Source organism: Carya illinoinensis, chromosome 11 (genome assembly GCF_018687715.1).
Source record: "Carya illinoinensis cultivar Pawnee chromosome 11, C.illinoinensisPawnee_v1, whole genome shotgun sequence".
Taxonomy (NCBI): domain Eukaryota; kingdom Viridiplantae; phylum Streptophyta; class Magnoliopsida; order Fagales; family Juglandaceae; genus Carya; species Carya illinoinensis.
The window spans coordinates 6,637,588-6,704,466 of record NC_056762.1 but is presented as its reverse complement, the minus strand read 5'-3'; the positions used below and the strand labels follow the sequence as shown (position 1 = coordinate 6,704,466).

The window sequence follows — 66,879 nt, the reverse complement described above, 5'->3', positions numbered from 1 at the left end:
GGTTCAAACACTCAGTTAACTGTTTAGATGGGTTGGTAATCTAATTCGAATGACACCAATTTATTTGATACCATTTGAACGAAGTAAGTGTTCAAACACTTTCTTGTTGTTCGATGAATTTTGTTTGTGTTGGAGCATACATTATCTGGCCGAATGACCTTAAAAAAATATTTGAATTTAAAATTCTGTTCGAATGTTTAGTTTGAGAAACCTTGTTCAAATGGTTTATTCTCCACTCGAATGATGAAAAATTGGTTCGAACATAACTATGTGTTCGAATGATCAAATATGCAGTGTTCAAACGAACTAGTAGATTATTTGAATTGCAGTGACGTTTTTCATTTTCATTCGAATGATTTTGTGTTGCTCATTCAAACAAAGGCATAAAAGTATTCGAACGATAACAATTAATAATTATCATTCGAGTTGAATATGTTTCATTTGAACAGTAATCACTGCTAGTAAATGACAAATTTAAAACAAAGAAATTACATTTTAAAATTATAATTAAAATATCACAATTATTCAAATGTTGCAATAAGTCTAAATAAGTCAATAGACATAATGAGCATTATAAAATAAGTTCTAAATTGGTGGTGACATAAAGTTCTAGGACACGATTGACTGCATATGCTCGAAATTATTTTTTGGGATTGAATTTTCATCTCCCTTTGCATTTTTTGTTATAATCGCGCCTCCATGTTCACTACCTGATGTAATTGAGCTTCCAACTCTTATTACTTGGATCTCAACTGTTTAATCTCAAGCCTTTCTTCCTCTAAGCCTTTAATCTCAACATCATTAACGGAGGATTCATTAGATGCAACAACATTTTGCCCAAAGTGAAACCATTTTCTCCTAAAAAAAAAAAAAAACATCTTCACAAATAGTAGGCAATACGAAAAAAAAATTAAACTTACATAATTTGCTTCAACTTTAGGACTAGTCCAAACACCATTGCGTTTTGTACGTGATTTAGCATACAATTGGGTCATGTTACAATTTCTTTGACAAGCGATGAAAAGTTCTTGCATATTTTGTAATGAGTTTTGATGCGCCTTTATTATACTTATAAACTTCTGATAGTGTGCATGACATCTACCTTAATTTGTACAGTTGAAATGCATTATTCATTAACTCATCAACTGTTATTCGATCCTCTCGCAGACCAAAATTAAGTTCAAACTCATTATTAAAAGAATTAGGAACAGTAAGAACAAAAACAAACTACTTATAAATTAAGTAATAATTGAATGAAATTATTTTCTAAGTAACTTATTACCATAAAATGAGTTTTGATGTAGTCTTTCACATCTTGAGGAACCTTGGCCAAGAAGAATGTAGCCATAGGAGCATATGTTTGCGTAAGGGTACCAACAAAGGCAACAAGTCAAGCTGTCGGATCTCCAAAACCACCAGTGTGATAATCAGGAATATCAATTTTAATTTTATCCGCTTTCCGCACTTTCTCTATGCAGACACCTTGACCTTGACGATGGCTTATAACACTATACAATAATGAAATAATATAATATAAAACAATATTTATTATATTTATAAAACAATATAACTTAAATATCTTCACATAAACTCGAGTTCTGGGTTTGGTGATGTTGGCTTATCATCCATGGCAGGCGAACCATATAGTTAGTATCGGATGGAGATGGCAAACGAGTTGTTTTGCATTTGGGAGACATAGTTGTTTATAATATTGATAAATGATTATTCAGATAATATTCTTATTACAAGATAACCACATTTATGTATAAACAACTATCGTTCATTATCAGTTTTAAATATATATAAGCATTTAAGATAACCATCCCTATGTATATATTGTATTTACTATGCGCATATAAGCATACCGCTTAATTTATTTGATCAATCGGTGATAGTTACAATTGAATCGCTTCATGTATTCATCTCCTTTTGATTACTTTAATTTGGACCTTTAAAGCTGGGAGAAGGGCACTGATGAAGGCAATGATAGTTTGGTTGTATTTTTTTTTTTTTTGATATAAAATGAACTTTATTCACCATAAACGGGACATTACAACTTTGACCATACATATAAAGTACAAGCCAACTACAACAAAAAAAACTCCACAATACACAAATTTGTTTGTGACTGATATAATCTTATCCATACTGTATTCTTATAGACCAAAGGTCTGAGAGACAGTATCATTCTGTCCAAGACAGAATGCACATAACGTCATTCTCTATCTAAGACAGTGTAGAGGACACACTCTATAGACATAGTCCAAGAGACAAATGTTTTTTTGTTTTTTTATTATCCTAAACAAACCAAAGTTATGAATTACAGCTTGAAAAGCTGTAGGTCAGCACTTTCCACCTTAGAGGAAAAATAAAACACCAAAAAAAGTGGCGAAGGTGGTGCGTAAGGGACATGCGCCACCCTAGGAACATAGTAGACAGTCAGATTTAAAGACGATGAAGTCGCTGGCCCAAGGGATGCAACAAGTGGCAACAATAGAAACACCATTACAATGGCGCGTGGCTATCACATGCAAGTAATGATCCGTGCGTGTGGCACACGCGCTGTTCCTTTTGACTCGAACCTTCGGCCATCTGATAGATTGACGCCTTGGGAAGCTTGTTGAGGGGTGCGTGTCTGCCACTGGACTACATAAAGAAACAGATTGGCGTCTTCCATGCTTGAACCAGAAAACACATGGAGCAAAGCCATGCTTTGATCGACTTGCTCTCCACGACTGGTACCACCAACAATAGGAGACCATCGTAAGCTGCATCTGTCGTAACTCCTCTCGACCAAAGGCACTCTTAGCTCAAGCGCTACGGTCAGCAGCACTGCCATCACAGTAGAACGATGGTCTCTTCATCTGCAGATCTCCATGTTGGTTGTTGAACAACATGCAACAACCATGATTTGGCTTAGAAGATGTGATGACAATATCATCAATATAGATCAACAGAAAAATACAGTAATAACCATGATTTAAGATAAACAAGGTGGGATTTGCTTGAGAAGTAGAGAAACCATACCTAGTCAACTAGCTGCTGAGTTGTGCAAACCAGGCTCGTGGGCCTGTTTGAGACAATACATGGCCTTGTTAAGTTTGCACACGTAATTAGAGTAATTTGGATTGAGAAACCCTTAAGGCTGCTGCATATAACCTATGTCAGTCAAAGATCCATGTAAAAAGGCATTTTTAATGTCTATTTGGCACAGATTCCAACCTTGACTAACTGATAGAGGTAATATGAAACGGATGGTGGTTGATTTTACAGTGGGAATGAAAATCTCGTTATAGTCTAAACTCGATTGTTGGTGATAGCCTTTAGCTACTAATCAGGCCTTTCGTCGAGCAAAAGACCTATTAGGATTTAGTTTGGTTCTATAAACCCAACGACAACCAAGAATACTAAAGGTAGAGAGAGGAGGTACCAGAGTCCATGTATTGGTTTGAATTAGTGCAGTGTACTCATGGTTCATAGCATCATACCATTTGGAAAACTTGGAAGCAAAGAGTCATTTGGAATAGCCATCGTGGTGCTGAGACAATGCCTTCATGGTTAAGAAATGGTGCTGTTTGTGAGAGTTTGTGGACGTGAGGAGTTAGTGTGACTTCGAGTGATGATGGGAGATCTTGGAGGAATGAGAGAAGAAAAGAGATGTCTGGTTGGAACATGATAAGAAGAAGAAGAGGCAAGATTCGGTGAGGAGAGATGTAAAGAATTAGGGTTATGTGAAGAATGATGGACCTCAAAGCGGACCAAATCTTAAGGATCAATTACAAAATCAAGAGCCAAGAAGATCAATGAAGCAATGTAAGGATTGGTGCAATCTAATTAGGATGAAGCTAGCAAGAGCCCAACACTCAAGATGGGCTTGAAAGAACGAGAACTAGTTTTAATCCACTTGATCCAAGTTTTGGAAGACATGACTTAGAGATAGGGCCTGTTGTTGTTAAGACTTTCAATTTGTTTAAATGATTTTTATTATTAGTTTAGAATAAGTGGGGTTGAGGATGCTTAACCCACACATGTCTTATTTCTTGTGAACTAAGGTTTTTGAAAAGGTCTTGTATTTTGGCCAATGGCTTATTTGGAAAGTTATTATATTATTTGAACTAGGGTTTTAAAAGTTATTGTAGCATGGCTTTGTTCATGCTAGAGTACCGCGACACTATTCATGCTACAGTACCGCTGACACTATTCACTTAGGATTTTTGGGAATTGCTTATTTAAACCACTTGTAGCCTCATTTGAGAAGGTCAGAAAATATTGAATTTTCATTGTGAGTTGAGTTTACTCCTCTTATTCTTGATTGAATTTTGAACTTATCAAAGGTAAATCACAACCTTTGTGGTGTTCCTTTTTGTAATCTGGATTTTTGATATGAGTTATTCAACTGGTCTATATTTTAATATAATATAGGTTCTTGAAACGAGTTCTCAACGGTTCTAAATTCTCCACCCATTGACTTGATTTTGACTTTTTTGGATGAGTTTTCAAATTAATTGTGGATTCGAGAGATCCTGTTTCTGTGAGTTCACATCAATTAGGGCTCGGGGAAGAGATAAGGGAGGGTTGCAAGTTTTGGGCTGGTCCTGGGCCTGGGATAGATTTTGTAAAGGGAGGAGGGGGAGTGTGAGTCTGGGCTGTAGGCTGAGGATTAAACATGATTGAAGAGGTGGGCTTCAAAGTAGAGAAAGGAAGTGAGGTCTCATCAAAGGTTTCATCTATTGAGATGTAAAGCCTAGGCTCAAGGCACTTGTAGCCTTTATGAGTGATATTATAGCCTAGAAACACGCAAGAAATTGAATGAAAATTACGTTTGTGTTTGTTATAGGGACGTAAATTGGGCCTACATTCACAGCCAAAAACCTTTAAAAAGATTTAATTTGGATCCCTATTATAGACCATGAAGTAAGGGGATTTATTATTGAGTATTTTTTATGGAAGCATATTAATCAAGTACATAGAATTTTTGAATGCTTTAACCCAATAATTGGTGGGAAGAGAGGAATGGGCTAGTTGAGCAAGCCTAGTTTTGACAGTATGTCAGTGCTTATGTTTTACTAGCCCATTTTGTTGATGAGCATAAGGACATGAAAAATGATGGGTAATTCCAAGTTGGTGACATAATGCTGTGATAGGCTTAAATTCACCACTACCATCAGTTTGAGGAGTGAGTAGTTTAGAATTAAACAAACGTTCAATAAAAGGAAAAAAAGTGGAGAAAACTTGCTGAACATCTGATTTCATTTTTAATAGAAATACTCATGTAAAACGAGTAAAATGGTCTACAAAAGAAACATAATATTGTAACCCATTTTTGGAGACAACAGGGGATGGGCCCCAAAGATCAGCATTGATAAGTTGCAAGGGCCTTGTGTAAATCGGCCGACTAGACACATAAGGGAGCTGGTGACTTTTTGCAAGAGGACATGCTGAACACTAAGATGCAGAGTGATTAGGATAGACTGGCAAACAGTTGGCATGTAGAATCTTGGAGACAAGTTCAAGGGAAGGATGACCGAGCCTTTGATGCGACTGCGGAAGGGTGTTCGTTCATTGAGATGAGTGGAACTAGGAAGAGATTTTATTAAAGAAAACACATACAATCCATTACGAGTTGGGCTTGTGAGGAGGGGCTTTCCCGTTCGAGTGTCCTTCACAGAAAAATGAGTAGCATGAAACTCAAAGAAGCATGTATTATGAATGCAGAATTGAAGGATAGAGATGAGGTTTTTAGTAATATTTGGAACATGAAGAAGATTGTGCAATATGAAAGAAGAGGATTATATAAGACGTAAGAGAGGATTCACGAATGTGTTGAATGGGGAGGCACAATCCATCACCAACTTGAATTGTCTCAGTACCAGAGTATGGTTCCTTTGAAAAGTTATGGTTGTTTAGTTCGTGGGTGGCATCAGAGTCTGGATACCAAGTTGGATCTGAGTAAGAACTGGGGGTGTTGTAATTTGTAGAGAATGATTGAGGGGCTTCAATTTGGTAAGAGTGATCAAATCTGTGCCTGCATTGAGGGCAACATGTCCTTATTTGTTGCATACTTGATGGGTGGGACGTGGGTACTAGGTGTTTGATAAGATTTTCTTGAGGGCACGAAGGAAGAGCAACCACCATGGCTATTAAATCAAAGCAAAAGTTCTTGAGCAGTGTTGGATGAGAGAACATGCCTAATAACAGAGTCTGAAAGAGATGAGAATAGAACACTGAGTATCAGCTGATCTATTCACATCCAAGTAAGAAATTCTAGGTTGGTTTTGGGCAAGCTATTGATAGTGGATGGTAAAAATTGATCAAGACAAACACAAGTTCCATTAACATATCTGTAGAGATCTTGTCCTCTAAGGTATGCTGATATTTGAACTTTCCATAGTAAATAATTTTCTGTTGTGAGCTTGGTGGTAACCACATGAGAAAAGGAAGAAATAATGGAAGAATTTGGGTGAGGAAGGGAGGTAGATACAAGTGTAGCCATGGACCAGAGAGCTGACTACTAGTCGAGCAGCTCTGATACTTCCTTGAAAGGGAAGAACAAAAAGTAATTCCAGATGATCTTTTTGACTATGTTTAATTGCCCTAGCTACCATCCCCACGTATAAAATAACTAACTTAATTGCTTAGTAACCTAATCTCTTAATTCCTTCACTTCCCATTTCGCTAGCTAGCTCCATTACTTGGGCATATTGGATCAAAGGAATTATGTACAGATCATCGATGGCTTTAATTCCTTTAGTAATGAAACTAGTACTTTTCGTCTAACATGTCATTTTTACCACAATATTTTGTATCGCTTTGGTTGCTGTATCTACGTCATTGTTTTAGTTCCAAGTTGGTGGCCGGTGAGAGAGGTTGGATCAAGCCTTTTGCAAATGAGACACAGACTAATTACCACAAGTGGGCAACAAATAATAGGTTGAGTGGCCTTCTGTCTCATTTAACGGATTCTCACTTTGTCGTCTATGTTCCTGGCAATGGATGGGAGAGAGGAGCACTAGGGTGGGTCAGGTCTGGGTCTAGGTTCGTCGTCTAAATTCCTTCCATCGTGCTTGTTCCTGGTGGTGGGTGGGAGAGAGGGAGGGTCTAGATCGATTGGTCACTAGTGGCCTCTGTCTGGGTCTGGGTCGATAGAGTTGTAGACTCCTACAACAAAATTATATATTCTGCTTGCCGTGGTCTATTATTTTCTCCATGGGTGGCCAACATGACAAGACAACATTGGCTTTTGTTATTTGGGCATTTGCAAAAGAGAAATGCTGGTTGCACACGCCGAAGGGGACACGACGCGTACACGGGTTCCACGTGGACATTAATGAAACGGTGCGCAACAATTTTCCTGTACCCTTCAATAGACCTTCGTAAAATCGGTGCGGATTGAACACTGCAGGTAAGAACGAAATCATCTCCTTCTTCTCTCTTCTAAAACCGGCTTCATGTTTCGTATACATGCGCAAGCATTTCGTTGGAGAAGAAATGCAGCTAGAGATCAGAGTCATGTAGTGGCTTCGGATTCGACGACGACAGGAGTGTGGTTGCTGGGCAGGAGAACTGGTTTGTGCAGTCGGAATCGTTTTCTACCGATTTGGGTTACGAAATGAGTTTTTCTACAGCATGAAGGTGCAGGAAATTTCTGGTTTTGAAATGGGTTTCGCACGACCTGGTTTCAATGGATTTACGCCTCACAAGATCCTTGGAGAAGAAAGCCTCTGAGCTTCTAGAAGCTATACCCAAACCTTTTATCTCGCTTCACCTTCGCTTTGAACCGGACATGGTAGCTTACAGCCAATGCCAATACTCGGGTCTTTCTTCAGCCTCCATCAAAACCATTGAGGCAGCACAAGGAGATAGAAAACCGTGGACTGGAGAGTTGGCCTGCATTTGGAGAAAACGGGGGAAGTGTCCCCTTACGCCTAATGAGATGGCCTTCATACTTCAAGCACTTTCCATCCCGACAAACACAAATATATATCTGGCAGCCGGGGATGAGCTTATGGAAATTGAAGGTTTAACATCTGTTTACACCAATGTAGTCACTAAGTCTAGCCTCCTTAGTGGTGAGGATTTCACAAGCATGCATGGGAACACGAAAGCTGCATTGGATTATCACGTGTCTATTAATAGTGATTCTTACGTGGCAACATATTTTGGAAATATGGACAAGATGGTTGCTGCAATGCGAGTTTTCAAGGGGCTGTACAAAACTCTTTTCTTAAGCAGAAGAGCTTTTGCTGATTTCAAGTCACAGGGCTTGAGAGGGAGAGAATTGATGCAAGCTCTGTGGAAGGCTCATAGAGATGATTATGTCATAGGAAGAGAGTCTGCTTTGCCTGACTGTTTTCGTGAGGTTAAATTGTAATTTTACGTTTCAGATATTTATTTGTATTTGTTTGTTTCTTCTTTGTTTTTCAAATTTTGAGGTGATATTAACCAAAAGAAATCCTTGTAAGGTTTCCTTTGTAGTTTATGTCTTGCGGGTAACTTGCGAGAAGAAAGAAAAAGGAAAAAAGTAAATGCTGGTTGCACACGCCAGGTTTCGCTGAATGTCAATACGTGAAGGAAGAGGGGAGGCAGAACGATAAGGCCCGAGGGAATCCTCGATGCGGTGAGCAACGCACCGTTTCATTAATCGTACTACGTGGACGGCATGTACGCAAAGGGTACGCGACGCCGTGTGCAAATAGCATTTCTCGGCGGATCGATTAATACATGCACACGTAAATCTCAACTAGGGGTGTGCATCCGGACCGGTTTTTTTCCGGATCCGGTCCGGAAATCCGGATCCGGGTGAATCCGGGCGGATATCCGCCCGGATTACACCCGGGCGGTTGTTATAAAACCGGATCCGGTTACGGATCCGGTTTTATAACCCGGTAATCCGTAACCGGGTTATACACCCGGTTACTGATTTTCCCCCCCGAAACGACACCGTTTCTTCTTATGTTGGATTTTCCCCAAACATAATCCGTCTCTCTCGATCGAATCTCAGCATCTCACTCGTCTTCTCTCACGCTCGTCTCTCAAGAACCCTAGGCCCGTGGCGATTGCATAGCAAATCCGTCTGTCTCTGTCTTGAAACCTAAGGTATGTTAATCTCTCTCTCTCTCTCTCGATTTGGGTGGGTTCCTTTTTCTGGGTTTATGTTTGATTTTCGCGTGGGTCAGAAGATCTTATTCTCGCACATCTTAGGGTTTGCATCATCTAGCACATTTTCCCTCTTATTCTGATAGGTAGGATGTTGATTGGGCGTTTCAGAGGTCGTATCGGGAAACAGATGATTGGCTCACTCGTTGAGCAACCAAGAAACTGAAAAAGGTTACCAAGAGGACATTTTATCAACATGAGGCACTAGCTGTCTCCGATTTGTAGAGAAAAAGCAAACTTGGAAGAAAGAACATTGAGAAAATGAGTAAGACTTACCTAAAATTCTTGTATATTCTACTTCGTATGGACTATGGAGTGATTCATTGAATCATATTAAGTAGTAATTTTTAATAATATATTATTTTTTGACAGCATTTGTATTTGTGATTTTGCTGGTTGTGAGTTTTCACATTGATTTCACATTGATGCATTCATCATTTTTCATGCTTTCATTTTCACTTGAAATACTTCATATTTGGGTCTGTGAGTTTGCATTTGTACTTGTGAGTTTGCAGGCTATGATTTTGTATTTGTCTTTGTGATTCTGGTAATGTATTTTGTATTTGTCTTTGTGATTCTGGAAAAGATGATTCTGTAAATCATCTTTTCCTTCACTGTGAAGTGGCTAGATTCTTGTGGGATGAGGTTCTGAGTTGGACAGGTTTGCATTGGGTGATGCCCAAAGATGTGGTGGATTTATTGGTAGGATGGAAGGGTTTGAAGGGCTGTAAGAAGGCAGCGTCTGTTTGGAAGATGATTCCTCCTTGTCTCATGTGGTGCTTGTGGATAGAAAGAAATAGGAGATGTTTTGATGATAATGAACGCACTTTGGAAGATCTTAGGGTTTTTTTCATGGGTACTTTGGGTTTTTGGGCGAAAGTTTATGTAATGGTGGATAATTTCCTGAATCTGTTTTAGTTTTTTTGGGTTTTTTTCTTTTTGTTTTCAGGAAGTTGTAGGTTTATCCTTTGTATACTTCCTGTGTACTTGGGCTTATGCCTATTTCTTCAATAAAATTATTACTTATCAAAAAAAAAAAAAATATTTAATGGGACAGAAATAAAACCCACATAGATGTCTTTTGTGAGCATTTCTGGATTTTCCTTTCAGAATTGAAAGAGATTCAATTCAAAAAATCTGTCCTTTCTTGTCTCTCAAAACCCTATTAGATTATGACTGTCCTTTGCAACTTTCGGTGCTTATGCAAGATCCTGATCTTCACCCCCACCATCCTGCCCACATCTTTGACCACTGTTTTGACCCTTTTTATCTAAATTATGGTTTGAACTGTTAGTTTCTGGGGTTATGCTTACAAACCATTCTTTAATCGTAGTCTTAGTTTCACTCATTGTTACTCTGGTTTTCCTCTTCGTGTACTGTACCTTTCAGGTAACACAAAATTCCATTAGTATGAATGAGCATTCTTCTCCAGCAAATAGAAATGAAACCATAGAACGTTTGCTCTGATTTATCTACTTAACTCATTGACTTTCATGCTTCTCCATTTGATACATAATTTGCATATGCTAATATTTTCTCCTTGAAAATGAACAACAATGGTGCAGGTATTGCAGCCATGGACAAAAATAATACCTTTTCTTATTTGGTATTAAGTAATAATAAAACGATATCTCTGAAAATAAGGAATTTCAAGCTTTCAGTTTTCATATATTTTAATGTCCTGGGAAACAAACAGGGCCATGCCTATGAATGACATTATTAGTTTGTGATTGGATTGACTTCTGATTCATTCGGCTGGCTATGACCTGTTCCAAATGTTATCACGCTGCAGCCTCGATTATCTCTTGATTGAAGGGTATTTTTGAGCGATAATTAAACAATTTTTCAGGAGTTATATCTAGATAGACCCTTTAAACTGCTAAATTGAATTGGGACCATGAGATAGACTTCCTCTCTAGACCTGAACCTGTTTTTCCATATATTATGCAACAATATGCTTGTGCAGTTGATGCTTGACTGTTCTTGTTTAATTAAATATTAAGATGGATTTAATGGCTATATTTCCTGTAATCAGGTTGTTGGATTGTGCTGGTCAATGTCCCTTGTGCAGCTTCCTCAATTCTATATTCAACTTTCAAGATGTGAAGGGCATTGTAATTTTTTTTTTTTTGAAATAGTAGCAGCATTGTAATGTATTATTATTTATTTTGTTCTTTGTAATGGATTGTATTAGTTTAATTAGTTGTAATGTATTATTATTTATTTTGTTCTTTGTAAATTAATGTTTTGCATTGAGATGTAAACAACAATATTATCTATTTTTGCATTTTTATTTATTTTGTTCTTGAATTTACTTTTTATTTTTTTAACTTATAAAATGTGTTTAAATTATTTTTTAAAACAAATTGGGCAATTGAAATAAGATATCAGATTTTTTTTTTTTTTTTTAAGTGCTATATATATATTTTTTAGAGTTATAAAGTCTGAAAAAAAAAAAAAAAAAAAAAAACCCGGATTAGACCCGGTTATAATCCGGATATCCGGGTTTTAAGGCAAAAATTGCAAAAAAACCGGATATCCGGTTATAAACCGGATATCCGGATTAGATCCGGATATCCGCCCGGATTGGAATCCGGGCCCATCCGGGCGGATAACCGCCCGGTTTTTAAAATCCGGATCCGGATCCGGTTATGGCCGGATACCCGGATCCGGATCCGGTTGAACACCCCTAATCTCAACCGCTGAAAACCAAGCAACGTGTCAACGACGGAGAACATGAAAATTGTACGCCCTGCAATACCGGAAGCAGGACAGCATCTATCGCTCGACCCTATAAATAATACGGGACTATATATCATTATCGTATAGGCGATCTTACTCCAAACACTATCAAATTAGGAGATAGAGCTCTCTGTCTCTCTCTCTCTCTGCCTCTGTCTCTCTCTCTCTCTCTGTGGGTAGATATGGCAGCTAGCGCTGCAGGTGCCGCGTCGAGGCAATTCCTGACCGGTTTAATCGATCCAAACCAAAGAAAATGCAGTTCCAGCAGCCAAACCCTTCGTTTCTTCTGTCGTGTAAGCAATGCACTGATCTTTGCCAACATACTTATAATAATAATAATAAGCATGCGTACGTCTCATATTGTACGTGCATCTTCTTCTCCTTCTTCACATTTCTTAGAAAGTGCCGAACTGATGATGATTGGTCATCTTTGAATGCATGTATGTGTTTCAAAGCAGCGATATCAGCCTTGTATAATGTCCATGAATGGTTGCAAAGGATCGGACCAGGCCGGACTACTCCCCGTAGAAACCATTGAAACACGTAGTTTATCCCCGGTTCCATCACCTGCATTGGCCATGGACAGGCTCAACTCCGCCATTTACCAGTTGAAATCCGAACCACCGGCGTCTGCATCAGGGATTATACGTCTCCAGGTAAGCTACCTAGCTAGCTAAGCTAGATATGCACGCACAAGTTCTGGGTTTTTTTTTTTTTTTTTTTTCTGGGATTTTTTTTTTCCTCCATCCATTCATGGACTATAACGTGTGTGTTTAATATGGAGAGTCCAACTTCTTATCTATCTGTAATGGCACGTGGAAAGCTGGTATTGAACAGCTTCTTGTAAAGATCTTGATCCCTATCCATCCTTGATCTCTTGCATGGAACGATCCAATAGCATTGTGGGCTCTGAAATCAATTATCTTCATTTTTTTTTTTTTTTTATATGTGAAGATAGTTAGGATTAGGGCGCCGCTAATCTTACTGATCATGTTCACAAAAAGGCCCATATTGTTGCATATATCTCATACAATTACCATATATATATATATGTATGTATATGTGTGTATATTGCACCATGCAGTGCAATTATCTTAAGAGTGTTAGTTTGATACCATGTTTCAAAACTAACATGAGTTGTTATTTGTTGGTATAAAATCATGTGTTTTTTTTATATCACTCATTATTTATTTAGACTTGTTATTTTTCATGAAATAATATATAATAGTTTGAATTTACCATGATTAATAATTTTTATTCTTGTTTCAATTAATTAATTAGTAATAGTTTTTGTATTATTAGAATAATATTTTCTGTTTGCTTATATATATATATATATGACCCTTTATCATGAGAAAATAAGTTTTGCAGCTTTGAATTAACAATTTGCAATGTTTTTCAAAGTACAATGTGTAGATCATAGTTTAAGAGTAATGATTTGTATAAATCTCAAATATACAAACTTCTCACATGCTGTCTCATTGTAAAAAATAGACTCCATAAATTATAAGTATAAGAAAAATCACACTTTTTAATAGAATCCACCTTTTTTTTCCAAAGCACTTGCATCAGATTTATACACATAATTAAGATTATTTTTTAATTTTAATTTTCTTTTAAAATTTGAAAAAGTTGTATTATTTATTATATTTTGTGTGCGAGTTTAGAAAACTTATAATGATTATATAAGATGAGATGAGATGAGATGAGATGGTTTGATTTTGTGTAACCGATTCAGAATTTCAATTATTACTTAGAACTATTTACTGATAAAACAGAATAGTTTTGAAGCGATCTCGTTTTTTTTTTGTAAGTTTATTAATTTATGATAGTATAATAAGAAAAAAACATTGCTCCATTATACGTACATTCATTATTTTTTTGTTTATTAAAAATCATGTTTATTATTTAAATTAATGTTATATATACACTATATATTTATATAAGATATATATACATATATATATGATTATAAGAGCAGATAATTTATATATTGACTATACTATTATTTTCTGGCTGCTTATAAGTGCTTAGAAACTTTATATAATTAAGTACTATATATATAATTTTATACTAATTTTATCCTTATTAATATATATTTCGAGCTAGAGATTTTTTTTTTTAAATGTGTTGAATATATATATATATATTGTCGTTATAATTTTTAGAATATGTAAAAATTATAGTGCATGCTTAACCCTTCAAATTACCATATTTGAGCAGTATAACATAGTTAATCCTCAAGAATACCAATTTTTAGCACTAAATTCCATAGTTTATTTCAAACGTATCCTCTGTCGTTACAATATTGTTGTTTTTTTATCAATATCAACCCTATCGTCTAATAGGAAGATCGGCACATTATATGATATATACAAGTAGTACTGCAGTTTTGATTGGGGGATCATTGAGTAGTAGTACTGCTTAAGTTAATCATATGTCACATGAATCATAGTAATTTTGGTCATTTGTGTGTGTATATATATATATATGTGTGTGTGTATTAATTGCACCTGAACCTAATAAATAACGAGTAATACTAGATGCAGTAATGTGGTACTGTGCAATTTATGCGTATTTATTTTGAAAAAAATTGGAGTGTAATTTTAAAAAAATTAATTTTTTATGTAGATCTTATATTTATGGTCTATTTCTTTTTCAACAAAAAAAAAAAAATTGAAATTTGCACATCCTAATATTATAAATATAATTTTGACGAATAAAAGATGCTAGCTCTTCCATGCATCCTACCTGCTGGATTTAAATGATATTTTTTTTTTTTAATTTAACAAAATGTAAGTATTGTTTTCTTTGTAATGGAGAAGATACACATTAACTATTTCTCTGATTTTGGGCTCCAATTAAAAAGTTCTTTATATGGTAACATTCTATATATTCTCCCCTTCCTATAAAAAAGAAATGATTTGCATAAGTTTGAAAAGTAGACTTCACATTAAAAAAAGTGTAAAAAAAACTATTATTTATCTGAGTTTCACTTTTTTACAAATGACTTATATGATACTTGTCTATTTGAAATTTATATCTATCATTATTGTTAGAAGAAAAAAAATTAATTATAATTTATAAAAAGTTTTAATTTATAAATTGACGTGACTTAATTTAATATATTAAAATTTAAATATATTAATATATCATATCAAATTACGTCAATTTATAAATTTAAATTTATTGTAAAATATAATTTGCTATTATTAGTCTAGTAAAACAATTATCACCTGTGACTAATCATATATATCTTTTGACTTATATATTTCTTGATTTTATATAATATATTAGATTTATTTAATAATAAAAATAATTTTATAATATAATATAATATATTAAATAATTAAATCACGTTAGTTTGTAATTTAATTTTTATAAAATCTCTTTAAACGTTTCTCTTTATTAAAAAATAGTAAGAGGACTTTTGAATAAAAAGAGAAAATAAAATATGTTTTACAGTTTCAAATTAAATCATAAAGTTTCAAACTTTCAAATTTGTACATTACATATTCTGCGTACATATGACATAATTGATGGCCAGATCACAATAATTTAATAAATAAAAAACGGAAAAGTATTAATTTTTTATGGTTTGAAAATATAAAATGTCAACTAATATAATACTTTTGATTGCCAGAGAAAAGAACAATAGAAGATATAGAATTTATCTTTTTTAATTTGAAAATAATAAAATAAAAAATAAAAATGAGAGAAATTAGCAGAAGAAACAAAAGCTAATGTGCATACTTGGTTGTGATTAGGTCCCAATCCAGCAACAAATTGACGCAATTGATTGGCTTCACGCCCAAAACAATCTCCTTCTTTCTCGCTGTTTCTTCTCTAATCGATCAGATAGCTCCGATATTTTCCATTCTGTCGACGGAAACGGCAACCGGAATGGCAGCCCAAAGGGAGCAAGCAGTTTGGTTAGTGTCGCCGGCGTGGGTTCGGCAGTCTTCTTTCGACGGATGGACCCATTTTCATATAGCGACTGGAAATCCATTAGAAGGTAGTTAAATTGAAAATTAATCTCATTTTCTTCCGGCATTTCGGAAGCCCAGTACGTTAAAATGAGAAATCTCGATGTGGTATTTTCTCTGTATGAAGGTTCCTCTCAGATACGAGCCCTTTAATCCGTGCTTATGGAGGTATCCGTTTCGATGCGAGGTCTAACATGTCGTCAGAATGGGAGCGTTTTGGTTCCTTTTACTTTATGGTTCCTCAGGCAAGACAAGCTGTTTTCGTTACACGATTGAGTTAGGGGCTTTGGGTCATTTTTCATGTTGGGATTAATACCTTCCGCTACTATATTCTGAATGACAGGTTGAGCTCGATGAGCTTGAAGGAAGCTCAATGCTTGCAACAACTGTTGCATGGGACGAATCCCTTTCATTGCCATGGCAAATGGCTATTGATGCACTTCAGACTACAATGCGCCAGGTCCGTATATTTTGTTGGCTTTGCGCAATGAGTGGATATTCGTATGGTTAGTCTCTTGTACCATATCTATATATCCTGTTTTTACATTCTTAAATGATGCAGCTTTCTTCCTTTGTCGTAAACATGCGAAACGAACGTCCTAAAACATTCGTAGTAAGCAAGACTGATGTTCCGTCTAAGACATATTGGGAACTTGCTGTTAACAGAGCTTTGCAGCAAATAGACAGAAGCAACTCTGAGCTAACCAAGGTTGTAGATATAATCTGTGTTTTTGAATATTCAGGTTCTATGGTTTCGAACACTAATTTTTCCATCATATCCACCCCTCTACCTGCCTCCTCTTTTGTTTTCTCTCTCTTATGTATTAATGAATCAATCTTAACTTGATAATTAAGGTTGTGCTAGCACGAAGCAGCAGAGTGGTGACTGCTAACGATATTGCTCCTACAACATGGTTAAAATGTTTGCAGGTAGTATTTTCTTGTCTTCATTTAATTTGCACCTTCGAACCCTAAATTTTATGGATCTGTGTGATTGGAAGATCAGCTTACATCAGCTAGACTTTGTAGGTTGGAAAAAGCAAGGACAATGCTTATCAGTTTTGTCTACAACCACCTAATGCACCAGCATTTATAGGAAATACGGTAAAAAGTCTCATTACTCAACAACTAGCTTATGCTTTTTATGCTCCCCCCAACAAAAAAAAAAAAAAAAGGACAGATTTTGCTTTTTGTATACTGCTTTCCTGTTCACCTACCAGTTTTGCCCTTTACTGTTTGTGCCTGTTACTGGGTGATAGTTCATATATTTTCAAAGTCCTTGGACTCAATGTCCAACATTAACTTAACGTGTATAAACTTTGTGAACAGCCGGAGCAACTATTTCACAGAAAATGTCTTGGCCTTAGTAGCGAGGCTTTGGCTGGAACCCGTGCCAGAGGTGGATCAATGGCTCAAGATCTTCAAGCAGAACTTGACTTGCTTTCCAGGTTATTAGTGAATTACCATTAGTTGTTAACTTTTAGGGACGTTAATACCATTACTAATGGCTGCTAGTAATTTCAGTTCCTCTAGTGTGGCTGACGTACAACTTTTATCATGTCACTTGTCCTTGTACTGATTTTGCAGTCCCAAGGACCACCTAGAGTTTACCATAGTGAGAGAAAGCATAAGAAAGAAATTAGAGGCAAGTTTACTTATGTGCTTATTTTACTGATTTACTTATAAAAAAATGTTACTTATTTTACTGATCTTCTTATATGTATTTCTTGATATATTCTTGGTAGTTGTTTGTAATGAAACTCTTGTCAATGGCCTTCCTAGTAGAATGCCTAGGATCCTCTGATGCAGGAAAAATTGCAGAAGAAATCCAAAACTGGTTTTATGCTGGAACTCCAACAGCAATTCCTACTCAATTTAATATTCTGGAAGGATTTGATTTCCTTTAAATGTGGAGATTCAGAGTTAAGCTTAATATAGTTGACCTCTTGTAATTGAGGAGAACCTAAGACGTCTTTCAATTACAGATTTGACTTCATTTACTTTTGAAAGGTTCGTTTTTGTTATTAATTAAATTCTAGAGGTTAGAATCAATATCAATCTTTTGCAGTTTCCTTTCCCCTACAGCTATACCATGTATGTCCTACTTCTTCTTGCATCCCTGTTAGTGCTTTTGGCTTTTCTTGATCATGCCTTTGCTTCCATCACTAGCATTCTCTGCTAATAAGTGCATGTTTCTAATGATGCCATTATGCTTAATTAGTAGTCTCTTGACTTCGAAGCTTACAAGATTCATATAAGCAAGTAGCTGGATGACATGGCATTAACTGCTGACCCAACATCTCTGCATTGAGCATTTGTAATAGACTCGGTCCAAGTTGTTCTGGACATCTTCACTTATGCTGAGAATTCTGCTTTGCAGGCTGTATGTAGCAGTGTAATGGTAGAACCAAAGAAAGTGATAAAGAAACTACCAAGAATCCAACATTTATATGCCCAATTGACAGGCAGGTTAAAATGTGAAGATGATGAGGTAAAAACATAGACAGTCCTCCACAATTTTCACTGCAATTTGATATCTGATTTACATTCAATCTATGTATTTTGAATCCTTCGTGTTTACTTTCCTGACCTCAGAGTTAAAAATGATTGCAGTTGTTTTTCTTCCCAAAAGCTTTAAATGTTAATCATTAATTCATGCAAGACATGACGGTTTATTTTTATTTTTATTTTTTATTTATATTTGTTTTCCTGTATCTGTATTTTTTTTTGATAAGTAATAAGAAACTTTATTCCCAAGAATAGGCAAAGCCCAAGTACATAGGATGTATACAAATGAAAAACCTACATCTCTCTAAAAACAAAAGAAAAGCTAATACAGATCCAGAAGGTTTACATCTGCCATTACAAGAGTTTTAGTCCACAAACACAAAGTACTAAAGAAAAAATCCCTAAGTTCTCCCATCGAATGTTCTTTATCTTCAAAGTATCTCCCATTCCTTTCTAGCAAGAGATACCACATCAGACATGAAGGAATCATCATCCATATATCAGCTACACTGTACCTGTATTATTTACAAAATTCTTCTCTTTTATCTTTCCTTGCCAGTTTGTCATCTTAGCTTCTCTTCATCCAACTCCAGCAGTTTGCGGATCACCAAGAGAAGAGGCACGAGTTTTTATAGCCGAAAATGGTAGATACTCAATCATTGTTATTTTATGATGCACAGTCCAAGTTTTGTTTATTTTCTTTCAGGCCCCATTTGGATGTTGAGTTGAGTTGAGATGAATTGAGTTCTTTATGAATAGTAGTGAGTTGAGATGGTGGAGTGGGTTTTGTGGGGCCCACTTAAGATAAGTTTAGATGTGTTTGGATATTAGGATAAGTTTAGATGTATTTGTGGGAAGTTGAAAAAGGTTGTAGATCCTGTATGTAAAGAGGTGTTGAGTTGAAAAAAGGTTGTGGGTCCCATTTGTAAAGAAATTTTGAGTTAAGATGAGTTTAGTGATTTGAGAATTTGGTATTTGGATGTTAGACTCAGTTTAAAATTAGATTGAATTGAGTTGATTTCAGTTCAGTCCGAGTTTCAAACGGGGCCTCAAAGTTCTTTGAGACGACATTCAAAAGTCCTCTTACACTATTGCATGCAATTTATTAATTTTGTTAGCGAAAGGAAACTGTCTTAAAAAATAAGGTTGAACATATGAAGGAAATCAATATGTCAAAAAAAGCTATACATGCCTTCTATGAGAGGCAAAGTGTACTATGTTTGAATATGTTTGGAATTAGTTGGATATGCTAGTGGCACTGATAAATGGTGAATTGAAGGGGAGGAGGTGGAGGCTGTGATGGTGGCGCTGGGGAGTTGTGGTTTTGCTTTTTGTGGTGTTGACTGAGAGTGGATGTGGTGGTTGTGGGTGGCACTATAGAAAGGTTGTCATGGTGATGTTGGCTGTGGCAGTAATGTTGGAGTAGCGTTTTTAGGATTTGTGAATTTATTTCCCAAATTTAGATCTCTGGTGTTAGTCCTAATTTGTCAGAGGGTTGTGACTTTAATGGAGTACCATTTCCTAGACCTAGGTGCCCCATTTAGAAGGGTGTTTCTGGGTGCATCTAGTACTCACATGAACCCAATCCTGACAATTGGGATTTCCTAACTTGGTAGAAAGTGGAGTAAGTTGGACCAGTTAAGAGTCGAACCAAGGAGTTCACGAAATATCCTTAATCAGACTGCATAGCTTGTGACTTAAAGACAAATTGTAAAATAGATAATGACACTCAGACTCAGGGAGAGATTCTGGAGCTGCTCATGAACTGCAAATTGGCTGCCTAGGTCTGGATGCGGCAGGACACTGTTTTTGTATCATCATTTCGACGTCAGTACCTAGGCAGATTAGTGGTCAATAATTCCTTCTCTACTTACTGCTTTTATGGAATTAGATGTTCTATTTTTTTCAGATGTTCAATTTGATTTGCCTTGAAAGATTTGCATTGAAAGCATACCCTTTGCTTTCATTGGCTGGATATTCTAGCAAATGTAAGATGTGAGGGCTGCTGGATAATCAAAGTTTAGTCCTAATGAAAGATTTCACAAGAGTCCAAGACAGCTGCAAAAACAGGGGAGTACTCAAATTTTTTTATTTTTTTCTTCCGTTGTTTTAGCAGTACAAAACCAGCTTATACTTGATTTCTCACCCCTTTTTGGACCAGATACATGGACTGATTATGTATCATATATCTCACCTAATACTAGCGCAAGTTAACAAAGCATAGCCATTATAAAAATTTATGAACCTAAATTAAAATCAATATTAATATCAATATACATGAATTTCTATGTATATTGTTCAGAGGTATTTGATCGAGGAATGTATGCTGGGCCTGTTGGTTGGTTTGGTGGCAGAGAGAGTGAGTTTGCAGTTGGCATCAGGTCAGCATTAGTGGAAAAGGTGAGCCAAGTAAACCCTATTTTTTAGTTTACTAATCCATTTTGTGCTAGTCGAACTGCCTTCAGAACTTGTGACGTTTTAACTTAATTCAGAATGAATTCTAACAGATGTCACACTTCTAAGAGCAAAGTTACTAATAGTAAGCTCTAGCAGTAGTAAACGAGCATATAATTTGTTTTGTATATTGCAAGAAAATCTTTGTAACCGTCTGAATCAACTGGTAACCATGTTGTTAACAACATCACGGTGCTGACCAATTCTGGATCCTAGGGTCTTGGTGCATTGATGTATGCTGGAACAGGGATAGTAAAAGGAAGCAATCCATCTTTAGAGTGGGATGAACTGGAACTCAAGATATCTCAGGTATGTTCACGTGTAGGTGGGCGGTGCATACGGATTGTTTGTGGATACCTGGTGTGTGTTTGTTTGCACCTGTGTTCCAGCTCTTCATTATCTGGTTTACATGTATCCAAGCCTCCGTGTGTGATGAACACTGGCTCTCTTAAGAGCCAATCTCTTTGCATCAATCATTAGCATTGTTGGAAGACATTCTTAAATGCTATTTTAATTGTTCTGATCTGTTCTGTAGTTCACCAAATTGCTTAAACTTGAAGTGCCTCAGCGTGAAACACTGATGACTTGAAGCGTATAAACTGAAAGGTTAGTGACCTGACAGTCTTATTACTTAAAACTTGGAAGAGAGAGGGAAAGATAGGGGGGGGGGGGGGGGGGGGAAGCTTTGTCATGAGTTCATTAGCTGACTCGGTTATAGTTTTTACATTTGAAACTAGCATTAAGTATGTATATATAGTTTTTTAATCATGTCTATTTTCTTATCCTTATTGATGGAGTCACCAGCATTAGAGCACTTGAGCTAGTAACTTGTGTTCCAAACAAACAGCAACTTTGAATTTGCCCATAATGTGAATATTCAAGGGAAAATCAGGTTGCAACCCAGTTTACTCTGTCATCATTGATGTTTTGCAGTATAACCTCAGTCCCATGCACCATCTGGAGAACCATAAGTCATGAAATACTTTTTTTTTTTTATACATTGGGGGAGGGGGGTCAAACCCAAGACCTCCATTTTGGTGACTTAGGTGTTATGCCATCAGGCCAGCCTTTGGCATAAGTCATGAAATACTTTCTCCATTTATCGCTTCCATTGCTTGGTGGTCTCATCAGCACATCTAGTTTCACCTATGCTAGTATGTTAAAAATATGCATTGTCTTATACTCATTTTGAAGTATCTGGAAAACTTTGAACTTGGTAAGATTCTTTCTGTATGCTTAGTGCATCCAACGTATTAGAAGATGCCTTTCATTCTTGCATAAATTGTTTTTCTTGGAAGTTGTAAATCTTAGACCTGTCATGCTAATCATTTACGATAAGTTTGAGCTTAGATTTATGTGGTGACAGATGTCGTGAAGCGGAGACATGATTTCTGTACTGAAGGGTTCATTTCACTGGCCGTTGATTCATTTTTTGGGGTCTGTTGCCTTATCTTCTGCTCCAGAATAATTCCATAAGCTAGTATTACAGGTTCAAGTAGTTGACCTTGCTTGTTCAGAGTGGGAAATCCGCCTAGGGCTTTTTCCTTGGCCGTTCGATCATGTTGCAAATTAAATTGGCCTGCTCAAAATTTAATGTCAAGTTCACTGTCAATCTGCTACATACGACATCCGAGTCTGGATGGTTGGTGAATAAATTGTAACTAACTGTGAATAAGCCATGTAAATATTATTCATTTGACTCAATATTGTATATTTGCCTGAATGAGTTAGAAGAATCTTCCTTTCGGAAATGGGTGTGATGGTTTGTATCTTGAGAATCCTACAGCGTGACTTTTACTGCCTATTTGAAGAGCGGCTTGACCTGTTGTGCACTAAAAGCTTGCAGAAATCTGATATAGAATTCTATATCAGATGATTATATCAAGCATTTGAAAATTTCTCATTTAGGGTATAAGCCCAAAGAATAGTTGAACAATCAACTCTTTGCTAGTTTTAGCTTGAAATCATATTTTCTTTCATTGTGAGGTGGCAAAGTCTTTGTGAAATGAGATTTTTGGTCCGACTGGCATTGATTGGGTGATGCTTAAGGAAGTGGTGGATATTCTTGCATGTTGGAATGGTTTGAGGGAAGAAAACATGCCTTTGCGCTTGATGTGGTGTCTTTGGTTGGAAAGGAATGAGAGTGTTCGAAGACAAAGAACGCTCAATGTGAGAACTTCGGGATTTCTTTAATACTTTGTGTTTGTAGGCTAAGGCTCTTGTATTAAATGTTGATAATTTTTAGGATTTGCTTTAGCCTCTTTTCATTTCTGTTGCAAAGTAGGTATTTCCTTTGTATATGTCTTTTGTATTTGGGCTCTGCCTATTCATGGTAATAAAATTTTCTTATTAGTTAAAAAAAAAAAAAAAAAAAAAAATGATGCATTGCTTTGACCATTTGAGTGATCAATCTAAACAACATAAATCCTCAAACACCACAGCTTAGAGCCAAGAATCGGTGTGGCCATTCTGGGCAATGTATTAAAAAAATTAATTTTCCCACCACTCAACTTTGTCAGAATTTACTTGGTAACATATAAGGGGAAACAAAAAGTCTATTTGCACCCGGCGTACCTGTTCCTGACTCTTTGCTGTTCCTTCCCTTCCCTTTGTCGAAAACTCTGCTTTTCCCTTCATCTACCCACGAAAACAGAGCTGCTTCTCCCTTCGTCTACCCATAAAAAGAGGTTCGTCTTTTCTTCTTCTTGACTTGGTCTTCTCATCCTCTCCTCGACGCTATGCTCACTCTCGGTCATTCTCTTCCTCTCCATTTGATCTTCCTCTCATCACTCTCTCCTTCTCGATTTCTTTCTCAGCCAGTACCAACGTCAAGCCTTCCTCCAGCCATCTCTCAAGGCATTGCCTCAAGTTGGAAACACCATTGAAACATCCTAATCAACGTGCTGCTCCTTTCACCGATACAAGTAGCCCTGTTTTTTATCCCTGAAACAGAGCAACCCCAGGTTCATTCCATCATTATTCATCGATTGACGTGCGATTCCCCCAAGGCCCAAAGTACCCAACATTGGGTACCTGTAGCAGAACTGGAGAGGAAAATAATAGTCTTGAAGTGTATACTTTATATAGGCCCCTGCTCTTTCTTAACAGGAACTATTTTTCTTGGCAATCTTTCAATGGTGGCCTTAAAAGTTGCATCACAGAGTATATCAAACCAAAATATTTGTTATTTGACTTCTAAAAAAAACTAGTTTGGCAATAAAAATAAGAAATTGACATTTTGTTTTTAATGCAGACTGCCAATCTTCCTTCTCATACATCCCACAATTCCCTTATTCTCTCTCTCTGCCTTTCTCAAACATCCACCCAAAATGTTATTTCCATTTGCACTAAGTTGTCTACTGCTAAAACCTCTGTTTATTCACAGGGTTCATAAGTTTCTACACCATACGTACAGATATTATATACTATGTTGCATTTGGTATGGTTAACATGGCTTATGCTTGAAGCAGTTGAGAGCGCCTGCAAAGCGGGTGAGCCTTCTCACAAACGAGCCTGGTTTTGCTTTGATCATGTCGTTCTTGCGCATATGTTTAATTGGTCTTCCAGATTGAACAAAGAAGGCTCCATTCATCATCAAATCACCCTCTGATCTCCAGTCCCATGTCTTCCACACGCTCTCAGGTGCATAATCCCTCTTCGTCACCTGCACGTACAATCAGTAACCCACATGCATGAACATTCTCTCATCATCATTTCTGCGAACTGCAGATCATACAGTGACAAGTACTCGTACGTACTGTATTTGAATTAATTGATTCTTTTCTTTCTTCCCTTTTGGTTACTATTCTTTGATCCAACTTTTTTGATAAATAATGATAACCGAGAACTCTTTTCAATTAATTAGTCTCATACATGCATTTTGTGAATATATGCATGCATGATTGTAATGAACGAACCTACCTCCTTGCAAAATGCCTTTGGAGGAGCTATAAACCGGTTACCCTGGCTAAGAATGGTAGGATGTTGGCTGCCACCAATGGCATACATGAGCCAATGGGTGTAGTCGTTGTTGACAACGTGGACAAACCCCCATCTTGACCTAGGCATCCTTTGTACCAATCCCTGTCCGAAGTGATTGAAAGCAAGAGTTATCTGCATCACTTCATCTCCACTGAATCCATCGCTTGCACCAAACAACATCACCTGCATATATGCAACGCACACATAAAAAGACTTACATCAACGATCATATATTTAATATATCAATAAACAAACGTACAAATAGACTTAATTTTAAACGTCACCTCGTTATGATGGGTGAAGTGGCAGTTGGAGATGGTAATGGCTGTGGATCCCGAGATGGCATCAATCAATCCATCGTCGCAGTTCGACATGGAAACATGATCGATCCAAATATTGGAGGACCCAAAAATTGAGATCCCATCACCATCACTGCTAATGCGATAGCCATAGTGATCGACTGAATCTCTAACCATGCCACCAGAGCCAACCTTTATATCATGGATGTGGAGGCCATGGATGATCACATTTCTTACAAACTGAATGGTAATTTGAGCACCAAAGGCGATGTGAACCTTAGCCCCACGTCCATCGAGGGTCTTGTCACTGGTCATTATGAGCTCTTCGCTGAGTCTAATAACCATGTCGTGTGCAAAGATGATCCAAAGGGGCTTGGGCTGAATGACGGCATGGCGTAGGGTTCCTGGTTTAGGGTTAACAAGGTCACCATCGGATGGATCTGTGACCACATAGATATTTCCATTCTTGCCTCCTGTTGTCCCGCGACCGAAACCTAGGACACATTTCGTTAGCTTCTTGCGGCGTTTAGCCCAGTTTTTGTGGCATCTCCAGCACCGATCAATTGGGTTTGTAGCCTTGCATGGCCCCCGGTTTTTGCCGCCTAATTTTCTCCTTGTGCCGTCTGCATCATTCAAGGCCCTACGTACATACGTACAATAATGGCAAACTAATTAATAATTACAACGTGCCAGCTGTCAAGGTTTTCTTCGAGTTCTTGCTCAATTAAATTTAAGGGCTACATGAAATTAAAAAAATGATAGATTTATAAAGCCAGCCCTATATATAATATTTATGGTTCATTTGTTTAAAACATTTATCTTTATCGTATCATATCATTAGATGTCGTTGTAGCACTAGTTTTATATACATATATATATATATATATGTATATATATATCTTTGTTCCACTTGAAACTCGTACGTACCTAGCAAATTAATTAGAACAAATGTATTACAGAAACCGACAATATTACAACACATCATGTATACAAAAACATGCATTTAAATTCTCAGATAAAAGTATATATATATATTAATACTGGGTATGTTCTTACTTGTGGACCTCCACGTTGAAATGGTCGGTAACATTCTCGGGATCTGGCTGGTAGGCCTCGAGGGCATTCTTCCTGGCTTCTTCTGCTCGCTTCTGCCACAACTCATCAAAATCTGCAATGTGTGCCTTCAGCGTTGTTGCAAATATCGCAACAAAAGCCCATAAAAATAGCAATCCAAGTTTCATAGCTTCCATGCCTAGTCTCTCTTCACCTTCACCTTTTCTCCTCTTAATTTTGATGGTTTCTTTTCTTTTTTGTGTATGTGATCAAGTAGTTTCTTCTCTTTCTTTCCTTTTTCTCGATTCCATTGGAATGTGGGGGTTAAACCCTTTGTGCTATGTAGAGAAAGTACTAATTATTAATTATATTGCACCTGGAGGGTTGAATCCATTTTCGACATGAAAAAGGCGGTAGTGACCGTTTTTTGGCTAGTTTTTCTCCTGTTGGGAGATTAAATTAAAGCTAATTAAAAGCATGGTGCCAAGGCGCAGCATCACTAAATATTAGGACCATGACCCTAAATGAAGTAAAGAAACAAAACGAGACGTAGGGAGGGAAGAGAGGAGAGCCAGTACTACTATTGGTCAGGTTTTAATGTCTATTGCCTGCCTTTCTTCCTTATTATTAGTATATATATATATTTATATATATAACTTTGGATTCTTATGGTTTGAATTTTTTATTATAAGGGTGAATTGCAAAATCAACATCTGAATCTTTACTTTTTTACAATTCGAATTCTCAATTTTTAAATTTCGCAAAATTGATATTTGAATTTCAAGAAGAACGCATGTAGATATATAAGCAACTCGTTCAATCTTCTTCTACAAAACTAGTAGGAGGTCACTCGATCACATGTCGGTCTTTGAACACATGGCCTCTATTTTTTTTTTTTGAAAAGTCAAACATGACTTATGATTTTTATTCCAACAAAACAGAAAGTGCATTACAATCCTTTTCCCTCAAAACAGAAGAAAAAACTTGACTAGGACATTCCTCTAACCAGACTTTTTCAACCCCTATAGATAAAGCTAATTTTGCCAGTGAATGGGCCACCGAATTAGCTTCTCTATGTACAAATCGGATCTTCCAATCTTCCCTCTCACCCATCAGCTTTCTTATATCTTCAATTAATACTCCATAATTCGTAGCTATGACTTCCTTGCTTTGTACTGCTTTGATTACTAACTGAGCATCACCTTCTAGACAGACAGAAGACAAACCAAGTTCAATGCAGAAATTTACTGCCCTTCTCAATGCAGTAGCTTCTGCTACATCTGGTTTAGTACAATGATAGACCACATCACATAGTGAAGCTAATACTTCACCTTGTCCATCTCTAACTATAGCCCCAACACCAATCTGTTTGTCCTTCGAATTCACAGCAACATCCCAATTGATCTTCACATATCTGCCATCTGGTTTTTCCCATCTGAGATCTTGTCTCACTTCATTCTGTTGCTGAGCAACAACATCCTTATTATCAAAAGATGATTGATACTCAATGAGATTTTGTTTTGCTGACCTGAATACCAGCCTTGGGTTCTCAAATTTATCCTCAAATAACAGATAGTTTCTCCTCTGCCATAGCCTCCTCATAACACAAACCACCAATTCAAGCTCTGCTATGTTCAGTTTTTCTGTGATATATTTCCACACTGTCATTAATTCTGTCCCATCTATAACTAGTTTTTGAATTGATTTATCAGCTTCAATCCAAACATCTGTTGCAGCAAGACACCCCCACAGAACATGAACTATAGACTCTTCTTCTCTCTGACATATAGGGCATAGGTTTGAGTCAATCACTTTCCTCTTCCATAAGTTAAACCTTGTAGGCAAAATTTCATTCACAGCCTTCCACATAAAGAGTTTTACTGCCCTAGGCACTTTTAGACTCCATATTTGCTGCCAGGCTAACTTCTCCTCCTTACAACTCGATGACTCTCCTTTTCTGCGTTTTACTCTACTCATATCTACATGGTAAGCATTTTTTACAATAAATATACCTCTTCCACTTGGGCCCTAGATCATCAGATCTTTAACTCCAGTCATACTCACAGGAACACTTCTTATTGCCTCTGCTTCTTCAGTACTAAAAATCTCATTTATTAGACTAACATTCCACTGCCTTGTGTCCTCATTTATCAGGTCACACACCCTTGCTTCTCTATCCAAAATATGGACAGGTGAGCAGATTTTTCGATAAGAAAGCATTGGCAACCATTTATCACCCCAGATTTTGGTATTCCTTCCATCACCAACTCTCCAACACAACCCATCCTTTATCAAATCCATAGCAAACAACATGCTTCTCCACATCAATGATGGCCTTGCCCCTAACTTAGCTTCAGTTAAAACCACATTCTTGAAATATTTCTCCTTTAACACAACAGCAACCAAGGAAGAGGGGTTTTGGATCAGCCTCCAACATTGCTTTACCAATAATGCCTTGTTAAAACAATGCAAATCTCTAAAGCCCAAACCACCAGATTCCTTTGATTCTCCCATCTTCTCCCAACTTTTCCAATGGATCTTTGAGCCCTTCTCCTTTAGGCCTCACCAAAACCTAGCCATCAAAACTGTTATTTCCTTACACAAATTCTGAGGTAATTTGAAAACACTCATTGTGTAAGTAGGTAGAGCTTGAATTACAGCTTTTATCAAAGTTTCCTTCCCTACCTGAGATAGAAAGGAATTCCTCCAGCTATTAATCTTGTTCCAAACTCTTTCCTTTAAAAATCTGAATGTGTTATACTTGGATTTGCCAACAAAAGTGGGTAATCCCAAGTATCTTTCATAATTGCCACCTACTGAAACACCTGAAAACTCTAGCACTTGTTTCCTTGTAGCTTCTGCAGTATTTGAACTAAAAAAGATGGAAGTCTTTTGTTTATTCAAAAACTGCCCTGATGCCTTCTCATATTTGTTCAACAGGCACATAATCTTATGCCATTCACTTAACATTGCCCTTCCAAAGATCACACAGTCATCAGCAAATAATAAATGGTTAATTCTAGTACCACCCTTGGTGATTGAGACTCCTTTAGTGTTCCCACTTCTGTTCAACTCCTCTATGAGTGAACTTAAACCTTCAGCACACAAAATAAACAGGTAAGGGGAAATAGGGTCCCCTTGCCTTAAGCCCCTAGATGGATTAATCTTGTCACTAGGCTGCCCATTTACCATTACTGAATAGGTTACAGTAGTAACACACTCCATGATCAAGTTTATCCACCTTTTAGCAAACCCCAGCTTCTTCATAATTGCCTCCAAGAATCTCCACTCAATTCTATCATAAACTTTGGACATATCAAGCTTAATAGCCATACTACCTCTCTTTCCCTTCTGTCTGCTCTTTATAGTATGTAAAATCTCGTATGCAAGGATGATGTTGTCTGTGATTAGCCTTCCTAGTATGAAGGCACTTTGACAGCTTGATATGATTAGAGGTAGAATCTTCTTTAACCTGTTTGAAAGCACTTTTGATACTATTTTGTAAATAACATTACATAAACTTATTGGCCTGAATTCACTAACAACAGTGAGACATTTTGTTTTAGGAATTAAGGCTATATAAGTATGATTAATGCTAGCATCTAACTGCCCTCCATTTAAAAAACTTAAGACAGCTTGGCATACCTCATTTCCCACCACCTTCCAGTGAGATTGATAAAAACAAGCTCCATAGCCATCAGGCCCTGGAGACTTAAGAGGAGACATCTGCTTCAAAGCTACCTCTATCTCTTCTACAGTAAAATCTTTGACTAGCTCTTCATTCATACTCATTGTAACTTTTGGTTCAACAGATTTGAGGCAGTCCTCTATACACTCATCAGTAGGCATAGTAGACTGGAAAATTCCTTTATAATACCGAGTAAAAGCATCTGAAATGTCTTCTTGAGCTGTCAATTCTCTGCCTTCCTCATTAGAAATCTTCTTTATCCAGTTCCTCTTCCTTCTTTGAGTAGCACATGCATGGAAGTATTTGGTGTTTTTATCTCCCATCTGGTGCCACACTTGCTTTGCTCTTTGCCTTCATTTGAGATCTTCCTGCTCCATAATCAAACCAAATTTCTTCTGCAACTCTTTTATAACAGCTACATTATGAGGACATTCATTCTGTTGCTCCCACTTAAGCCTCTTATTAATAGATTTAAGTTCTTCCTCTTCCTCTTGCTTTCTTGGTGAATCCCATCGAGAAAGTGCTCTACTGCACCACTAAAGCTTTTTCTCCACTACTTTGAATTTATTTGAATCAGCAGCAACCCTTCTCCAAGCCTCCTTCACCACTGCCCACCTTCCTCCTCTAAAGACCACTTGGCTTCATATCTGAACAGCCACCTTCTTCTTCTCTTACACCTTTCTTCTTCTATGACAGTTAACACAATTGGCTTGTGATCAGAACTTCTAGCTTGCATGACTTCTACTTCAGCATTTTTGAACAAATCTGACCACCTAGCATTAACCACCACTCTATCTAAACTCTCCTTTGTAAAAGAATTATCTTCATGCTTATTACTCCACGTGTATTTATCACCTACCCATCCCAAGTCAAATAACTCATTTTTCACTAAAGCCTGCCTAAAAACCTCCATTTGATTTTCTGCCCTTTGTCTTCCTCCCATTTTCTCATCTTGGGAAATTATCTCATTAAAATCACCCAACACACACCAAACTTGATGTAATGCAGGCTTTAAAACATCCAATAAGAGCAAGGTATCTCTCCTTTTATTCCACTCATGATGGCCATAAAATCCTGTTAACCACCATTCCCTACTAGAATCTGGACATCTTAGTCTAGTATGAATATGGTGCTGAGAAAAATTTATTACTTCAAGAGCTACTTTGTCATCCCACATCATAGCTAATCCACCACTCCTTCCCACTGGTTCTACTACAAAACATCCAACAAACTTAATTTTTCTTTTAATAACTTTCATCTTCTTTGCTATCAGTTTTGTTTCCATGAGAAAAACTACTTTGGGTTTCTTCTCCTTTATCATAAGACAAAGGTCTGAACTGTCCGAGGGTTCCCAAACTCCCGACAATTCCAACTTAAGTAATTCATAATGACTGGCGGGATTGCTCAGCAGCCTCCGCCATTACAGAATTAGTATTCTCAATTTCCTCCACAATATTCCCCTTACTCCTTTTCTTCATTAGAGTCTCATTAAACTCAGAAACAACAGAGTCTATATTACGTTTACCTGTGTAACTGAGTTTAATTGCAGCTGTCTTCCCATGATCACGTGCCCTTCTTTTCCACTTGCTCAACTTCAGCTTACCCAAAATTGGCCTTACTTCTTCCACTTCTGATTGTAGATGCATTGTTACGTTTGCACCCATCGAGCTATTGATCATAGTATTGTATCCCAACCCATTACCAATAAGACCTTCCAAGCCCATTAAACTCAAATCCTGGCCCTCCACAACTAATTAATTTAGGCCTATCTCCTTATTTTTTGCATTTCTTTTATATTTTAAATCAGACCCCTGATAATTCACATCAGTTGCACCAACTGACTCCCCAACATCCCCTTCTACATACATAGCCTTATCTTTATCCTTTCAGAAACCCAAGCCCTTATCTGAAACAGCTCTAACGTCTCCTATCTTATTAGTACTTTTTTTGAATATAACTGTTTTTTAAAAGCCCGCTATCTTCTCTAACAATGTTGCCCCCTTTCGATCCTCCTCCGCCACCTGACTTAGCTACCGAAGCCGGAACTCTATTGATGCTCGAGCTGCCACCATGTTCAGATGACTGCTGATCAGATGAGGCTTCTTCTACTATAGTTTTCTTCTCCCTGTTTTCTTCATTCATTCTATTCCCATATCTCTTCTTCTGATAAACATCTGCTCTCAACCAAGTTCCAAATTGACTCCTGCCAATTTGGCTTTGGTTTGATCGAGTATCCTCAATGCTGCAACCATTTCCTGAATGCACCAATTTACCACATTTAAAACAAACCCGAGGCAATTTCTCATATTGAATAGGAACCCAACTTTTCTTCCCCATCAACTCAACCATTCATCCCCTCGCTAATGCTTTCCTCAGATCAATCTCTATACGTACTCTGATATAACTTCCCCAGGCCATGCCATCTTCATCAACATCAATCTCATGAACACTCCCAATGGTACTCCCAATTTGAGAAGCTACTTCCTCTATCATACATGCTAGAGGAAGATTATGTAATTGAACCCAAAAAACCTCAAAATGGAAGCACATCTGCTTAGGAGGTGTAAGTCTGTCAAAAGGTTGAAGTATGAGCAAATAATTATCAAATAGCCATGGTTTCCCTGAAAGGACCCGATCTCTATCATTCTGATTATCAAAAGTCACTGTGAATAGATTGTGGCAAATCTCTTGGAAAACAAAATTTTGTTTCACTTTACAGATTTTGCCATTGTTGTTCGCACTATTTCCTTCCCTACCACACGATCAGAACACAATTTCCCTAACAGACTTTTTGCATCTTTCTTCATCACTTCATTCAACTCCTTAGTACCAATGCTAATAACCGAATTTTCTTCCTTAGAGAGTCTCAATTGAGACCACCTGCTTTCTAACTCTTCCATTCTTCCCTTCTTAGTTGTATGAAACAAACTAAGAGACTCTATCTTATCTTACTACTAGAACGTATTGTGGATAAATCCCAGCAGCAAGATCAGACTGTAACCTTCACCTATTCCTCCTCCCTCAGAGAGAATTTCCAAGAGAAGACTCTCAGTTGTCTATTAACACATGCCCTCTATTGATGTCATTATGCGACAATCCTGATTATCATGTTAATTTTCTAATGGTAGACTAATTAATTAAGATACTGATTACAAATTTTTTGAAGTCATGTAGGGATTAATTTTGCAAAAGTTAAAATTTGAGGTCTTTAATCATAAAAATGAGAGAATTTAAATACTTATTTTGCAATACAGGTAACAGAACCGCTTCTAAGCGATCGGTCTAATTTTTAAGGAATAACAGCCCTCCACATAGAAGCTACCACCTCAGAAATCACACCACAATCACACTAGACTTGTGCACATGGGATAGGAATTGATTCACACTTCAGCTGAGACAACTACACTCTACTTCAGCTTAGCCCGACCTAGACCCCAATCCCGACCCTGTGTGTCCAGAACCAAAGCCAAGCATACCTCCATCGGCAACAGTCCACCACCACCAGTCCGTCGTTGTCCTCTTTGGCCGATTTTGCCCATACCGATTACTTTAGATTTCGCCCAGGTCGTGCCGATTTCCTCAAATATTTTCGTCATTTTCATCTCTCTCTCTCTCTCTTTCTCTCTCTCTCTCTCTCTCTCTCTCTCTCTCTCTCTCTATGTCAGAAGAAAGCTATTTGTATGGGCGACATGGGTTGCTACCAAAATAGCATTGTGGACAGGGAGCGAAGCGCCAACCCTGTGGACAAGGGCATGGATTTCGCCCAGTATTTCTGCACCTATGCCACCAGAGGTACAAATTGGTTTTCAGAAAAAGATTGAGACTTTACTTACCTGAGCTTAGCTGGTCAATTATTGGTATAATGGGGTTGAGTTATGGAATTGGGAAAGCAGCTACGAACGCAATACGAGAGTCAACATTGTTTGTATGTAGATATATAAAATCCCTTTTTAAGGGAATCAAAACTTTTTGCAGTGAATTTATTTTGGGATATGGATGATATATAAATATGGGTTTGTAGATAAATGGCCCTGATGTCAGGGATTGTTTGTTGATAAAGGAGAAAGTAACGTTTTGAGCATCTCCAACAGGTTATACAAACAGAGACTAATAAAAAAGACTATAAAATATGGAGAGACAGGATCGAGGTGGGGGAGCAGCAATCACCGATGAATGGTTTTTGCAGGGTAAGGGGTTTTCATTTTAGAGAAGGATTTCTGGTAGAGAGGGGGGGAGAAGGTCTTCTGGAGGAGTGTGATCGTCTGTGATGCAGTGAAGTCTTGATAAAATTCTGATCCATACGTGGCATTTTTTTTTTTATTGAATGGCTGTTATTTAAAGAAGAACAGATGGACCGGTTATAAGGATTTCTCTTTGCAATAAACCCTTTTGATAAACTCTTTGGTTTTCTTGTTACTCTCTAAACCCATCTGATCTAGAAAGTCTTTAATCTCAACTTACCATTGGACCAACCAAACAGCATGCAGTACTATATAATATGTGCATGTTTTTTTAAGAACAGATCTAATCAGATTCAGAATTTGAACCACAATTGAAAAATCTTCAAAAAAAAAAAAAAATCCTTTATATTATCCATCGCAACCAATAAAACAAGATACTACTATTAATTTTTTTTTTAACATTTTGTTCTTATCATGTACTAGGTAAAACTGATTCATTCTCCGTTATTTTTTGACTTATGATTGTATAGAATATGTAAATATCTGCTAGATTCATAAAGAAATCTCACAAACAAAAATTTACTAAATGAGATGGCTTATGTGATTAAGTTAGATTTATTTTATAAAAAAAAAAATATCTACAATATTTTGACATATCATATTAAATTACATTATTTTGTAAGTTTCATTTTGTAAAATTTCTTTGTAGACCAAAGGCTTCTATTTGTGAGAACAACATGCAAAATTATGACTTTCCTTCTTATAGTTGGGCCTCATGTGATATGGTTAAAACCTATTAGTTATAATCCCAAGGAATTGTTTGGATCATATTGAGATCATGAGATGAGATGAGATGAAGAATCATTAATTATTAGTACAATAGTTTTAGTTAAGATGTTTTATAGGATTTTGGGAGATGAGAGAAAAAAAATTGAATAAAAATATTATAAAGTTAAAATAATATTGTTAGAATATAATTTTTTTATATTGTTTTTATTTTAGTATTTGAAAAAGTTGAATTATCTTTTATATTTTGTTTAAAAATTTAGAAAAATTATAATAATTAAGTAAGAATTAGATAAAAAAATTAAAAATTAAAACTGAAGAGTATTTATATTTGAGTATTTAGATATTTAGATGATCAGTTGTTAACTCAACATTCAAACGAGCTCTAAGGATTAAGAGTATAGTCAAATCAGTTTTAAAAAAGTCCAAAGAGATTTGTCTATTGATTTTTATCAAATTCTTAATCATTAGGATCGTATCATTGATTTGTAATTATTTTATTATGTACAAAATGACACGGATTAGAATAACTAAAAGTAGTTTAATTAACTACATAATCTTTTTAATATGTTAAATTTTAAATAAAATTTATTACTTTATAGTTGCATTATTTATTACTTAAGAAGTTTAAGTACTTAAGGGAATATATTTTCTAACCTATATTTAACAATAACCCAAATAATTATAAGTGGAAGGTGAAAATTAGAGAATCATTTATAATTGGCTTAACTGTCACCCTTAAGCCATAATCCTCTCATTGTTGGCCCATGCACTACTTTCTTGCTTTCTACTGGCCAGTGATTGGTTTGGGATCATTGGTTTGGGATTGCCGATTGGTTTCAAACCGACAAATTTCGTGCAAATCATTTATAAAAAAGTGGGTCTCACTAATAAAGAATAATTTTTTTTACACTTTTTTAGAAAGGCTTGCATGGTATTGTTTATTTGAAGCTTTACAAATCATTTCTCATGATTTTTGACTAGTAATGGCAGATATGATTCAAAGGGTTAAGGGTTTAAACAATTTAGTTTTTAAAAGTTCTAAAATGCATATACTAATTTGATTAATCATTAGGATCGTGACATTGGCTTACATATGTTTTACTATAATTAATGAACCGAAACAAAGGACAATGTTTAATTAACGATTAGGAGATGCTCGAGTACTAATAATTATATAAGTTGCATCTGAACTTCCATTTTCATTATGATGTGAAAGATTAATTTTGATGTTATGTTATTTAGAAAAGAGTAATGTTAGATAAAGTTTTAGGATATGCAAATCTGCTGATTTTTTCGAAAATGAATGGGGTCCACTATTAATAAATAGGTTTTTTATGTGTGTCTTACATTTATCTATTTTTTAAAGGGAGTGCTCAAGATTTACACACTCTAGAATTGTATAAATAACTTTCCTTTAAAAAATAATAAACATACAATTCTTTACACAACCTTGCAATATTTTAAATTAATGATATTTTTATAAAATAATTTACAAAAGTAACATCGTTTTACAGAAATACCCTTATTTTAAAACATGGTTATAAAAAGAGTTTTTCAATCTACTCAGTAGCCCTACACCATACACATGTTGATGTGGGTTTTTATTTTTTGTCTTTTTATTTTTCCTTTAGTATGTGTGTAGTCTAGGGTTGTTGAGTAGCATATTTCTTATAAAAATAGTTGTATGTGTATCATTACTCATGTTATTTTAGGAAAAATGGATTGGTTGTATATGTATCATTACTCATATTACTCATTGAAGGGATAGTGAATTACTATTTATTAACTTGGTATAATTACATGGGAATTAGTTTAAGAAGTGCATAAAAATAGGGATAAGAATTCTCTCCCTTTTAAGTGAAATTGAGAATATCCATTTAATGTTAGACACATGATATTTTAGTCTTTGAATTTAATTATTAACATGATGTGAATTAATGATCGAAATATCCTTTGTTTTATGCTAAAAGAATACTATTAATTTCAAGTGAAATAAATAGGACCTTATTATATGAAATACTGATCCCACATCAGAATTTGACCTTAATTTATATTTTGATTGCTGTTGGTTATAAGTCCCATTCTAATCATCATTTACTTGTTCGTTGTATTCACTTCAAATCCAAATGGGAAAAAATTATCTTGTGTTCATATAAATCCACTTCAATGATCCTTTTCATAAATCTATTAAGTAATAATTTTAATAATTCAAATTTTCTCTTCCCAATAATGTTAAACTTTCTAAGACGGGTATTCGTTTAATACGATATCAAAATCAGGCCAAAGGGCAAACTTTGACTTTATTTGTATGGATAAAGCTCTCTCACTTTTCTCTCTAGAGTCTCGTGTCTAGCAAAAACCAGTCTAGAGGGGGGCTGGGGCTTCGGCTCCTCCCTCCCACCTCCCATCTGTTTAGATCAGATAGTGTGTAGTAGTTTTTCCAGTCTTTTGTTTTTGTTTTTCTGTCTGAAGTGTGGCAAAATGCCGATTTCCAGTTCTCCAAAGCGTAGTGACCACCATTCGCCCCACCGCAGGTTTTCATGTAAAAAAGAATTTCATTGACCGGTGTGGCACATGAGTCACACTCGTGGGTCAAAGTGCGTGTGAGTTCCACATGCCGCTGCATGGGGAAGCTCTTGCTGCAGCCACGCGTGGTATATCTGGGACCAAGGCCCTTGGTTTCTTTAGACCTGATCGTTTGCTACACTTCTAGGGTGGCGTATGTCCCTCACGCTCCACCACATGATCTATTTGCTTTTGTATTTTTTTGTTGCAAGGCTGAAACTGCAGATCTACAATTTGTTATTTAATTTCGCATCTATCTTTTTTTTAGGAAACAAAAAATAGTCTCTTGGACATTTTGTTCATAGAGTGAAAATCCTCTCCTCCTCTAGAGGGTGGGGTTTGGAAGCCCTCTCCTCATTTGGAGGGTGAGGGATGAAATCTCTGCTTTAGCCAGAGTGTGGTCTCTCAGACGGTTTGTCTGTAGAGAGTTATAGAAGTCAAGACCATACAAGTCACAAAGTAATTCGTGTACTGAGGTAGCGCACCCCAATTGTGAGTAGTTGACTTGTAATTATATCGGATCACAACTGTAATTTCACTTTCATGGATGAATGAAGTCTATTTCTCAAAAAAATATGATATCAAAAAGTTTATTAAATTTAATTAAAATATTTCACTTGTTGAGCTCTCTTTAACCCACACAAAAGGAGTTAGACTTTTGAGATATAATTAACAGCTTAAGCTTTTGTAACAATCTCTTTCAAAGGCCTTCCAAGCGACTTACCTATGGCATGGTTTTCATACCGAAAAGAGCATGCAATTTTATAATCTTCTGGTCAGCTATGACTTTCAACTCAAACAGGAGAGACTAGAATATTAAAAACCGGCCAATACAAAATTAATAATACTTTGAGTGCGTGTATGAATTTCATATTCATGCAAGAGCATACTTTGGGCACCAGGAAAGCAAAGAATAGAGTACCTTTCCTGTTTTTCCACCGGTTAGAAACTGCGTACGTAGGTGATCACCACCCAAAACTTAAATTTTCCAACAGGTAAAGCTTCGAATAATGAAGCATAATACCACAAGGAAAGCGTTTGTACTTCAAGTACTTTCAATCCTTGGCGAAAAAGCAAACTTGATTAGCTCATCATTTTCAAATAAATAAGACTGCAACTAATTACATTACAAAGCATCACCTCATCAACATTCATCATCTTTAACAAAGTTCAGCTTTTCATCTATGGCAAATGTTAGAGATACAAGGCCGTGTGGAGGGAGAAGATGCTCACACCCAGTAGTTGAGGAATTTGTACCTTCTTCGTGTTGGATGGAGGGCCCAAGAAGCCATTCTCTCGCTGTTGATCTGCCTGGTAATGAATCTGCTAAACTCTGTCACCATGATCTTAAAAATAACACTGTATATTCGTTTTCAGATAAAAGTGCTTCATGTGAATATTTTTGGGGAAGACCTTCATTTCCATTACCTGACATATAATGTCTTAATTTCTTCCTGCCATTACACTTTCAAAACCTTCTGTGAAGAAAAGCATATTGATAGGTTAACTATATCAATATGCTCACCAAAAGCTGCATAGTTGATTCTTACAAAATGTTGTCTATTTATTTATTGCGGAAAAGTTTTGCATCTTCCTCAAAGAAAAATTGGCGAGAGATTTTTCCTCATGGAAAGGTGGGAATAACTTTTTCTAGGCATTGAAAAAGTATATGAAGCACGAAAATTTTATCATGGAACTTTATGGAAGAGTGGCAAAATATTGTATTCCAACCAGTGGGGATTTAGTAATGTGTTATGGATGAAATCAAGAATAATGTACTTCGTTTTTCTCATTTTGTGTGGTCTTTTAGGTTTCAAGAAGGATGAGCTTAAGCTTCAGGTTACTTGCTCTGGTGACTTGGTGCTCAGTGGAGAAAGGAAAGTTCATGAAGAAAAAACTGTTCATGTTGAGAAAACCTTTGAAGTGCCAAAAAATGCGGACATCGATAAGACCACTGGAAAATTCAGTGGTGGGATTCTCTCTGTCACTGTCCCAAAGCAAGTGGTAGACGAAAAGAGAAATGTATGGTTCTGTGATCAAGATCAGATCACAAAGGATTTGAAGAATACAAATTCGGAAAATGTTGTGGAGATGCTTCAAAGAAATAAGGGAATTGTTATGACAGCCATCTTGGCATTTTCACTAGGGGTATTGGTAACAGTACGTAAGTTGGAATCAAGTACTAGTGGAAACTGAGCAGGCCCTCGACCCTGAATCTATTTCTTACATATACTATCTGCCTTTCATCTCATATTATACCTGAAAGCAGCTACATTATTTCGTTCAAAGCACAGATCAATAAAAATGCTATGTAAAAATCCAAATAAATGATATGTAATAATGCCCCGGCCTACGGCCCGAAGGGTTAGGGTGTTTAGTTCCTATTACCTGAAAATCATCTCCCAACAATACTCCTATATATATATATCATGCAATATTCCGGCGACGGAGCTCCAATATGCAACTGAAAATCGATCTGGAACAGATTTTATGAGATTCAAGACTTGAACCACAACTCAAAAATCTAAAAAAAACAAAACAAAACAAAGTACACCGACCTTTATATTCTCCCTCACCACCATTAATAAAACAAGATGCTACTATTAGGGATAGGTTTGGACAATGAGAATAGAATTTTTTATTTTAGATGAAAGTTTAGAATATTATTTTTTAATATTATTATTGTTTAATTGATATTTGAAAAAGTCGAATTAGGATTTAAAAAAGTTGAATTATATATTTATTATATTTTAATTTGTGAGAGAATTTAAAAAAGTTATAATGATGAGATCAGATTTTTATTTTTTTTAACTTTTTGTTCTTCTCATGTACCATGTAAAACTCTTTAATTCTTCTTTATTTATTTACTTATGATTGTATAGAATATGTAAGTATGATAATTGTCAGATCTATAGAACAATCTAATTATAAAATGAAATTTACAAAATAACATGGATTATATGACTAAGGTAGATCTATTTTATAATAAAAATAATATTTATAATCTGATATATTGTACCAAGTCACATCACTAATTTGTATGTTTATCATTTGTAAATTTTTTTTGCAGACCCAACATTTCTCTTTGTGTGATAACAATATGCAAGATTATGACTTTCCTTCTTATAGCTAGGTCGAGCCTGTGGTATGGCTAAAACCAGTTAGTTATAAGCTTAAGGATTAAGGGTATAATCAATTCAGTTTTAAAGAAATCCTAAGAGAATTGTTTGTTGATTTTATCAAATTCTTAATCATTAGGACCGTATCAATGATGCATATATTATCAACAAAAAGACACGGATTAGGATAACTAAAAGTAGTTTAATTAACTATATCATTGTTTCCTCCACCATAAGTGAGGGTGCTATCAATAAAATTAGGGTACATCTTCTTCTTAAAAAAAAAAAAAAACCACATCATTTTTTTGTTAATTTTTTAAATTTGTAATAAAGTTAGTATTTTAAGTTATATTTATTTATTAATTAAGAAGTTAATTTAATTAAGGGAATATATTTTCTAACTTAACTTAAATTAAATAATCTATTTATTATCTATTCTCTCATCATCGTATGATGTGGCATTAGATGATAGGTTTACAAATAAAATATAATAATTAATTTCTAATCATTTAATAGTATATTATAAAATGATGAGAGGATAATGAGAATATAAATAATCACGAGGAGCAGTACTCATTTAACAATAGCAAAAATGAGAAGTGGAGGTTGAAAATTTAGATATTCATTTATAATTGGCCAGTCTCAATTGGAATTGCTGACTGGATCGAACTTAATATCCATATTGGGAGTTTGACCCTAAATATGAGTAGTTAACTTTGTAGTTATGCAAGTAACTTTTATTTAAGGAAGTTGAGTCCATTGGTAAGTGTAGGCTTTTTGAAAAGTTATTATATATGAGATTGCGCGTTGAGAAAAATGGTCCAAAACTTCACTTGAGACTTGGGTCTATGAATAATAGTGAAATAATTTGAGTTAAGATATTTTATGAAATTTTAAAAAATGAGAGAAAAAATATAGTAAAGCGTATCTGTAAATAGTTGTAAAATGATTTGCGTTATAATGTTTTATGGGATTTTAAGAAATGAGAGAGAAAAAATTGAATAAAAATATTATAAAATTAAATATTATTAGAATATCATTTTTAATATTATTTTTATTTTAAAATTTGAAAAATTGAATTATTTTTTGTATTTTAATTGAAAGTTTGGAAAAGTATTTATTTTTGTGGTGTTTAGATATTGAGAGGAGATGAAATTGGAGATCACTCTTGTTATCCAACTAGGCCTTAATTATTTCATTTATTAACATAATGTGAAATGACCAAAATATTCATTGTTTTATGCTAAATGAATACTATTACTTTCAGGTGAAATAGAGAGGATTTCATTCCATTAAATACTGCGACATCAGAATTTCACCTTAATTTATATTTTGATTGCATGCAGTTGGTAAGTTCCATTCTAATATAAATCCAAATGGATGGACACCAAAAAAAAAAAAAAAAGACACCTAAGTTCATATAAATCCGCTGCTAAATCCAATCCCTAAAAACTTTTGGAGTGTACCCAAAGTGCCATTATGGATTTAACAGAGACTTGTGTGATTGTTGGGTTATGGGTACCCAAAACTTACGTGCCATTAGAAGGCTAGCCACTGGTTGGTGCTGGGTCTATCTATTATCTCTCAATTGAAAAAACTGGATTTTCTTCCACTCTTAACATAGGTAGGATATTTAATTAAAATATTCTACATGTTGAGTCCGTTAGTTCACACAAGAAGAACTAGAGTTTTAGGATATAATTTACGGCTTAAGCTTTTGTAACAATCTCTTTCAAGGTCCTTCCAAGCGACTTACCTATGGCATAGTTTTCATGCCAAAAAGAGAATGCAAATTTAGTATCTTCTGGTCGCTGGTCAGCTAAGCCTTTCAACTTAAACGGGAGAGACTCGAAAATCAAAAACCAATACAAAACTAATTAATAATGCTCATGAGAGACATCGATCCAGCCTCAAGTAAGCCACTAGTCAGGGATGAGTGCGTGTGTGAATTTCATATTCATGCAAGAGCATATCAAGGCAATAAACTAGCTTGGCCGAAAGAGGTGGTTTGGAGTTTGGGCACCAGGAAAGCAAAGAATAGAGTACCTTTCCTGTTTTCCACCGCTTACAATTAAACTGCGTAGGTGACCACCCAAAACTTAATTTTCCCAACAGGTAAAGCTTGGAATAAGGAAGTATAACACTACAAGGAAAACGTTTGTATTTCAAGTTTCAATCCTTGGCGAAAAAGCAAACTTGATTAGCTCATCATTTTCAAATAAATAAGACTGCATCCAATTACAATACAAAGCATCACCTCATCAACATTCATCATCTTTAACAAAGTTCAGCTTGATCGTCTGTTTCATCTATGGAAAACCCAGTAGTTGAAGAATTTGTACCTTCTTCGGGTTGGATGGAGGGCCCAAGAAGCCATTCTCTCGTTGTTGATCTGCCTGGTAATGAATAATCTGCTAAACTCCGTCACCATTTCTACTTAAGAACACTGTATATCCTTTTTCAGATAAATATTTTGGGGGGAGACCTTCACTTTCCATTACCTGACATATAATGTCTGAATTTCTTCCTGCCATTACACTTTTAAAACCTTCTGTGAAGAAAAGCATATTGATAGGTTAACTATATCAATATGCTCACCAAAAGCTGCAGAGTTGATTCTTACAAAATGTTGTCTATATATTTATTGGGGAAAAGTTTACCATCTTCCTCAAGGAAAAATTGGTGAGTGATTTTTCTTCATGGAAAGGTGAGAATAACTTTTTCTAGGCATTGAAAAAAGTATATGAAGCAAAAAGTTTTATCATGAAAGCTTTATGGAAAAGTGACAAAATATTGTATTCCAACAAATGGATTTAGTACTGTGTTATGGATGAAATCAAGAATAATGTACTTATTAGTTTTTCTCATTTTGTGTGGTCTTTTAGGTTTCAAGAAGGATGATCTTAAGCTTCAGGTTACTTGCTCTGGCGACTTGATGGTCAGTGGAGAAAGGAAAGTACATCAAGAAAAAACTCTTTATTTTGAGCGAACCTTTAAAGTGCCAAAAAATACGGACACGGATAAGACCACTGGAAAATTCAATGGTGAGATTCTCTGTGTCACTGTCCCAAAGCAAGTGGTAGACGAAAAGAGAAAGGTAGGGTTCTCTGAAGAGATCATGACGGAGGATTTGAAGAATACAAATTCGGAAAATGTTGTGGAGATGCTTAAAAGAAATAAGGGAATTGTTATGACGGCTATCTTGGCATTTTCACTAGGGGTATTGTTAACACGTAAGTCGGAATCAACTGGAAACTGAGCAGGCTCTCGACCCTGTATTGCTTGTATATACTATCTGCCTTCATCTCATATTATACCTGAAAGCAGCTACATTATTTCGTTCTAGGTACAGAATAAAAATGCTATGTAAAAATCCAAATAAATGATATGTACCCAGAGGGTGAGGGAGTTAGTTCTATAAGGAATGCAATCAATAAAATCTCAGCTGTGCATCAATCAGAGATATCAGCACACGATCACAGCAATACTGAGCCATATTCTTAGCAACCCTCTCTTGTCAAGTGGTGCATGATCATAGGAATAAATCATGTGTATTTAAGTTTCCACTAGCTGTATATCCTTGTATAGAAATCTTTTCCTTTTATGTAGTCTTTCCATAGATAGACATCAGTTGTAACAGTGATATATATATATGAATACAATCACAACCTTTATCTCAACTCGTGAGATAGTATTTCTCAAAAATATTTACATGATATCAAGAGCCTGTACGAGTTGAAATAGAGCTGTGAGAATTTTTTTTTTCATGGAGAATTCTGAATCTTCTCATATTTCAACTTCCTCTGATCCCTACCCTTATCCTGTCTCCCAAAATGTGTCCAATTATGTTTCTCTTAAACTAACTTCCAGCAATATTTTGCTTTGAAAAACTCAAATGCTAAACATCTTAGAAATTTATGACCTTCAAGGGTTCATAACAGGTGACATTGAACCTCCACCTCAATGTCTCGAAGGTAACCCTTCTCAGCCTAACCCATTGTATTCAAAATGGCGCAGGTCTGATCGATTGGTTAAAGGTTGGCTTACAACCACCTTATCTGAGGAAGTGTTGGGCATTGTTGTTGGCCTACACACTGCCTCAGAAGTTTGGCATGCTTTAGTTCATGCTTTTGCACGTGTTTCCTCTAATAGAAGTCTTGCTCTTAAGCAAAGACTTACATCCATCACCAAAGGATCTGACTCATTAAGTGAATATTTGAGAAAGTTCAAAACTGTTTGTGATGAACTTGCTGCTATTGGCAAGCCTGTAGCCGAACATAAGAAGTCATGGTGGCTGCTTAATGGGCTTGGTAAAGAATTTGAAGTCTTTACTGCCACTATGCTCAGGCCTCCAGTACCTGCCTACTCAGAAGTTGTAACTCTGTTGGAGAGTTACACAGACAGGTACAAACTTCATGTTAACAATTCTTCTATGGTTTTTTATGGACAAAAGCAATCTAAGAACAAGAAACCCACTGCCACTTCTGGTTCTTTCACTTCAAAAGGCCGAGGTTTTGTTCAAGGGTCCTCTATTGGCTCAAAATCAAATACCCCACAAACTCAGAATTACAACAACAACCATCGTGCTTCCCCATCCAATCACAAATCTGCAAACAGACAAGAAATTACCTGTCAGATCTGTAACAAAAGAAATCACACTGCTTTGAAGTGCTTTGAAAGGTTTAATCATTCTTTTACCCATGATAGTCTCCCTAAAAGTTTTGCAGCTATCAAACTGGAGAAACCTCATGAGAATACTTCCTGGCATCCTGACACTGGGGCTACTGATCACCTGACTGCAAATGAAGGTATTCTTCATTCCCTAAATCCATACCAAGGCCATGATGGAATAATGGTAGGAAATGGAAAAGTTTTACCAATCACTCATGTTGGTCAGGCCATGGTTGGCTCTTCTAATTCTCAGCTTCTGTTAAATGATGTGTTAATAGTTCCTGAAATCAAGAAGAACTTATTGTCTGTTAGCAAGTTAACTACTGATTATCCTCTACAATTTGAGTTTGATGGAATTGGTTTTGTGCTAAAGGACAAGGTAACTCAGAAGATAGTAGCAACAGGCAAGAATCAGAGGGGTTTATACATTTTTGATTCTCCTTCAAGTCCTCAAAATAAAGAGGGTTTCTACTCCTCTAGATTTCAATCAACCAATAAGGAGCAATGGCATCAAAGGCTTGGACATCCCAACTCAAGAATTTTAGACTTTCTTTGTAATAAAAAGTTCATTACTCTTAAGGCAAAACAAACTTCTCAAGAATTTTAGACTTTCTTTGTAATAAAAAGTTCATTACTCTTAAGGCAAAACAAACTTCATCACAAATTTGTACAAGTTGTCAAATGGGTAAATCATACAAGTTGCCTTTTATCTCCAGAAATCACACTGTTACTGTTCCTTTTGATAAAGTCCATTGTGATTTATGGGGACCAGCTCCTACTCTTTCAAGGGAAAAGTACAAATTTTATGCCATTTTTGTTGATGAAGCTACAAACTTTACTTGGTTGATTCCTCTCAAGCACAAATCTGATCTGCACTCAGCATTTCTTCAGTTTCATATGTTTGTTAAGAATCAATTTGATGCCAAAATTCACATTTTTCAAACTGATGAAGGAGGGGAGTTTAATGATACAAAGTTACTTGCATATCTTCAAAATAATGGCATTATTCATCAATCTGCTTGTCTCAAAACCCCTGAACATAATTGGAAAGTAGAAAGGAAGCATAGGAGCATCACCAATCGCGGGCTAACCATGATGTTTCATGCAAAACTGCCACCCATGTTCTGGTTAGACTGTTTTTCTACTGTAGTTTTTTTGCTAAACAGATTGCCTACTCCTGTGCTTAATATGGACTCACCATTCTTTAGACTTTATGCCAAAAATCCTGATTATAGCATACTCAGAATCCTTGGGTCCATATGTTTTCCATATCTTGGAGAGTATAGGTCTAACAAACTTGAACCAAAGTCCTTGCCTTGTGTCTTTATTGGCTATAGCAACAAACACAAAGGCTATAGATGCCTCTATCCACCCACTGGCCGAATTTATACCTCAAGACATGTGGTTTTTGATGAGTCAGTTTTACCTTACTCTAAACCCACCATGCTCTATGAATCACCTACAATTGAGGGGGAGATTTCCACTTTCACAGAATGGGAGAAGTCTGCAAAGCACTCTCAGGATTCTGCAATGCATCTCCTGCCCTCTTCTTATGCTACCCCTTCTTTATCCTTAAATCAACCTAGAAATAATTCTTCACCCTCTCATGTTACTCCCACTACCTCCCCACAAACAGCTTACTTGCCTCATCCATCCTCCAATGACTTTGTTCAGCCTACTACCCAGCCTACTCCAACTCCACACCCTATGCAAACTAGGTTTAGATGTGGCATCCACAAGCCTAAACCTCGTTATGCAAACCTTCATCACCTTGTTCCTATACCTACTAAACCAAAGTCTATCAAATCTACATTGAAACATCCTGGTTAGTCTGCTGCAATGGAGGAGGAACTCGATGCTCTTGCCAAAAACAATACTTGGAGCTTGGTTCCAAAACCTGATGGTATGGATATAATAGGCTGTAAGTGGGTATATAAAGCTAAGCTCAAGGTTGACAGTACTCTTGAGAGACTTAAAGCAAGACTAGATGTTAAAAATGCCTTTTTACATGGTTTTCTTAACACACTTGTTTATGACTCACTTAAAAATGAGTAGCACTAATGCTATCCCAAGTGCAGGAGGATGTCGTGTAATAATTAGGAATAAATTCCTAGATCATCTCCTCAGGAAAAGTTACTTAAAATTAAACTTGTTGAAAAATGTGAAAATCTTCACAAAGAGAAAACAAGAGGATGATATGTACAATGGATGAAAGAGGTTACTAGTCATGGACTAGATTCATATTTTTAGATTTTTGATTGTCGGATTGGAATGTAAATGACTAACAGATTAAATTCAGAGATTAATAAAATTAAATTAAGAATTAAACTAGATTAGAAAGTAATTGACAAAACATGCATTGAAAATTGAAAATGCATAAAACCAATATTCTAGGGTTTATCATTGTATCTAAATCACAAATGCTCAAATTAAACCATAACAATTGTAATCACTATTAAAATGAAAGCTTAATGAAACAATAAAAATAAATAACATGAAATAAGTAAACAACAATTAAATTACCCAACTAAAACAAAAACAAAAGCTCTCTACCAAACCCTTCTTGCAATAAATTAAACTAGTACACTTAATTAAAAACTTCTAAAACAATTCCTTTATTTCATGAAACAAACTAGCATACTTCATTAAAAACTTCTAAAACAATTCTCTTGTTGCATGAAACCAACTAGCACACTTGAAAGAAATTAAGGTATTACAATTAATGAGATAAAATTCTAAAACAATTCTTAATACTTAATAAAAATTCTTAAAACAACAAAGCATTGTAGGCAAAAACAAAAACTGCCCAATCTATTTTAAGAAAGAAAAGTCAAAGAAAATGAAATGAAAATTCTGCTACTTAAACGGAAGAGAAGGAAAATAAACTCAAGGTTGCCCTACGGCTATATATGGAAAGAAAACTCAAACGGGAAAACAAGTGCAACTTCAAGAACTTAGTTGCTCAACTGTAGCCGAATGAAAAACCAAAAAAAAAACAATAGCTCTCTCTAGCTTCTAAACGGAAAGAAGTAAGTAAAAAAAAACTGCTGCTGCCGCTAGTCTTCTAAATGAAAAGAAAATAATTTAAAAACTAAAACTTCCTCTTGCTGCTGCTGCTACCAGTTAATAAATAGCTGCACGTCCAGCTGCTCCAGCTAACCGAATACTCATTCCCTGCTGCTGCTGCTTCCCGTCCATATGAGAAAGAAAAAAAAAACTCTCCTGCTGCACGTTTACTGGTCTGCATGTTTACTGCATGTGTGTTGCACTTTTCTGCATGTGTGAATGGGTGTCTTTCTGCTGTACAGCGTGTGTGAGCTGGTGCGAGTGGCTGCTCTTTTTTTCTGCAACGTGCTGTGTTCCTACATGTGTGAATCCGAATGCTTTGCTGGTCTGCATGTGTGAACTGGTCCGAATGATTGGTTGCTGTCCTCCTGCTGCACGTCCAGCTACTCGAAAAAGAAGGAATCAATTTGTTGCTGCTGCACGTTCAGCTCCAGCTCAATCCATGTGCTGTTGTATGTGTACTGCATGTGTGAATGGTCTGCATGTTTGCTGTCCATGTGTTGAATGGTCTGCATGTTTGCTGTCCGAAGGCTGGTCTGCTGTGTATTGCATGTGTGAGTGGCTGCTGTCACGTTTATTGCATGTGAGCTGCATGTGTAAGTTTGCAATGTGCTGTATGCTTTCTGTCCAGGTTGCTGCACGTTCAGGTTGCTGTCCATGTGGTCCGAATGAGTTGCTGTCTGCATGTGCATGGTTTGTTTGAGTGCTGTCCGAATGATGTTGCATGTCTGCATGTGTGCTATTCGAAAGCTTCTTGTGTGAGCTGGTGTCCAAATGATGCTTTCTGTTCTGCATGTGCATCGTCCATTTCTTCTCCTGCTGCTTGCTGTCTGCATGTGCATGGTTTGTTTGAGTGCTGTCCATGTGCTGCATGGTTGCATCGTGTGAGTGGCTGCTGTCACGTTTATTGCTGCATGTGTGATTGGCTGTCAAAGCATGTCCATTTCTTTTGCTGTCCATGTGCTGCATGGTTGATTGGCTGTCAAAGCATGTCCGAGTGAGTGTTTTGCTTTGCTGCTGTCCGAGTGAACACGTGTTTGTTCTGCTGCATGTGCATTGTGTGAGTGCAGTTCCGAGTGAGTGGTTGCTGCATGGTGTTTGTTCTTGATTTTCCTTAGCATAATCTCTCTTTGCTGAGATAACTTTGAAGCTCAACGAAACCAAGCCTCAACCGTAGCCTTCCATGATCGACTGGCGACATAAGGAATGCCTAGCAAATGTGAGCTAAACTTCCATATGGCCACTGCTATATTACCTCCATAGAGAACATGGTTGAGATCCTTAAAAGCACCTTCATGGCAGCATTTGCACTTAGAAACTAGAGGGACACCAATTCTTCTAATCTGATCATCCACAGAAAGGTTATTATTCAATGCCTTCCACATGAGTATGGAAAATTTCTTTGGCAAAATACCATGCCAAATCCAATGAGACCATTGAGATTTAGGAGCAGTAACTCGAACAAAAGACCAAACACTCTTGGTAGGGAAAGACCCATCCGACGTAACTAGCCATATAAGATGGTCATCACCTTGCTTTCAACCCCCAAGATTAGAAACAATTGCCTCCGCTACATCAGTCCCCACCAACTACACTAGCTTCTCTACATCCCAACTATTGTTTAGGAAGCACAAGGAGAACAATGGTACAGACGCAAATAATAATAGAAAGCAAGAAAAATTATGGACTAGAATGCACAGTAATCAATAGTTGGTAGAATTCAAGCAGAAATTCATGCTTTTAATCAATTAAAATTACAACTTTGATTTATTCACTTTAACCATTTTTCCATTTAAAACCAATAATAATGTCATGATGAATTTAAAATACATTGGTTTTAAATAGCTAAAATATTCAATATTTCAGCTCAATCACACCCCCCAACTAGCATTTTGCTAATCCTTGAGCAAAATAGTGAAAATTAATTGAGATGAACATTGCATAAAACTCGAAATTCAAACAAAAGCAATCAAACATAATTCTGAATTCTCACAAAAGTGACATGTTACCACTAAACCACCAGGGGCTATACCCATCAAGACTATCTCAACAATCTTTCACGTAGAATTGAGGCAAATTCCTCATAACTCAAATGTGTGTGTGGAGCTAAACTGGCTGTGCGTTCCTTATTACTAGCCATGATTTGTCATAGGATTTTTCAACCTTAAGATTAATCGTTGCTGATTCTAACTACCTCAAAGCCCAAGGGACTAGCAGTTTTCACGCCAGCTCTGTTTTTTAAAGGTTGGACACTTAACCCCCAAAGTCTTGGGTAACTGTTTCTAGCCCTTTTTACTTAGGAAAGTTCACTAAGTTGCCTTTATTCCTTTTCTCTCTCTCTCTCTCTCTTTTTTTTTTTTCTTTTCATTCTAATCTTTTCATTTTTTTTTTTTGGCATGGCTCGGTAGTCCTGCAGTTTACTTCTCCAGTGTTAAATCAATGAATGGTAAATAAGGAACACTACAAGCGTAAGCATGTGCAAAATGTCCTTCAAAATTTGCCTTTCGTTCTACAAAAATTTTATCAAGTTTCATCTTAATAAGCATAACATCCCGGTGTTTCAAGCCACATATCAACAAAACATGATGCATCAAAAATCATGCTCTATGTTTAAGCTTGAAAATAAATTTTTCACAAATGATCCCGCTCAACTACTCCACCAAGATGCTCAAATTTCACAAATCTTAAATTTCAAATTTATTTTTTATTTATTTTTTATTATATGTGCACACATGCTACCCCCCAACTAGTGAGATACATAGTCCTCAATGAATTGAACGAAAGAAAACAAAGTGCACAGAACTAAGCAAGCAAAACAAACAATCAACATGAAATATAAAATCAAAGCAAAAGAACAAATAAAAACAAAGCAAGTAAAGAAAACTGTAAAGAAGGAAAAACAACTTAAAGCACTCCCCTGGGGTCTTGCACAAGCAAGATCTCTTCATGTGGATCAAAGACCTTCAGAAATGACTTTAGACGTTGTTCGTTGACAGTGAAGCTATTACCATTTTTCGGATTGATAATGTCTACCGCGCCATGAGGATGAACGGTCTTTACAATGTACGGCCCACTCCATCGGGATTTCAACTTTCCAGGAAAAATATGCAAGCGAGAGTTGTAAAGAAGAACTTCCTGGCCAAGTGTGAAATGCTTTGGATGAATTTTCTGATCATGCAGAATTTTCATGCGTTCCTTTGCCAGTTGCGCGTTGTTATAAGCATTCCGACGAGCTTCATCCAATTCATTGATCTGCAATTTTCTCAACCCTGAAGCTTCATCAAGTGATATGTTAACATGTTGTATGGCCCAAAGAGCTCGATGCTGAATGTCAACAGGTAAATGACAAGTTTTACCATAAACTAATCGATATGGAGACATCCCTAGATTTGTTTTAAAAGCTGTCCTATAAGCCCACAAAGCATCAATAAGCTTAATCGACCAATCTTTCCTATTAGGATTTACTGTTTTCTCCAAAATGATTTTTATCTCTCTATTTGCCAATTCAGCTTGCCCATTTGTTTGAGGGTGATAAGGGGTAGAAACTCTGTGTGTGATACCATATTTTTTCATAAGTGTAGAAAATGGTTTATTGCAAAAATGAGAACCCCCGTCACTAATGATAACCTTGGGCATGCCAAATCGAGCAAACAAAGATTGTAAAAACTTTAGTACAACATGATGGTCATTGGTTTTGCAAGCGATGGCCTCAACCCACTTTGAAACATAGTCCACAGCCAATAAAATATATGTGTTTCCAAAGGAAACCGGAAAAGGTCCCGTGAAGTCTATTCCCCAACAATCAAAGATTTCTAAAGTAAGAATGGGGGAAAGGGGCATCATGTTTCTTTTGCTAATGGCTCCCAACTTTTGACAAGACTCACATGCTTTACAAAAATTGTAAGTGTCCTTAAACATGGAAGGCCAATAAAAACCGCTTTGCAAAATTTTTGCCATTGTTTTATTTGCTGAAAAATGACCACCACATGCACCAATATGACAAAATCTCAATACTGAAGAAAACTCATCATCAGGAATGCATCTTTGAATCAATTGGTCCGAACAATATTTGAAAAGATAAGGGTCATCAAAGTAGAAATGTTTTACCTCAGATAAAAACCGACGCTTATCTTGGGTTGACCATTCAGAAGGCATTCGCTCAGTCACCAGATAATTGACTATGTCAGCATACCAGGGAGCTCTATCAACCACAAACAGCTGCTCATCCGGGAAACTATCATCAAGAGAAAGGCTGACATGTGAAGAAGGAGATGATGACAATCTAGAGAGGTGGTTAGCTACCACGTTTTCAACTCCTTTCCTGTCCTTAATGTTGATGTTGAACTCTTGAAGTAATAGAATCCAGCGAATCAAGCGTGGTTTTTCATCTTTCTTAGCCAACAAATACTTAAGAGCAGAGTGGTCAGTGAAAATAGTAACAGGAGAACCAAGAATATAAGCCCGGAATTTATCAAGTGCAAAAACCACTGCAAGCAATTCTTTTTCAGTAGTGGTATAATTTTTCTGGGCATCATTCAAAGTTCTACTGGCATAATAAATCACAAAAGGTCTGTTATCCACTCGCTGCCCCAAAACAGCTCCTAAGGCATAGTCACTAGCATCTGTCATAATCTCAAAGGGAAGGTCCCACTGCGGGGGTTGCACAATAGGGGCAGTGGTAAGCGACTTTTTCAAGGTATCAAAGGCTTTTTGGCACTCATCAGTCCAAACAAATTCAATATCATTTTGTAGAAGAGTGCACAAAGGTTTTGCAATAGAACTAAACCCTTGAATAAACCGCCTATAAAAGCCAACATGACCAAGAAAAGAACGAATATCCCTAACTGTCCTAGGGATAGGAAGTTTAGATATTAATTCAATCTTTGCCTTGTCAACTTTTATACCCTCAGAAGAAACAATATGCCCCAATACAATGCCCTGAGTAACCATAAATTGGCATTTCTCCCAATTAAGTAAAAGATTTTTTTCCCCACATCTCTAGAGAATACGTGCCAAATTATGCAAACAACTCTCAAAGGATTTTCCAAAAACAGAGAAATCATCCATGAATATTTCACAAATGTCATCAATCATATCAGAGAAAATACTCATCATGCATCTCTGAAAAGTAGCTGGAGCATTACACAGACCAAAAGGCATTCTAGTAAAAGCAAAAGTGCTAAAAGGACAGGTGAAAGTGGTTTTCTCCTGATCCTCAGGTGCTACAACAATTTGATAATAACCAGAATAGCCATCCAAGAAACAATAATATGCATTACCAGCTACTTTTTCCAAAATTTGATCCAAGAATGGTAAAGGAAAATGATCCTTCCTACTGGCTGAGTTAAGTTTTCTATAGTCAATGCACATTCTCCAGCCAGTAACCATTCTAGTTGGAATCAACTCATTTTTATCATTTTTTATGACAGTCAAACCAGATTTCTTTGGTACCACTTGAGTTGGACTTACCCACTTACTGTTTGAGATGGGATAAATGATACCCACTGCGAGTAGCTTAAGCACCTCCTCTTTCACAACTTCCTTCATGGTAGGATTGAGCCTACGTTGAGCATCACGAACTGGTCTAGCATCGTCTTCAAGATGGATTCTGTGGGTACATACAGCGGCATCAATGCCTTTGATGTCAGCTATTGTCCAACCAATTGCGCCTCGATGCTTCCTTAATACTTCAATCAACTGGGCTTCATCCTTCTGATTTAGCTTTGATGAAATCACCACCGGAAAAGTGCCTTCTTCAGGACCAAGGAACACATACTTTAAATCTTGAGGAAGCGGTTTCAGCTCCAACTGGGGAACTTCTTCCTTTGAAGATTTAAGCATGTCTGGTGGTGGTAGAGCTTCAAATTGGGGTTTCCATCTTGCTCCCACAAACTGTACTTCAAGTGGTAATGAAGAATCTGCAAAACAATCAAAAAAATCAAAGTCATCTTCATTGATATGATCAATTTTCTCATTAAGTAAAAATTCAGGTGTCTGAAAAATATAGTCATCATCAGAGAAGGGAGAAGTTGAGCAAATAAAATCTGTTGGTGTCAAACTCTCCACAGCATTCAAATCGCTTGTGTCATCAAAATGTGCTGGCATCTTGCAAGCGTTGAAAACGTTCAACTCCAGTGCCATGTTCCCAAAGGTAAGCTTCAAAACTCCACTTCTGCAATTGATCAATGCATTTGATGTAGCTAGAAATGGTCTTCCTAAGATGACAGAAGCTTGGTAAATAGTGGAGACCGGCTGTTGCATGTCAAGAACCACAAAATCCACTGGGTAGTAGAATTTGTCCACCTGGACCAACACGTCCTCTACAATACCCCTCGGTACCTTAACTGATCTATCAGCCAACTGTAGCATGATGGAGGTCTTTTTAAGCTCACCCAATCCCAACTGCTCATATACTGAGAACGGTAGCAAGTTCACACTACTCCCCAAGTCAAGTAAAGCTCTCCCAATGCGTGATTCACCAATCATAATGGAAATGTTGGGAGAGCCGGGATCTCCAAACTTCTGAGGAGTCTCGCTCAATATCAATGCACTAACTTGCTCCGTTAGGAAAGCTTTCTTCTTTACATTCAGCTTCCTCTTCACCGTGCACAAGTCCTTCAAAAACTTTGCATATGAAGGCACTTGTTGTATGGTATCCAAGAGTGGAATATTGATCTTCACTTGCTTGAAAATCTCTTGAATCTCCGTGTGATACTTGTTCTTTTGTCCAGCTGCCAATCTCTGAGGATAGGGAACCACAGGTTGGTATCCCTTACTAGTCTCAACATCTGCGCTCACAGGCTTTTTCAGTTCTGGTCTCACTACCTCTGGTTCTTTTTCAACTTCATCCGTCTCTGCTGCATCTTTAGGCATTGGAGCAACTAACTCTGTGTCTATGGTCATCTCAGGTCGGGGAACTTCCTTCCCACTTCTCAAGGTAAGAACAGCTTTTGCTGTCTTAATAACGTCTCCTGAGACATTATGCACTTGATGTTGTTGTTGTCTGTATACTTGAGGATTAGGCTGAGGTTGTGCTGGAAATTTCCCTTTCTCTAGGGTGCTCAAGGTTGTGCTCATCTTATTAATAGTGCCACGCAACTCATTTATGGCCTGAGTGTTCTGATTATTTGTGGTGGCCTGAATCTGCATGAATTACTGAAGTGTATTGGCCATCTGTGCCATACTATCATCTAGAGTCTTCTTTGCAGATGATGAAGGCTGAGAACTTTGTGCAGCTACATGAGGCTGAAATCCAGGAGAAGCTACATAAGGATAGCTCTGAGGATTCTGATATGGCGGATACTGGTGCTGAAGAGCACCCTGATTAAATGGCTGCTGCTGAGGTGGTGGGGATCGACCAGGCTGATCATTCCTCCATGAGAAATTTGGGTGATTCCTCCACCCCAGATTATATGTGTTGGAGAAAGGCTGATTTTGTGCTCTATTAACCCAGTTAGCTGATTGTATTGGCTCAGACCCACCTTCATGAAATACTGGCATAATCGGGCAGTCTTGGGTCTTATGGTTTGAATCAGCACATATAGAACATGCCTCTGCTACTTTCGCAGCCTTTACTTTTTCCATTTCCATGACCTCCATTCTTCTAGTCAATGTAGTTATTCGGGCTTGAACATCAGTGTCTCCTTTAAGTTCATATCTGCCCCCTCCAGAAATAGCCCTCAGTGGCTGTGCTGTTAATGGAACTCGATCAGTACGAGTATTCCATTGTTGTGCGCTCTCAGCAAGGTAGTCGAAAAATGATAATGCTTCATCAGGTTCCTTGCTAAAGAACTCCCCATTGCACATTGTCTGAACAAATTGCTTGCATTCCGGAGTGAGACCAGTGTAAAAATAGCTCACCAGCCTCTAGGATTCAAAACCATGATGTGGACAAATGTTCACCAAATCCTTAAATTTTTTCCAACTGACCTGAAAGGTCTCATCAGGTCTCTGATTGAACTGGCTGATCTACTCCTGCAAAAACTGAGTTCTCTGAAAAGGAAAAAATTTCTGTAAGAATTCATGCTGCATGTCAGACCAACTAGAAATGGAATTAGGTCTCAAAGAGTTAAACCAAATCTTCGCTTTATCCTTTAAAGAGAAAGGAAATAAACGAAGTCTAATGAATTCATCAGTAACAGCCTTAGTGATAAAAGTAGCACAAGCCAACTCAAAATCTGTCAAGTGTTGGTAAGGACTCTCAGAATCCATCCCGTGGAATTGAGGTATCACTGACATCATGCCATGCTTGATAGAGAAATTAGGTGCATTTTCTGGTAAAACAATGCATGAAGTGTAGTGGTACGAGTGGGTTGCAAATAGTCCTTAAGAGTGCGTGGTGCAGGTGCAGCCATGTTTTCTGATTCGATTTCAATTTAGTCACCTGGCTCACTTGAAGCAAAGACAGACGAGCTATCTATCTCCAAGCTGTGTATACTACTTTCAACACTCGGTGTGACTCTAAGCAACCTATTTGAACTGTCTCTCACCCATGACATGAAACATCAATTTAATATGGTAGAAATGAGTGGTTGATGCAGATGAGATGAGTAACCAGAGACAATATGGTAGAGAAAAATAAAATAAAATAACAAGTTTAAATTTAAGTTAAACTACTTTCCCCGGCAACGGCGCCAAAAACTTGACTCACTCAAAAATGAGTAGCACTAATGCTATCCCAAGTGCAGGAGGATGTGGTGTAATAATTAGGAATAAATTTCTAGATCGTCTCCTCAGGGAAAGTTACTTAAAATTAAACTTGTTGAAAAATGTGAAAAACTTCACAAAGAGAAAACAAGAGGATGATATGTACAATGGATGAAAGAGGTTACTAGTTATGGACTAGATTCATATTTTTAGATTTTTGATTGTCGGATTGGAATGTAAATGACTAACAGATTAAATTCAGAGATTAATAAAACTAAATTAAGAATTAAACTAGATTAGAAAGTAATTGACAAAACATGCATTGAAAATTGAAAATGCATAAAACCAATATTCTAGGGTTTATCATTGTATTTAAATCTCAAATTCTCAAATTAAACCATAACAATTGTAATCACTATTAAAATGAAAGCTTAATGAAACAATAAAAATAAATAACATGAAATAAGTAAACAACAATTAAATTACCCAACTAAAACAAAAACAAAAGCTCTCTACCAAACCCTTCTTGCAATAAATTAAACTAGTACACTTAATTAAAAACTTCTAAAACAATTCCTTTATTTCATGAAACAAACTAGCATACTTCATTAAAAACTTCTAAAACAATTCTCTTGTTGCATGAAACCAACTAGCACACTTGAAAGAAATTAAGGTATTACAATTAATGAGATAAAATTCTAAAACAATTCTTAATACTTAATAAAAATTCTTAAAACAACAAAGCATTGTAGGCAAAAACAAAAACTGCCCAATCTATTTTAAGAAAGAAAAGTAAAAAAAAATGAAATGAAAATTCTGCTACTTAAACGGAAGAGAAGGAAAATAAACTCAAGGTTGCCCTACAGCTATATATGGAAAGAAAACTCAAACGGGAAAACAAGTACAACTTCAAGAACTTAGTTGCTCAACTGTAGCCGAATGAAAAACCAAAAAAAACAACAATAGCTCTCTCTAGCTTCTAAACGGAAAGAAGTAAGTAAAAAAAAACTGCTGCTGCTGCTAGTCTTCTAAATGAAAAGAAAATAATTTAAAAACTAAAACTTCCTCCTGTTGCTGCTGCTACCAGTTAATAAATAGCTGCACGTCCAGCTGCTCCAGCTAACTGAATACTCATTCCCTGCTGCTGCTGCTTCCCGTCCATATGAGAAAGAAAAAAAAAAAACTCTCCTGCTGCACGTTTACTAGTCTGCATGTTTACTGCATGTGTGTTGCACTTTTCTGCATGTGTGAATGGGTGTCTTTCTACTACTGTACAGCGTGTGTGAGCTGGTGTGAGTGGCTGCTCTTTTTTTCTACAACGTGCTGTGTTCCTACATGTGTGAATCCGAATGCTTTGCTAGTCTGCATGTGTGAACTGGTCCGAATGATTGGTTGCTGTCCTCCTGCTGCATGTCCAGCTACTCGAAAAAGAAGGAATCAATTTGTTGCTGCTGCACGTTCAGCTCTAGCTCAATCCATGTGCTGTTGTATGTGTACTGCATGTGTGAATGGTTTGCATGTTTGCTGTCCATGTGTTGAATGGTCTGCATGTTTGCTGTCCGAAGGCTGGTCTGCTGTGTATTGCATGTGTGAGTGGCTGTTGTCACGTTTATTGCATGTGAGCTGCATGTGTAAGTTTGCAATGTGCTGTATGCTTTCTGTCCAGGTTGCTGCACGTTCAGGTTGCTGTCCATGTGGTCCGAATGAGTTGCTGTCTGCATGTGCATGGTTTGTTTGAGTGCTGTCCAAATGATGTTGCATGTCTGCATGTGTGCTGTCCGAAAGCTGCTTGTGTGAGCTGGTGTCCGAATGATGCTTTCTGTTCTGCATGTGCATCGTCCATTTCTTCTCCTGCTGCTTGCTATCTGCATGTGCATGGTTTGTTTGAGTGATGTCCATGTGCTGCATGGTTGCACCGTGTGAGTGGCTGCTGTCATGTTTATTGCTACATGTGTGATTGGCTGTCAAAGCATGTCCGAGTGAGTGTTTTGCTTTGCTGCTGTCCGAGTGAACACGTGTTTGTTCTGCTGCATGTGCATTGTGTGAGTGCAGTTTCGAGTGAGTGGTTGCTGCATGGTGTTTGTTTTTGATTTTCCTCAGCATAATCTCTCTTTGCTTAGATAACTTTGAAGCTCAACGAAACCAAGCCTCAACCGTAGCCTTCCATGATCGACTAGCGACATAAGGAATGCCTAGCAAATGTGAGCTAAACTTCTATATGGCCACTACTATATTACCTCCATAGAGAACATGGTTGAGATCCTCAAAAGCACCCTCATGGCAGCATTTGCACTTGGAAACTAGAGGGACACCAATTCTTCTAATCTGATCATCCACAGAAAGGTTATTATTCAATGCCTTCCACATGAGTATGGAAAATTTCTTTGGCAAAATACCATGCCAAATCCAATGAGACCATTGAGATTTAGGAGCAGTAACTCGAACAAAAGACCAAACACTCTTGGTAGGGAAAGACCCATCCGACGTAACTAGCCATATAAGACGGTCATCACCTTGCTTTCGACCCCGAAGATTAGAAACAATTGCCTCCGCTACATCAGTCCCCACCAACTACACTAGCTTCTCTACATCCCAACTATTGTTTAGGAAGCACAAGGAGAACAATGGTACAAACACAAATGATAATAGAAAGCAAGAAAAATTATGGACTAGAATGCACAGTAATCAATAGTTGGTAGAATTCATGCTTTTAATCAATTAAAATCACAACTTTGATTTATTCACTTTAACAATTTTTCCATTTAAAACCAATAATAATGTCATGATGAATTTAAAATACATTGGTTTTAAATAGCTAAAATATGCAATATTTCAGCTCAATCAGTTTACATGCAACAGCCACCTGGCTGATTGAAACTAGTTGAATCGAGGACGTCCTTCTCTGTCTCTCTCTCCCGCGAGTTTGAGGTAAAGTAAGGTTTTCAGTCCCCTTGCTCGTGCAAGGTGGTTTGGTCTTCCCTTTTGGGAGTATTGTCCATTATCACTCTCTTTTCATACTCTTTGAACCTGTAATATGGAGGAGGAGGATCTCGCCAAAAGGTGGGAGAGACTGAACCTGTCTTCGGCTGAAAGTGAAGTCTTCAAGTTCCGTTCTGCAAGATCATCAGAGGAAGCAACACGTAGCAAACATTGCATTGTTGGGGGAGTGTTGTCCGAAAAAGGAATAAATAGTGAGGCTTTCAGAGTCACCATGTCGAATATCTGGAGACTGGAGGGATGGGTGAAGTTCAAAGAATTAGGGGACTTTAAATTCTTAATCGAATTTCAGTTTCTTGGTGATAAAGAAAAAGTTTTAGGGGGCCGGCCATTGTTTTTTGATAGAAACCTTGTATCCTTCCTAGAATTTGATGAAGATGTTCTTTTAAATGACATCCAGTTCCGTTTTGAACCCTTCTGGATTCAACTTCACGGCCTTCCTTGGGGAGCAATGACAGAGGAAGTGGGTAGACAGTTGGGCTCCTCAGTTGGCCATGTCATTAGAGTCGATGCAGACTCAGATGGGGTGGCATGGGGGAAATGTATGAGAATACGGGTTGCAGTGGACTTACACAAACCCCTTCTACGTGGTAAATGGATGGAACTGAATAACTTAAAACACTGGATCGCCATAAAATATGAAAGATTACAGTCATTTTGTTTTCACTGTGGCATATTGGCTCACAAAGGGAAAAGATGTACTCAACAGAGGGGACCTATATCTGGCGTTGATCCTAAGATCCTGCAATTTGGCCCTTGGATTCGGGCTCAGCCTATGAACTCTAAGATTTTTGATGGCAGGCAGTATGGAGGCAAGTCTGGTGGTCCAAATCAACAGCATTGGCAGCACACTGATTCCTCAAAAGGGCAAGAAGGTGAAACCAATCTGAAACATACAGTAGGTGAGGAGGAAGACACTAATTCAATTGGAAATAAATTTAAGGAAGCAACTGGTTTGTCAATGCCTGGCAAGGACCTTTCTTTTGAGTCTTTGATCGCACCTATGGTGGAGGCTGTTACCTCTAACAGTCAACTTCCAACTGCCAAGGAGCTGGCCTCTCCTGTAATTAATACAGCCTCACCTGAATCTAATAGGGATCTGATACAAGGATTAACTAATGAAGAAGTATTTAAGCCAAGCATCAATGGAGCAGTGACTCGGCAAAGAGGGGCCACCTGGAAAAGAAAGGCTAGAGAGGTAAATCATTCTTTCTCTTTGGTCACAACTCCTAAAAGAAGGGGCAATAAGAAAAGGGAAATGGTCTCCCAGTTAGACACGGATAATAAAGTGAAAAAACATAAAGACTCCCATGAATTATCAGCATTTAGTGACAATACTATCCTGGTGGAGGCTGTGGAGCAGCCCCACCTTAAGCAATGATTGGCCTCAGCTGGAACTGTAGGGGGCTTGGGAACCCCCGTACAGTTCGAGAATTAAACCTCTTAGTGAGGTCTAAGTACCCCGACTTCATATTCTTAATGGAAACCAAATGTGGTAGGAAGAGGGTTGAGGAAGTGAGGAACAATCTTCATTTTGACAGTAGTTTTGTGGTGGGAAGTAGAGGCCTCAGTGGGGGCTTAGCTTTTTTATGGAATAGCAGTGTGGACTTCTCTTTAGAAAACTTCTCACATAATCATATCTCAATGGTCCTCACTGAAGAGGGGAGCCCCCAACAGATTTTGGTTACTGGTTTTTATGGCTTCCCTGAAACATCAAGGAGAGGGGAAAGCTGGAGCCTGTTGAGGTTGATCAAACCAAGGGAGGACAAATCATGGCTTTGTTTGGGAGATTTCAACGAGATATTGCATCACCATGAAAAGATGGGATCAGCCAGCAGACCATATCCACAGATGGAAGCATTCAGAATGTCTATGGACTGGTGTGGCCTGAGTGACCTTGGTTTTGAAGGATCAAAATTCACCTGGTGCAACAATAGAGAGGGTGATCAGTTTACTAAAGAAAGACTGGATCGTGCTATGGGTAATTTGATGTGGTCTGACCTGTTCTGTGAATGCAACATCAATGTTCTTGCTGCCCAAACTTCTGACCATAGCCCATTACTGGTTATTGCTACAAAGAGAGGTATGAGGCCTTCAAGTTTTGAGACAAGAAGAAAGAAGATTTTCAGATTTGAAGCAAGCTGGAATGTACATGAAGCATGCAACAACATTGTTCAATCTACTTGGTCTTACCAGGATACAACTTAGGGCCAAAAAATGAATTTAATCATGAGGAAACTAAATAGATGCAGGGAGTCTTTAAAGCTTTGGAGCTCGAGCCTTGGGAAAAAACAGAGGGACATACAAGGACAACTAAAGCTACTTTTGAAGATGCAAGACTCAAATAAGGGCTCTAACTCAGCAGCCATAAAGGTGCTACAGAAGGAAATTGATAAATCTCTTGAGGAAGAGAACCTGAGGTGGCAACAGAGAGCAAAACAACTATGGTTGAGAGATGGTGACAGAAATTCTAAATTCTTCCATAAATGTGCCAATCAGAGGAGGAAGAACAATGGGATTCATAAGCTTATGAGGACTGATGAAAGCTTTACAATAGACATGAGAGATTTCTGGTTTGTTTTCTCAGTACTACCAAGAACTCTTTACATCATCAAATCCAAGGGGAATTGAGGCATGTTTGAACCAGGTCCATCCTCGAATAGATAGGGAGATGAATGCCAACCTAACCAAACAGTTTTCAGCTAAAGAGGTAAAGTTTGCTCTGTTCCATATGAATCCCATGGGGTCTTCAGGACCAGATGGATACCCTGCTTTGTTCTACCAATCACACTGGGATATTGTAGGAGTTGACCTCACTGATGCTGTCTTGGAAATATTAAATGGGGATGGTAATATTGCAGCTATTAATGATACTTTCATAGTTCTAATCCCAAAAATCAGAAATCCCCAAACTGTTCTGGATTTTAGGCCCATCTCACTTTGCAATGTCATTTACAAGGTGGTGTCCAAAGTTCTCTCGAATAGGCTTAAACTGATTCTTCCTAATATTATTGCACCTACCCAAAGTGCTTTTATTCCTGGCAGGATGATCATGGACAATGTTATAGTGGCTTTCAAAACTCTTCATGCAATGTCAACCAAAGGCAAAGGGAAGCAAGGATATATGGCTATAAAGCTTGACATGAGCAAAGCCTATGATAGAGTGGAGTGGGCTTTCTTGAGAAGGGTCATGGGTAAGATGGGCTTCAGCAACAGATGGATTAACTTGGTCATGCAGTGTGTAACTACGGTATCCTATTGTCTCCTTATTAATGGTAGTTCTCATTGCAAGTTTATTCCAACTAGAGGAATCAGACAGGGAGATCCCCTCTCCCCCTATCTTTTTATCCTGGTGGCTGAGGTGCTTAGTAGCTTAATGAATCATGTTGAAAGTATCAAGTTGATTCATGGATTTCCTATTTCCAGGGGGAAGCTTAGCATTAATCACCTATTTTTTGCTGATGATAGCTTGATTTTCTGTAGAGCCAATGCAGGAGAGTGGTCATCTATCCATGTTTTGCTGAACCTTTATGAAGAAGCCTCGGGTCAGAAACTTAACAAGACCAAAACCTCTATCTTCTTCAGTCCCAACACAAAGCCAGCTGCAAGAGAATACATTTTGAATCTTGCTGGAACTAGGGCCTCCTCAAGCTATGATAAGTATCTTGGATTACCAGCTCTCATTGGTAGATCTAAGCATGCTGCATTTAAGGATATCATTGATAGGATCAGAGGAAGAACCAGTAACTGGAAAAACAAGTTTCTCTCTCAGGCAGGGAAGGAAATACTTCTTAAGGCTGTGATTCAAGCCCTTCCCACTTATTGCATGGGAGTCTTCAAACTACCTAAATCCATTTTGAATGAAATAAACAAAGTTATGCACCATTACTGGTGGGGCCATCTACAAAATGAAAAAAGGGTGCACTGGGTATCTTGGGGTCAGATGGGAAGATCGAAATCTGCAGGTGGCTTGGGCTTTAGAGACCTTGAGAGTTTTAATTTAGCTCTTTTGGCTAAGCAAGGGTGGAGAATTATCCAACAGCCCAATTCCCTTGCTGTACAGGTCCTAAAATTGAAATATTTCCCAAGTGTTGATTTCATTCAAGCCAAGGTGGGTCATAGGCCTTCATTTATATGGAGAAGTCTCTGTGCTGCTAAGGGACTGATAGAAAAAGGCTCCATATGGCACATTGGTGATGGTCAAAACACCAAAATATGGAAAGATAGGTGGCTGCCACAACCTACAAGCTATAGAATCCAATCACCTGTACATATTCTACTGGAGGATGATAAAGTGGCTAGACTCATAAACCAAGCAACTAGGCAGTGGGATAGAGGCTTGATAACAGAAGTTTTTGGCTCTGAGTTAGCAGCAGTGATCCAGAGAATTCCGTTAAGCTCATCTGGTGCTATGGATAAACTAATCTGGTTGGGATCCAAAGATGGCTCTTTCACTGTTAAGAGTGCCTATCACCTTCAGAAGGAGCTTTTTGCACAGCTCAAGGGACAGTCTTCTAGAGGGTTGCTGAGGCAGAGAGACTGGATTGGTTTGTGGTATCTGCAGGTCCCTAATGCTACCAAATCTTTCTTGTGGCGTGCATGCTTAGAAGCTCTCCCTACAAAACTCAACCTCTTCAGGAAAAAGATTGTGGACTCCCCTATATGTCCTATCTGTTGCTCGGAAGAGGAAACCACCACTCATGCTCTCTGGAACTGCACCTCTGCCATGGATGTTTGGAGTCAAAGCCATATGTTTTTCCAAAAAAGCTCTTTAAGGGTAGACAGTTTTAAGGAACTGTTCGAGTGCCTCAGCAAGCAAGGTACACAACCTTTGATGGAACTGTTTTCAGTCATTACCAGGAACATATGGACTAGAAGAAATAAACTGATTTTTGAGGGTTCCTTCATGCATCCGAATCTGGTGGTGAATCAAGTATCACTATCTCTTGCAACTTATAAGGAGGCCCAAGGAAGTAGGAAAAATACACCTCAAGCGTCTAGTACTCAAACTGGGTGGTCTCCTCCTTCTTCAGGTTCAATTAAAATTAACTGGGATGCTGCTGTGGATGTGCCCCAAGCTAGAGTTGGCATTGGTCTGGTGGCCCGAGACCATGAAGGCAGGGTTTTAGTCACAAAGCAGCTTCTTGTCTCCTACATTCCTGACCCTCTATTGGTTGAAGCTTTAGGAGCTTTTCAGGCAGCTTCTCTGGCTAAGGACTTGGAGTTCAGCCCTGTCATCTTGGAAGGGGACGCTTTGCAGATAGTGAATGGCATTAATCAACAGGTTGAGAGATGGGATAGGGTGGGAATGGTCATGTATGACACTAGTTTGGTGCTATCCAGTCTATGCCAATGGTCTATGGCCTTTGTTAGGAGGTGTGGCAATCAAATGGCTCACAATCTAGCCAAGGATTCCCTTAAGCTAGGAGAGAGTTCGGTTGTTGTGGTCTTTGGACCTCCCTGTAATCGTGTATCTCCATCTTCCTTGGTTTAATGAAATGGTGGATTTTCTTCAAAAAAAAAAAAAAAAAAAAAAACAGCCACCTGGCTTTGAAGATCCAAAGTATCCACAGCATGTGTGCAAGCTCAACCGTGCCTTGTATGGTCTCAAACAAGCTCCTAGAGCTTGGTTTGACAGGTTGAGTGACTTTCTTTTGCAGCTTGGTTTCTTCTCAAGCTCAGCAGACCCAAGTCTTTTTATTTGTCACTCAAACCATGGAGTTCTTATCCTTCTCCTCTATGTGGATGACATGGTGGTCACAGGAGATAATCCACAAAGAATTCAGTGGCTAATATCTCAACTGAGCACTCAATTCTCTATCAAAGATCTCAGTTTTCTACATCATTTCTTGGCGATCGAAATTCACAAGATTGGTATTGATCTCTTCCTAAATCAGCATAGGTACATCATGGACTTGCTCACTCGAGCCAACATGCATGAATGTAAGCCTTTAGCAACACCTATGCCAACAACAGGCCAACATATTTTAGCTTCAGACCAATTATTTCCTAATCTCACATTCTATAGAAGTCTTGTTGGTGGACTGCAATACTTTAGTGTGAACTATGTCTGTCAGTTCCTACAAGCTCCTACTGTGGCTAATTTCCAGCTTGTCAAAAGAATCCTTAGGTACTTGCAAGGCACAGTTGAACTTGGCCTACGCATCACCTTAGACAGCAGCCTTGATCTATATGGTTTCTCAAATGTTGATTGGGCTGGTTGCCCCACCACAAGGAGATCCACCTCAGGCTATTGCACTTTTCTTGGTAGCAATTGCATCTCTTGGAGTGCTAAAAAGCAACCAACAGTTGCAAGGTCTAGTGCAGAGGCTGAATATAGGGCCATGGCTTCCACGACAGCAGAATTAACTTGGATTTCAACACTACTTCGAGACCTTGGGGTGCCTCTCTTCAAAACACCTATTCTCCATTGTGACAACATGAGTGCCTTATTTATGATTGTCGGTCTAGTTCTACATGCTTGAACAAAGTACATAGAACTTGATTATCACTATGTAAGGGAAAGAGTGACACTTGGATCCTTAGAAACAAAATTTGTCACCTCACTTGCTCAGCTTGCTAACTTGTTCACAAAACTCTTACTCAAGACTCAGTTTAAGCAGCTGCGTACCAAACTTGGCCTTTGCTTTCTACCATAGCCAAGTTTGAGAGCGAATGTAAGGAATGCAATCAATAAAATCCCAGCTGTGCATCAATCAGAGATATCAGCACACGATCACAACAATACTGAGCCATATTCTCAGCAACCCTCTCTTGTCAAGTAGTGCATGATCATAGGAGTAAATCATGTGCGTTTAAGTTTCCACTAGCTGTATATCCTTGTATAGAAATCTTTTCCTTTTATGTAGTCTTTTCATAGATAGACATCAGTTGTAACAGTGATATATATATGAATACAATCACAGCCTCTATCTCAACTCGTGAGATAGTGTTTCTAAAAAATATTTACAAGTTCCT

General features: G+C 37.2%; 6 protein-coding genes and 2 long non-coding RNA genes across 12 annotated transcripts; 6 read left to right on the top strand and 2 right to left on the bottom strand.

Annotated features, from left to right (window-relative positions):
• The first annotated feature begins 7,681 nt into the window (after window positions 1–7,681).
• LOC122282160 (O-fucosyltransferase 13-like) lies at window positions 7,682–8,729 on the top strand. The gene has a single exon (XM_043094115.1). The coding sequence runs from the start codon at window positions 7,682–7,684 to the stop codon at window positions 8,369–8,371; it is 690 nt and encodes a 229-aa protein (XP_042950049.1). The 3' UTR covers window positions 8,372–8,729.
• Window positions 8,730–8,752: 23 nt separating this feature from the next.
• Window positions 8,753–11,302, top strand: LOC122281989. The gene is made up of 3 exons (XR_006230360.1): window positions 8,753–9,096; window positions 9,243–9,421; window positions 11,192–11,302. It is a non-coding gene; the product is annotated as an uncharacterized LOC122281989 (long non-coding RNA).
• Window positions 11,303–11,990: 688 nt separating this feature from the next.
• Window positions 11,991–22,597, top strand: LOC122281207 (isochorismate synthase 1, chloroplastic-like). 5 transcript variants are annotated; one of them, XM_043092545.1, is made up of 16 exons: window positions 11,991–12,191; window positions 12,357–12,554; window positions 15,666–15,913; window positions 16,012–16,129; window positions 16,228–16,344; window positions 16,447–16,593; window positions 16,740–16,814; window positions 16,914–16,988; window positions 17,214–17,332; window positions 17,472–17,529; window positions 18,265–18,375; window positions 18,952–19,036; window positions 20,695–20,792; window positions 21,063–21,155; window positions 21,382–21,452; window positions 22,213–22,597. In XM_043092545.1, exons 1-15 carry the CDS (start codon window positions 12,081–12,083, stop codon window positions 21,433–21,435), a joined length of 1,707 nt encoding a protein of 568 aa, XP_042948479.1. In that variant the 5' UTR covers window positions 11,991–12,080; the 3' UTR covers window positions 21,436–21,452; window positions 22,213–22,597. The 5 variants fall into 5 exon arrangements, 2 of the variants coding, with proteins under 2 accessions (XP_042948479.1, XP_042948480.1); XM_043092546.1 differs by lacking the exon at window positions 21,382–21,452; XR_006230181.1 differs by lacking the exons at window positions 18,952–19,036; window positions 21,382–21,452.
• A 1,413-nt stretch (window positions 22,598–24,010) lies between these two features.
• Window positions 24,011–26,633, bottom strand: LOC122281208 (pectate lyase-like). Its single transcript, XM_043092547.1, has 4 exons — window positions 26,183–26,633; window positions 25,112–25,766; window positions 24,768–25,010; window positions 24,011–24,510 (listed from the first exon to the last, which is right to left on the bottom strand). The coding sequence occupies exons 1-4, from the start codon at window positions 26,374–26,376 to the stop codon at window positions 24,292–24,294; spliced, it is 1,311 nt and encodes a 436-aa protein (XP_042948481.1). The 5' UTR covers window positions 26,377–26,633; the 3' UTR covers window positions 24,011–24,291.
• Window positions 26,634–38,485: 11,852 nt separating this feature from the next.
• On the bottom strand, window positions 38,486–43,412 carry LOC122280521. The gene is made up of 2 exons (XR_006229932.1): window positions 42,864–43,412; window positions 38,486–39,878 (listed from the first exon to the last, which is right to left on the bottom strand). It is a non-coding gene; the product is annotated as an uncharacterized LOC122280521 (long non-coding RNA).
• On the top strand, window positions 42,646–44,201 carry LOC122280520 (22.7 kDa class IV heat shock protein-like). Its single transcript, XM_043091464.1, has 2 exons — window positions 42,646–42,920; window positions 43,407–44,201. The coding sequence occupies exons 1-2, from the start codon at window positions 42,833–42,835 to the stop codon at window positions 43,778–43,780; spliced, it is 462 nt and encodes a 153-aa protein (XP_042947398.1). The 5' UTR covers window positions 42,646–42,832; the 3' UTR covers window positions 43,781–44,201.
• Window positions 44,202–61,278: 17,077 nt separating this feature from the next.
• On the top strand, window positions 61,279–62,109 carry LOC122282159. The gene has a single exon (XM_043094114.1). The coding sequence runs from the start codon at window positions 61,279–61,281 to the stop codon at window positions 62,107–62,109; it is 831 nt and encodes a 276-aa protein (XP_042950048.1).
• A 21-nt stretch (window positions 62,110–62,130) lies between these two features.
• Window positions 62,131–66,386, top strand: LOC122282158. Its single transcript, XM_043094112.1, has 3 exons — window positions 62,131–62,474; window positions 62,524–65,371; window positions 65,562–66,386. The coding sequence occupies exons 1-3, from the start codon at window positions 62,131–62,133 to the stop codon at window positions 66,384–66,386; spliced, it is 4,017 nt and encodes a 1,338-aa protein (XP_042950046.1).
• Window positions 66,387–66,879: the final 493 nt, after the last annotated feature.

Coding starts and splice junctions, on each gene's coding strand:
- LOC122282160 (XM_043094115.1), top strand. CDS start 7,682: ATGGATTTACGCCTCACAAGATCCTTGGAGAAGAAAGCCTCTGAGCTT.
- LOC122281207 (XM_043092545.1), top strand. CDS start 12,081: ATGGCAGCTAGCGCTGCAGGTGCCGCGTCGAGGCAATTCCTGACCGGT. Junction 16,594..16,739: donor GCAACTCTGAGCTAACCAAG/GTTGTAGATATA, acceptor TTGATAATTAAG/GTTGTGCTAGCACGAAGCAG. Junction 16,815..16,913: donor CATGGTTAAAATGTTTGCAG/GTAGTATTTTCT, acceptor TAGACTTTGTAG/GTTGGAAAAAGCAAGGACAA.
- LOC122281208 (XM_043092547.1), bottom strand. CDS start 26,376: ATGGAAGCTATGAAACTTGGATTGCTATTTTTATGGGCTTTTGTTGCG. Junction 25,767..26,182: donor TTCAACGTGGAGGTCCACAA/GTAAGAACATAC, acceptor GTATGTACGTAG/GGCCTTGAATGATGCAGACG. Junction 24,511..24,767: donor CAAAGGCATTTTGCAAGGAG/GTAGGTTCGTTC, acceptor TTGTACGTGCAG/GTGACGAAGAGGGATTATGC.
- LOC122280520 (XM_043091464.1), top strand. CDS start 42,833: ATGGAAAACCCAGTAGTTGAAGAATTTGTACCTTCTTCGGGTTGGATG. Junction 42,921..43,406: donor TCTCGTTGTTGATCTGCCTG/GTAATGAATAAT, acceptor GTGGTCTTTTAG/GTTTCAAGAAGGATGATCTT.
- LOC122282159 (XM_043094114.1), top strand. CDS start 61,279: ATGATTGGCCTCAGCTGGAACTGTAGGGGGCTTGGGAACCCCCGTACA.
- LOC122282158 (XM_043094112.1), top strand. CDS start 62,131: ATGAGGAAACTAAATAGATGCAGGGAGTCTTTAAAGCTTTGGAGCTCG. Junction 62,475..62,523: donor ATAGACATGAGAGATTTCTG/GTTTGTTTTCTC, acceptor ATCAAATCCAAG/GGGAATTGAGGCATGTTTGA. Junction 65,372..65,561: donor TTGGACCTCCCTGTAATCGT/GTATCTCCATCT, acceptor TTTCTTTTGCAG/CTTGGTTTCTTCTCAAGCTC.